Raw genomic sequence first — 72,089 nt, forward strand, 5'->3', positions numbered from 1 at the left:
TCATGGCGTCACAGAGAGTCGGACACGACTGAGCGACTGAACTGAACTGAACTGAACTGAGGACCTCTAGTACAATGTAGAATAGAAGTGGTAAGAGTGGACATCTTTTCTTTGTTTCTGATTTCAGAGAGAAAGACTCCAGTCTTTAGCCACTGAGTATGTTGTTAGCTGTAGGTAGTTTGTAGATGCTCTTTATCGGGTCGAGGAAATTTCCTTCTATTTCTAGTTTGTAAACAGTTTTTTTTTATCAGGAATATCAGTTTTTGTCAGATGTTAAATTCTGCCAAGTAGTTTTTCTGCATTTATTGAGGTGATCATGTAGCATGTTAATATCTGAATTATATGATTGGTTTTCAAATGTTAAATCAACCTTGTATTTCTAGAATAAACCCCACTTGGACTTGATATGTTATCCTTTTAATATATTGTTTGATTAAATTTGCTATAACTTTTTAAGGATTTTTACATCTATATTCTTAAGGATGTTAGTCATCTTTCTTGTAATATTTTTGTCTGATTTTGGTATCCAAGGAATGCTGGCCTCATAGAATGAATAGGTAAGTATTTCCTCATCTGGAATTTCATTGATGAGTTTGTATAGCATTAATATTATTTCTTCCTTAAGTATCAGGGCTGCAAATGCCCCCACCCATCCACCTCCACTCTGCAACTGAGTCATCTTTTCCTGTTTCTTTGCCTGTCTAGCGCTTTCTGATTGGATAAAAATAATGGTTTGAGTTTTACCTTGTTAGAATCTGGAGATTTTGTGTTACTATATATATTTCTGAGCTTTGTCCTGAAATGCCGTTCATTTCCTTCAAAAGGATTGGATCCTTTTGTGGCTTGCTTTTAGCTTTGTTGACTGGGTCCAAGCAGATCCCCTTTTGAAGTTTTTTTCACTACTAAGGCAGCACTACATGAGTCTTTAAACAGATAATATAAATTTTAAATTTATCTTATTGAACTATAGTTGATTTACAGTGCCGTGTTAATTTCTACTGTACAGTAGAGTGATCCAGTTATACACACACATATATGTTCTTTTTCATACTCTTTTCCACTATGGCTTTTATTACAGGATATTAATATAGCTCCCTGTGCTATACAGTAGGATCATATTTATCTGTCCTATATATAATAGTTTACATCTGCTAACGCAAACTCCTACTCCATCCCTCCTCCACCCCCTCCGCCCCAACTGATGTGGTACAAATGACAAGGGTTCCGGTTTTTCTCCTGTGTGAGCTGAAGCAGCTGTTTTCTGCAATCCTTTCTGGTGGTTCTCGTCCTGGCCTCGGGTAGTTTCACCGCGTGCAGACGCTGATCAGCATTCTGCCAGCTGAGGGGAGGTGCCCTCTGCAGATGTTGAGAGTTCTGTCTGTGGAGCTCTTGCCTCTCTGGTTCTCTGCCCAGTGAACTCCAGCCCTTCTGATGTCCTCATCCTCCCAGCACCTTCTCGTGGACTCAGAGAGCCCGCCTGGCTCTACCTGACGGCCCTCCCCTCCAGGTGGTATTGGGCTAACCCCGTCTGTTTGTCCTTTCTCAGCAATCACTTTCCTCGGCTTACGTCCAATCTCTGAAAATCATCGTTTCATGCATTTTGTCCTCTTTTTTCTACATCCCGTCTTGACTGGAAGTGAAAGTCTCTTTGTGACCCCACGGACTTTAGCCCACCAGGCTTCTCTGTCCATGAGGATTCTCCAGGTAGGAATGTTGCAGTGGGTTGCCATGCCCTTCTCCGGGGAATCTTCCCAACCCAAGGATCTAACCCAGGTCTCCCACATTGCAGGCAGATTCTTTACCATCCGAGCCACCAGGGAAGTCCTCAAATTTACTATTTATACTAATTTCAATTTACATAATTCTGTCTTCTCTGTTTGCCTTTCCACTTCTAATCAGATGTTAGGATTCCATGAAACCAAAGTCATTTAAAGGAAAATCCAGGGTTTGGAGGAAAGAAGGAGGAAAGAATTAATCAAGTTAAAGATAAAAACAGTTCCATACCTTCAGTAGGTCCCTCCTACCTGTGAAACATCATGCTTGGTGCCATTAGACTTTGCATGAGCCATGACCCCCTACGGATTTAGAGTCAAATGCAGCTGTTGGTGTTCAATCGCTAAGTCATATCTGATTCTTTGCCACCCCATGGACTGCAGCATGCCAGGCTTCCCTGTCCTTCACTGTCTCCCGGAGTTTGCTTAAACTCATGTCCATCGAGTCGGTGAGGCCATCCAACCATCTCACCCTCTGTCGTCCCCTTCTCCTCCTGCCCTCATTCTTTCCCAGCATCAGGGTCTTTTCCAATGAGTCGGCTCTTCACATCAGGTGGCCAGAGTATTAGAGCTTCAGCTTCAGCATCAGTCCTTCCAATGTATATTCAGGGTTAATTTCTTTTAGGATTGACCGATTTTATATCCTTGCAATCCAAGGGACTCTCAAGAGTCTTCTCGAGAACCACAGCTTGAATAGGATAAGTTTTCTGAGACTTGAGGATTTCACTGAAAAAGAGGACACCCTCACCCATTTCTCTTTCGCCCTCTGCTTCTCCCTCCATTCATTTCCTAAGCCTCCCAGAAAATTACTTCCCCAGCAAAACAGCCTGTGTTTGCTGCTTGGAAGTTCTGTGTGTCTGGGATCCTTCCCTGGTTGCTAGGGGCTTCCCAAGGTTTCCTACTCAACCATTCAGCCCTGGTCTGAGAAAAAATGATGAAGCCAATAGCTGCATCCGCTCAGGGATGATCTTACAAAATCTGACTCTTGTGTGCATCTCTGTTGATTTATATGTTCTGCTGTCCTGTGGTTGCTGATGCTTTATTTATGTCGGGCATGCGGACTGCTGTGCCGGCCCCTTCAGAGCGTCTGGCACCATTGCGGGAGCGTTCAGTTTTGCTACACTGGTGTCACACATTTGCGCCACAATGAAAGCATGAAGCTAGGAGGTTCAGGGAAATGTCAGCCTGGGATGGGTGTGAGGCTAGCTGTATTTCTCCATCTACCAGAAGAAACATTACTTTAAATTGATTTGTCGTTTTCAAAACCACAATCCCAGTGAATGTTTCATGAGAGGCTACTACCAACTTTTATGGGGACACTGGTGGTCCCTGCAGACTCCAGATCGGCTATGAGTTGATTTTCAGACTTCTTATTCTTTGAACTGCCAGTCAAATCATGCAGTAACTTCTCCTTAATAGAAACTTAGCTAAAGAAAGAGCTGTATCTTCCAGGTATGGATAGGCATGATGCTCAACTGTGCCCTCCCTTGAAAGGGAAGCTTAGGAAGGTGTTCAGGAGTAGAGACAAGCATTTGGTGGGAGTGAGACCCTACTAAGCACATGGACCAAGGCACCAGGAAGCAAACTCCTCACCTTCTCTTCAGCTGGCTACAGTTAGGACTCAATATTTGTGTTCCTTGTGTTTCTGCACCTTGTCTGGCTCCTCTGTGAGACTGAGACCTGAATGTGTGGCTTTGGGTTATGTCATATATCCCTCATATAGGTGATGTCATACAATATTTGTCTTTCTCTGACTGATTCCACTTAGCAGAATATTCTCAGGATCCACGCGTGTTGTCACAAATAGCAGGTTGCCCTCCTTCCTCATGGCTGTATACTATTCCATTGAATGAGAACACACCACATCTTCTTTATCCATTTATCCACTGACAGACATTTAGATTATTTCCATATTTGGGCCACTGTGAAAAAGGCGACGGTGAACATGGGAAAGCACATACCTCTTTAACATCCTGTATTCATTCTCTTTGGATAAATACCCAGAAGTAGGATTGCTGGGTACTTCTACTTTTAATTTTTTTTGAGGAATCTCCTTCCACAATAGCTGCACCAGGTTACATTCCCGTCAGTAGTATACATGGGTTCTCTTTCCCCCAAATCCTGGCCAAAGGTTATTTCTTGTCTTGTTGATAACAGTCATCCTAAGAGATGTGAGTTTTGACTTGCATTTCCCTGATGGTTGGTGATATATGAGTGAGGACATCTTGCTTCCCTGGTTTCATTCACAGCTGACGCTCCTTGACATCCACCTGAATTAAGATACTAAATATGCACAGCTGTTTGTTTTCCTCAGTTAAGGCGCCTTTGTCCTATTCTTCATCATTCTAATTTCTAGTCCTCCACCATCTGCCACTATTTATTTAGGCTCTTCCTCATTTCCATTTCATAATTTTTAAAAATACTGACTTTTTATTACTGTTTCATGCTTCCAAAGTCCTTAATTGTTTTTTTAAAGCCAGTCAGGAATATTAAAAAAATAACATTACCAAATGATGACATTGAATAAAAACCAAATGCCAGGAGCTGTCAGCTAAATGAATAAAACACTACAGTTTTTCATCCAAACCAGAATGGATCACGGTCGGTGATTTTTTAAACACAGATAACCCTTACTTGACTGCTGGGTCTCTAAAAAGATCTGAAAGTCAGGGAAACCCAGTTGAAAATGCAAACATCCTTGTGTCCGGGGAGAGCTACCAGGTTAGCGCATGTTACCTAAGCAGAGGGGGTGGAATGGGGGTTCTTGAGGGTGGACAGCCCTGGAAAGAATAAGGTCACTGGAATACCCGATGAGAAAGGAATTACGAGAGAGCCTAGAGAAAAGATGTGAAAAGAGATTTAACAAAGGCCAGATAAAGAAGAAGGGAGGGCCGGGGGAGGGGGAGGGAAATCAGGAAGCACATTGGGAAAATTAGACAGTCACCATCAAAGGAATTGAGTCTCCTGCTTCTTCTCTCATTCTTCCCTTTCCAATCTGCCTGGTACACCTACTGTTTCTAGTCCTCTGTCTCTTTCTGAATCCAGTATCATTGCTGAGTATCGGACACTGTGGCATCTGCGAGGGCAGAGGCATATGGGCTAGTATTCTTGGCTGGAGAATCCCACGGACAGAGGAGCCTGGCAGGCTACAGTCCATGGGTGGCAAAGAGTTGGAAACGACTGAATGACTTTCCCTTTCCCTTCATAGGGCAGAGGTACCAGGATATGGACCCCTGCCCTGAGCAGCAGCCAGAGGGGGAGGGCGATGGGGGGAGACGGGGCAGGTGGGACATTGAAGATGAGAACACAATTGCCAAATAGGCTTTTTGCGGGGTAATGGTTTTTATTAACTAATCACAAGGCTTAACATCATCCCAAGAATGACATTTTACAGGTTTAACAGATTCAGCAGTTCCATCAACTAGGTAGATTAGCCCCAATGACACAATAAAACTCCTCTGTTTACTGAAAGTCTGTAAGACAGTGAGCCCCAGGCATTCTTCCGGAGAGTAGAATAGACAGTGAAAGTAAATGGAACAGAAAATAGATGGAGAGGGGAGGGGGCGGGGAGGGAGAGGGAGGGAAAGAAGAGAAGGTGCGGGGAGTAGACATGAAAAGGACACGGAGTTTGATGACTGAGGATCAGAGCTGGAGGGATTTGGGAAGGTCATCATCTTTGAAAGTCATCGTGGGAGTCGGACTGAACTCAGAATCAAGGTGACACAGCAGCCTCTTTTCTTCAAGAGTATTCTGGAAAAAGTTTGTCTTCAGCAACATCAACAAGCACCATTTGAAATGGGCTAACCACAGTCGAGTCCTTCCATATAAGGTCCTGTCAAAAAGTTTCACAACCATCTTTTTGGAGCCAAGCAAATTATTTTTAACCGGGAGACACCAAAGGCTCTCTGAAGTAGGTCAGCAAACAGAAGTCTGTGTTCTTCCACTGCTGATGCTAATCTCATGACTCAAAACGGTTGGAAAGGATAAACATTAACAACAAATACACAGAAAGCTTAACAAAAACCTAGCTCTTAAAGCATGGAGGACTCCCAGGTCTCTGGTTTACTGCTTCTGAATCTATAGATAATTGAGCCAAGATCCAGTGAGTTGAGTGATGTCTCCAGAGCCAAGGGCAAAACGGGGACTGAACGTAAATCCTGGCATTCTGACTCCTGAAAGCAGCATCTCCTCGGCTACACCACCCTCTGCTAGTAATACCTGTGAAGAAATAGATTCTATATCCTCTTTTTCTTCAGCCCTCTGCTTTCAAGATTTTCTTCCAGATTCCAGGTAAGGTCATAGAGCAAGACTTGTGCATTGAACAATCTGAGCTCGGAGCACAAAAGTGAAATGCTTTTATTTTCTCCAACTGCTGCCTTTAACTATACTTCAGTTCAGTTCAGTTCAGTCGCTCAGTCGTGTCCGGCTCTCCGAGACCCCATGAACCTACCTCCTAAACACATCTTGGGTAAATCCCTCAGTTCTTTGTTAATTTTAGGTATTAAAATATGTCTGCTCCTGTTTAAAACTTCAATTTCCTTTCTTCTTGTCCACCCACCATGTGGTTCTTACAGTTTACTCCGCACTGAAAGAATAATATCAATTTATTCTTTACCACTTTTGTTTCATCTTTCCATTACTTTTAAAAACAAATCAACACTTTAATTTGAAATAATTTTGGACAGAGAAAAGTTTCAAAAGAGTCCAAAGAATTCCTACATATTCTTAACCCATAATCCCCCAATAATAATATTTTACTTCTTTTGCTTTATTATTTGGTTATATATATATAGATAGATAGATATTTAAGTTATATTTGTATACACATTTTCTTAACCATTTGAGAGCAAGATATAGACATCATGCTTCTTTGCTCCTAAATACTTCATTATGTATTTCTTTTTTAAAAATGACATTCTCTTATATAACCATGAAATGATTTTCAAAGCATAAAGTTGACATTGATGCAACACTATGATCTACTCTATACACCTTATTCAAATTTCAGAATTATCCCACTAATGTCCTCATAGTAAAAGAAGAAAATTAATTTTTTTCTGGTTCAAGATCCACTCGAGTATCATATATATTACCATTGTCATTTCTCCTTTTGCTTCTTTTATCTGGAACAATTTTTTAGTCCTTTTATTTTTTCTTCTTTCTTTTCATTGGCTTGAAAGTACAAGCCATCTACACTGCAGACTTGTGCTCTATTCAGTTCAGTTCAGTTCATTCACTCAGTCGTGTCCAACTCTTTGTGACCCCATGGACTGCAGCACACCAGGCCTCCCCGTCCATCACGAACTCCTAGAGCTTACTCAAACTCATGTCCATTGAGTCGGTGATGCCATCCAGCCATCTCATTCTCTGTTGTCCCCTTCTCCTCCCGCCTTCAATCTTTCCCAGCATCAGGGTCTTTTCCAATAAGTCAGTTCTTCGCATCAGGTGGCCAAGGTATTGGAGTTTCAGCTTCAACATCAGTCCTTCCAGTGAATATTCAGGACTGATTTACTTTAGGATGGACTGGTTGGATTTCCTTGCAGTCCAAGGGACTCTCAAGAGTCTTCTCCAACACCGTAGTTCAAAAGCATCAATTCTTCGGCACTCAGCTTTCTTCACAGTCCAACTCTCACATCCATACATGACCACTGGAAAAACCACACCCTTGACTAGACAGACCTTTGTTGACAAAGTAATGTCTCTGCTTTTTAATATGCTTTCTAGGTTGGTCATAACTTTTCTTCCAAGGAGTAAGCGTCTTTTAATTTCATGGCTTCAGTCACCATCTGCAGTGGTTTTGGAGCCTAGAAAAATAAAGTCTGTCACTGTTTCCCCATTATTTCCCATGAAGTGATGGGACCAGATGCCATGATCTTAGTTTTCTGAATGTTGAGCTTTAAGCCAACTTTTTCACTCTCCTCTTTCACGTTCATCAAAAGGCTCTTTAGTTCTTCACTTTCTGCCATAAGGGTAGTGTCATCTGCATATCTGAGGCTATTGATATTTCTCCTGGCAATCTTGATTCCAGCTTGTGCTTCATCCAGCCCAGCGTTTCTCAGATATACTCTGCATATAAGTTAAATAAGGGTGTGTTCTATTAGGGTTTGCTATTTATTTTTTTAACCTGATTTTTCTTTGTGTTTTTTAGTAACAAAAAAATAAACTTAAAGATCACATGAGAAGATTGTCTTCTTATACATTCAAATCACAAGTCTATGATTTCTTACTTCTTATACTAAAACTTTCTGAAGCATCTTTACAAATTGCTTTTTAAAGGCTTGAGTCCCATTAGATACATCATTATCATGATAAAAAGAGAGAAAGAGAAGGAAAGAAGGAAAGATGGAAAGTAACAAAGGAAAATGTATGACTTATAATTTTATACATGACATTGTTGAGAACACCCCAGACAGAAGACCACTTCTGATTTTACTATGCATGGATGAGCCAAATCTAGTGTGTATAATTTTACCTGTATGAATTAGTTATCTGTTGTAGTACAACAAGTCACTCTGAAACATAACTACTTTAAACAATGAATATTATATTTGTTCATGATTCTCTGGGTCAGCGAGCTGGGCTGGGCTCAGCTGGGTGGTTCTGCTGGTGTCACCTGCCATCACTCCTGGAGCTGCAGTCGTTGAATGGCTCCACTGGTGATTGGCATTGGCAGTCAGCTGGACATCTCTTTCCTTATGGATGCTCATCCTCAAGGGAGCTAGCCTGAACTTCTTCATATGATAGAAATAGGGCGAGCGTGGACCCTGAATGCCCTCAGCCTAAACAATTCACTGACCTTTAGAAACTGAATCCATCACTTCCACTATATTTTGTTGGTCAGATTAAGTCTCATGCGTAGCCTGAATTCAAGGCATTGGGAAACAGACACCATTTCTTCATGAGAGGTGCAGCAAAATCAGTGTGAAAGAGTGAGTGTTCAGAGTGGGAAGAGTTATTATACCCAAACGTGCAAACAATGTACCATCATTTCTAACAGCTGAAAGAACTTTCTGAAGATTTGCTTCTGGTTCCAGGAGCCCTAGGATGCATTTGTATCTCAATCTGACCTCCAGTTCTACACCTTCACGTCATGGCACTAATCCTGGAATACAGTGAGTGCTGAGTTGTCCTGGAAGCCACCCCAGGATGGCTAGCAAAGATTTAATTATCCATGGAAGTGACAGAGAATCTTCCAAACAAAATACGTACTTTGTCCAAATTCCTCCCATATGCCACCAGCCCCCACTCCCGCCAGTGATATTTAGCTGCTCCAATGCCTTTTGAACTGGGGAAGAGCGATTAGAGGGGAAGTCAATGGATTACTTACTTACCTTTATACATTTCATTTTTTAAAAAACTATACAATGTGAGCTCATCACTAGGGACTCGCTTGGTGCCTTGGAAGTATCTTGAGCAAGTGAGATGCCCTAAGGTTAAGCTGCAGTAGCTTCTCCGTGAGTCTAGCTCATCTGGGAGCACAAGAAAATATCTCAGGATGAGAATGAGGCTGGGCTTCCCTGAGGCCACAAGTCCACACACGGAGACAGAAGCCTCTGACAGCACATTTGATTCCACACCTTGTATTTCATATGCTGACTAGTTGATAGAGGAGATTTTGTGGGGCATAAGGTAGCAGTCAACGGACGTGAATTTAAGCAAACTCTGGGAGATGGCAAAGGAAAGGGAAGCCTGGCATGCTACAGTCCCTGGGGTCACAGAAAGTTGGACATGACTTAGCGACTCAACAACAACAACAAAGGTACTATTCTAGACTTGTTCTTTGGGAGCATATTTGCTTCTCAAAGGACAAATATATTTACAGGGATGTGAGCTGAACCAAAAGCCAAAACAAACTGCTCCAATTTACTAAACTGCAGAACAAATTGAACCACATACACAAAGTTTTATAGAGCCACAAACCACGGCAAAGGTTTTCTTTCCCTTTCAAAAAAAAGAAAACATGTTTTGCCTTCTTTCCCATCATGTTTTCATTAATTTTGTTTTTGAGTTCTAAAAAGTTCTGGAGATGGATCCTGCATGATTTTTAACCAAACCGAGTTGTACAAAAAAAAAAAGCTTTTTTGTTTTCTTAGAACTAAACTGAACTCTTTCTCAAGCTCTCACAGATGCCTGGAAATGGAAAATATACACAAAACCTTCCTTAAAAAGACAATTCAAATCACAGATTTTGCTGTAATGTTTGGTTTAAACTCAACCAAATTTTAAAATTTCTCCTTCTGCATCCTTTCCTTGGTTCTGAGCTCTCTCTGTTGGACTTACGACTTCAAAACCTTGTAGGGAAACCAGACAGGAAGTTGGGCTACTGCTTTCTTTAAGTCTAGTCTCCAGATAGGGGATGGGGGTGGGGTCAAGATCCCATCCATTTACAGTCACTCCAACAAGTCCCTCCCTCAGGAACTTAGCTAGGGCAGTAGGCAGTGCACAGGGATTTGCAAAGACCAGAACTCTGAGCAGTGGAACACGGGTCCTGCTTGGGCTGGTGAGAAGCCTGGGTGCCTGCCTAGAGCTTGCAAGGGGACAAGCACAAGAGATAAGACCGTGCAACCACAGGACACGTGCTAATGTGCAAATAAAACTGACTTCAGTTCAGTTCAGTTTAGTTGCTCAGTCGTGTCTGACTCTTTGCCACCCCATGAATCACAGCACGCCAGGCCTCCCTGTCCATCACCAACTCCCGGAGTTCACTCAAACTCATGTCCATCGAGCTGGTGATGCCGTCCAGCCATCTCATTCTCTGTCGTCCCCGTCTCCTCCCGCCCCCAATCCCTCCCAGCATCAGAGTCTTTTCCAGTGAGTCAACTCATCACATAAAACTGACTTACATAATTGGACATAATTCATAACTGTAAAAATTTTAAAGCATTTCCCATATTTAACCCCATATTAATGCTGAAGCAACTTAGCAGCAGAATCATACACATATGTATATATACATGTTTGTGTTCATATTCTTTTCCATTATGGTTTATCACAGGATATTGAATATAGTTCCTTGTACTATACAGTGGAACCTTGTTGTTTATCCATTCTCTCTGTAACAGCTTGCATCTGCTAACCCCATACTCCTGGCCCATCCCTTGCCTACCTCCTCCCCCTTGGCAACCAGAAGGTTGTTCTGTGAGTCTGTTTCTGTTTTGTAGATAAGTTCATTTGTGTCATAGTCTAGATTCCACATATAAGTGATATCATATGGTATTTGTCTTTCTCACTCTAAGTATAGAAGCATCTTAACTTCCTTCCTTTCAACTAAAATGCAAACTCTTGAAAATCAAGTAACAGCCAAGGCAGATCATGACGATGATATTATATTGATATTATACTTGCTGTTTAGTTGCTAAGTTGTGTCCCACTCTTTGCGACCCCATGGACTGTGGCCTGCCAGACTCCTCTGTCCATGGGATTCTCCAGGCAAGAATACTGGAGTGGGTTGCCATTTCCTTCTCCAGGGGATCTTCCCAACCCAGGAACCAAACCCGGGTCTCCTGCATTGCAGGCAGATTCTTTACCGACTGAGCTACAAGGGAAGCCCCAATATTATCACTTATTGGAGCCAAAATCTGGGCCACTGTTGTACATAGTCTAATCCTCTGAAAAAACTCAGCCAGACCGAAAACTTGCTTTATCAGGTCATGAAACTAGTAGAAGAGCAATTATAATAACATTATAATTATAATAAATTATATATATATAATTATATTATATATATTATATTATATTATATATATAAATTATAATAACATCACTAACATTCACCGATTGCTTTTTGCCAAGAACTGAGCTAAAGAGTTTACCTGCTTCATCTCATTTAATCTTCATAGCAATCCCAAATTACTATTACCCCTGTCTCTCAGAGGAGGGAATTGAAGTTTAGAGATGTTAAGTAGTTGGCGCCAGTTCACACAGCTAGATAGTGACAGAACAAGGACTTGATCTCAAGCTCTCTGCCTGCAAACCCTACTCGAACAAGAATTTAAAACTGGATGTAGAATTCCTCCAACCCAGGGCTTTACTTTGACAGGGAGGTAAGCTTCGTTCTACTAACATGGTTCATGCCAAATCTGAAATTAAAACAGTAATAGGCCATTGGAGGAGTTTTAAAATGAGATTCCAGCTTATAAGTTAATCAAACATGTAAGTTCAATAACACACCATGCCTATTTTACATTTCCTGTTTGAGGTAACTGTCTCAGATGAGACTGTATGTTTCCCTTGACTGAACTTTTGTCTTTTTGCTTCTATTTTTTATTTTCTGAGCCATTAAAAAATTTATCATCCTAAAATTTCACAATAATTTGAAACTTCAATCTTTAATGAAGCTCTGCTCTGGTCTGAGGATGTTACGTGGATTCTCATTGTTCTTAAATTCACGACCTTGCTTTCTGATATAAACCTACGCATGATGTCGATTCAGTGGTTAATTACTCTCTCGACTTTTAATCAAAGCATCTTTTTATTTCCTTGTTCCTTAGCTGCTGTTCAGCATGAAATGTGCTCTGAGGATCGGGCCCAAATGAGCAGGGCTATAAATGCCTTCAGGGTTACTCAGCTCCACAGGGACGAACGGGAGGATTCAGGGAAAATGGAAGTAAGGAGAACTAGCATTCTCCCCACAGAAGGACTTCCTGAGAAGGAAAGCAGTGGAGATAGCAAAATGTATCTCTGTCTGGAGGAAACCCTTTTAAAAGCTCAATTATCATTGTTTGAGGTGAGGTCTTCTCTGAGAGATGAAATAGACTCGGCTTGTGGAACCAAGCTTTGTTCAAGCAGCTGCTGCGATGGGGGCTAAATTGGGGGTTCTGAAAACAAACGAACAAAAAAAGGAGCTCATAGATATGGGGAATGGAGTAGGGGTTGCAGAAGATGAGCTACACGGGTGAAGGGGATCAAAACCCACAAACCTCAAGTTATGAAATAAATGCCCTGACAACAAAATGTACCCCATGGTGACTAGAGTTAACACAATGTGGCTTGTTTGAAAGTTGCTAAGAGAGAAGATCTTAAAAGTTCCCATCACAAGAAAACAAAATTCTGTAACTGTGGGTGACAATGAGCATTAACTAGACTCCTTGTGGGGATCCTTTCACAATGTTTACAAATACTGGATCATCATGTGGTATACCTGACAGTAATACAACGTCATATGTCAATTATATCTCCATTAAAACAATTCTGGACTCTGTGATGAGCCCGGGCATGCAGGATGTGGCTAAAAAGACGGGGTGCTCTAGGAAGACAAATGTCAAAATATAGGCACAGAGACGCAATGAAAAGCAAACAGGATAACACCACTCAGCCATAAACAAGGAATGAAGCTTTGCTGTTTGCAGCAACATGGATGGACTTAGAGGGCACTGTGCTAAGTGGAACAAGTCAGACAGAGAAAGGCAGATACTGTATGACATCACTTCTGTGTGAAATGCAAAGAATACAACAAACTAGTGAATACAACAAAAAAGATAACTCCCAAACACGGAGAACAAACTAGAGAGATTACTAGTGGGGAGAGGGAGGGAGCAGGGACGGTATAGGGGTAGAGGGTTAAGAAGTACAAACCATTATGCATAAAGCAAGCTACAGGATACACTGCATAGGGCTCCCCAGGTGGCGCCCGTGGTAAAGAATCTGCCTGTAAATGCAGGAGGCAGAGGAGATGGAGTTTCGATCCCTGGGTCAGGAAGATCCTCTGGAGTAGGAAATGGCACCCCACTCCAGTATACTTGCCCGGGAAATTCTGTGGACAGAGGAGCCTGGTGGGCTCCTACAGGGTTGCAAAGAGTTGGACACGACTGAGCATGCACGCCACACTATGCATTGTACAACATGGGGAATAGAGCCAATATTTTATACTAATCGTAAATGGAATATAACCTTTAAAAATTGTGAATCATTATATTGCATACCTGCAAATTACATAGTATTGTATAGTAACCCCTGGTGGCTCAGAGGTTAAAGCGTCTGCCTCCAATGCGGGAGACCCGGGTTCGATCCCTGGGTCGGGAAGATCCCCTGGAGAAGGAAACGGTAACCCACTCCAGTACTCTTGCCTGGAGAATCCCATGGACGGAGAAGCCTGGTAGGCTACAGTCCACGGGGTCGCATAAAGTCGGACACGACTGAGCGACGGAACGGAACGTATATCAACCATACATCAGTGAATCCATCGATAAAGACAACACACAGATAAACATGAATGCCAAAAGGCTGCTGTGTTGTTTTTTTTCTCACATCAGACTCCCAACAGGACCCAGATGTTTCAGTGGCCATTATTGAGCACCTACTGTGTCCTCAGGATTTTGTGGACAAGTGAGTCTGGGAGAGAAGCTTGACTTAGAGAGAGAAACAGCTGCGTTTGGATCTGCCTGAGGGCTTCCTGCTCTCTGGGGAAAGCGTGCTTTGCCCCGCGGGGAGAGCCGACGGTCCGCACAGCTTGGCTAGGAGGAAGGTCCAGAAGAGGAAAGAGACCAGGCTCGCTCTGCACCGGTGAGGTTCCGGAGCCCCGAGGCAGCCATGCAATTGGCTGTCCTCCATGTACTCTGTCCCATATCAACTCACAGGTTACTCATGGAGATGGGTTCTATAGGTCTTAGGTGTATTAAGCCATTTAATTCCCACAGTACCCTTATGGAATTCTATGATTATCTCCATCTTACATATGAAAACATGGAAACACAGACAAGCTAAGTAGCTTGCCCTGGGGCACATGGCCTTTGAGTAATAAACTCAGGATGACAACCCAAGAGTCGCTGGCCTGGCAAGCAAGGCTTACAACACTGACCACCAGGCTAGCTGCCTCTCGATGCGGTGGCTCTGAGGTGGCAGTTGGGGGCATGCCCTAATCAGAATAGTAATAAGCCTCTTTACTAAGAAGAGAAGTCGTGCAGACAGAGGCAGGTTATTCAGAGGGCCAAAGAATCGATGTCTTCAAACTGTGGTGCTAGAGAAGACTCTTGAGAGTCCCTTGGACATCAAGATCAAACAAGGAAATCAACCCTGAATATTCATTGGAAGGACTCATGCTGAAGCTGAAGCTCCAAAATTTTGGTCACCTAATGCTGGGAAAGGTTGGGGGCGGGAGGAGAAGGGGACGACAGAGAATGAGATGGCTGGATGGCATCACCGACTCTGTGGACATGAGTTTGAGTGTACTCCGGGAGTTGGTGATGGACAGGGAGGCCTGGCGTGCTGTGATTCATGGGGTCGCGGAGAGTCGGACACGAATGAGCGACTGAACTGAACTGAACTGAACTGAATGTGAAGAGCTGACTTATTGGAAAAGAACCCTGATGCTGGGAAAGATCAAGGGCAGGAAGAAAAGGGAGCGACAGAGGGTGAGAGGGCTGGATGGCATCACCAATGCAACGGACATGAACTTGGGCAAACCCTGGGAGATGGTGACCGATGGGAGGCCTGGCGTGCTGCAGTCCATGGGGTCTCAAAGAGTCGGACATGAGTGGGCGACCGGACAACAAGTATGAGAAGAGGATTTATATCAGAAGACTGGGTGTGGATTAGAATTCTAATCCTAACTGGTTCTGCATCAGTTAACCCCACTGACTCTCAGTTTCCTCATATTTAACATAAGATTAACAATACTGGACTTCTCTGGTGGCTCAGATGGTAAAGAGCCTGCCTGCCATGCAGGAGATCTAGGTTTGATCCCTGGGTCAGGAAGATTCCCCGGAGAAGGGAATGGCAGCTCACTTCAGCATTCTTGCCTAGGAAATCCCATAGATAGAGGAGCCTGGTGGGCTTCTTCACTTTCACTTTAACAATATTCATCTTATAAGCCTTCTGAATCTCAAACTGTATAACAGTGTCTGAAACAACTCCTGACACTAAATAAATACTCTGTAAACAGACGGTGAGTGAAAGATCTAGAAACTCTTCATAGACACATGTCTGGTTGCCTTTGACGAGAGTGTGAAGTTCCCAAACAAGGACAAACTAAGCCTCAAACGGGCGGGGGTGTTCAGTAGATGAATCTAGGGTGTGGTGTGGGGAGTCTATATGTGTAATAGCTACCATTCAGAGAGCAACTGTCATTTACTGAGGTCACCATGAACCACCACTGTACCATTAATAACCACGAATTTAGGGCATTTTGCTACATACTTTGGGTTTCACCCTTCACTATTACATGTTACAGATCTTAAATTTACACTAATAGAACATCTATTGAAAATAATTCTCTTTATTCTCATTATGGCTTTTCAGATCATGTCTACACATTATATTTTACAGATGCTTAGCCAGGGACTGTTCTAGAAAGCTAGAGACACAGTGGTCTAGCTTTCTGTGCAGATGTCTGTGAAACCTAGCAGCAAGCAGAGCTTGGGCAAAGATGTGGCCGGCTTAGCCCTGGAGCTCCTACCTCCAGGTCTACTATTGAGGAAATCTGGGCTAATGCAGACGCAAAAAAAAAAAATCTTTTCTGTTACAAGAAAATACATTGAAGTAGATATGTATAGGAAAAAGATCAAAATTTACATATGCAAAACATTAACTAGATTGTGTCCATATTTTTCTATATATTCTATTTTAAAACTTAAAATCAGTAAAATGGTTATTTTAATAACCTGTTGAAATAGGAAAATTTCTTCCTTCAAAAATTAACAGACATGATGTGTAAAGGGAATTATTTTTGATAGATTCTCCGTTAGTGTAAATTCGGGAGTAGTTCTGAATGTTTTCATAACCCACTATTTTATACTCTCTTCATTTAGGTTTTATTTTATTGGCAATTTAAAAAATAAGAAATGTTGATTTATGTATGTTGAACAAGAATTATTCGGAATATATAAAACTGTAGTTACCATGATGCGCATATTAGATATGCTTTGATAATTGCATACCTTTTTTAGGTTTTAAAGACAGTCCCATTACTTACCATGCCCTGGAATTTCGAGAACTTGTCAACAGGCTGTGCTCTGAGACTTAATGCCAAACTGAAATCCACTCAGCTTCAAAAAGCCTCTTTCGGCAAAAGTCAGATGTGTGGGCTTCACAGTGAACTCTAAAGCCCATGGCAGTTACTGTTTATTCCTCAGGGACCATAATGCGAGCAAGATAAAAGCTTGCCTGGATTTTGCCTGCTTTCACCAGAAAGAGGTTAAGTCTGACTTGCACTTCCTTGCATGGTCTCACTTACAGTAAGAATCTGACTCATAAGGTAGAAAGGGGGTCTCCATGGCATAGACGGGGACACAGCCCAGTGACAATGAGCATCCTCTCCATGAACCTGCTCTGACTGGATCACTGTGGTTAACAAGAGGCAGCATCCATGTTTCAAAAACTCAGAAGAAACAGCAATTCACACAGCTCATCCACTTGATAGATAAGAACCTCGCTAAAGAACTGAACTATTCGGGGGAGGGGATTGAATTCGTTATGTCAAAGTCTTCTGGAATATTTTAACTCTGGCTTCTCCTTGTTGTGTTGGCAGAGAAAGCAGGGTTAATGCCTAATTGTGTAGTTATTTCTATTGTGTGGTTTCATAGTCATTTCTTTACTGATGGTCCCTCCAGCCCCACTCCATAGAAACTTGAAAACAGGAAGCCATATCCTAGTCCCAGTAATTCGAGCTTTCTACAGGATTAAGTCTAGCATTTTCTTATGGTTCCAACCAAGGCTGTTGAGTCGGACTCCCTGGGTTTGAACTCTGGTTCTGCCACTGAGTAGGCACTGCACTTGGGAGAGTGACTTGATTTTGCATCAGTAACTTAACCTCTCTCTTGCCTTCATTCCCTCATCTGTGAAATGGAGGTAATTTTAACATTCACCTTCCCCATAAAGTGTTTAGGGTTCGTATAGTAAATATTTGATAAATACTGGCTATTGATAAGCACTCAAAAATTATTTATTGGTAAGAATGTATTAGAAACAGAGAGATAATTGTCACAAAGAAGAAAGCCGTGACTCTTTCTCAAACCATCCCAGCTTCTGCTAGTCCCAACAGTTCAGATAGCCTGCCTAGCATAATTTCTCAGACTCATGGAAGCAGCAGAATTCTATTGTCACATGAAATGTACGTATGTAAGGTGTGATCTGCTCTAAATCATGGGGTACAGATTTAGCCATGGTGTTTTTTCTTCCCTCCAGTTAACAGCTACAACAGTTAAGAATCCCATTATAAAAAACATCCAAGGTTTCCACCTTTGTCCAGGAGTGCCAGGGGCTTCGTCAGGCAAAAGGGGCCAGATGTCTCTCAAAGGCCAAGTGGGGCAGGAATGGCCTGGCATTGTCTGGCATGTCCAGCTGTTTCTCCTCCATGGAGGGATCTGAGCTTCCCCAGGGGCGGCGTCCAGCCAGAGCCCAGCTCGAGCTCCAGGCTTGGTGGTGACAGCTCTGAGACCTCGATCACAGGACCAGTATCACTGTCCAGAAGAATTGCCCAGCCAGGACTGTGGCCAGTGAAAGCCACAGGCCTCTGGGCCAAGCCAGCCTCGCACAGCCCGTTAGCCCTTTTCTCAGAACCTGGCTCATCAGCCTCGGTATCTCTTCTTCCCTGAACCACGACTTAGGATTTTTCAGCTATGCAGATGTGTCCGCCAGTGCCCCAGCTGGATGGACTTGCCGGTGCAGCCATAAAAATCTCCATAGATGGAGGGGCTTAAACAGGGAAATGTATTTTTCTGCAATTCCGGAGGCTGCAAATCTAAGAGAAAGTGAGGGCAGGAAGACTGCTTCTGAGACCTCGCTGCTTGACTTGCAGGTGGCTGTCTGCTCCCCGTGTCCTCAACGTGGCCCCGGCTCCAAACACGGTCACATTCTGAGTTACTGGAAGGACTCCAACATTGGAAATCTTGGTGGGGGGTGGGGGCAGGCACAGTTCAGCCCATGACACCAACTGCTGACTCCAGTGGCTTGGGGAATAAGGTAACTTGTTCAACGAGAGAGAGAGGATGGAGAAAGTGGGAGGTATGTACCAGGGAGCCTCTTCAGACCACTTTCCAGGACAACGGGCACCGTGTTTTCCTTACTAAGCTGTCACTCAAGTGCTGTCCTGACATTTGGAGTCACCTGAACAGATCCAGGAGCTCTTTGTGAAACAGGTGACCCCAGAGCTCCTCTGAGAGAAAATGGGACTGGAATCTTCACCCTTCTTTACCCCCTCCTCAAGAAATCACCTCTGACCAGCACCGTGTAAAACCCTGGCCTGGAGGATTCCAGGCATCAAGACTCCTTCTGCTACTTTTGTTCACAAATCCGTGATTCACAGCAATTTGAATCGGGGTGTGTGTGTGTGTGTGTGTGTGTGTGTGTGTGTGTGTGTATTACTTCTACCAATTCCTGGCTGTGAGAACATATAATAATAGCTTTGTGACCAGCATTCAGCGCAGCTCTGCTCTGGGGTCAGGATGAGCCTGAGACCTGCTGACACCCTGGCTTCAATTTCCCCCTTGGTTTCTCTCTGGAGACAGGCTGGTTAATCGCCCTGCTCAGCTGTGACACCCCAGAGAAGCCAAGAGGGGACAGTCAGAGGCGGCCTCCCCGTGACCTGCTTGCTCACACCAGACCAATAAAGTGCCAGCAGAGTGACAGTGACAGCTGCCCCATGGCGTTCAAAGGGAGCCAAGGAGTTCAGTTCCACAGCCTGGGGGACAAGTGTGTCATTACAGCCCGGCTTCTCCGAGAGAAGCCACCTCAACGCAGTCCGGGGTGCTCGCAGCTCTTGCAGCCACAGTCAGGCATCTGGGACCCCAAGGACCAGGCACCAGGGACCTGCGATTCCCATTCCCCGCACCCCCCAAGTCCTACTCCACCTGCGGCCCTACCGGCCACGGCTCCCGTCACCCGATCGGCTCCCTGCTGGACTTTAGCAGCGGGGTCCGGGCTCCATCCCCATCTGTGGCGACAGAGACGCTGGAGGAAGGAGGTACATGGGGGCCAGGCAGTCTGGGGCCCGCCGCAAGGACAAGGGGCCCCTGGGGCGGGGGCTCCTGCAGGGGAGGCAGAAGTTCTCCTCGTGGGACGATGCTCTGCTTCCCGGGAGGGACCCGCGCTGCCTGCTGAAGCGGGGGCTGCGCCATGTCAGTTTCAGCCTGGTCACCAAGGGCATGACGGACGCGCCCGACTTCCTGTGGGGCCTGTCGGAGATGCAGAAGCTCAACCTGTCCCACAACCAGCTCCGCGCCGTCCCGCCCGAGCTGGGGAAGCTGACGCGGCTGGTGGTCCTGAACCTGTGCGGGAACCGCCTGAAGACGCTGCCCCGGGAGGTCAGCCTCCTGCAGAGCCTCAAAGTCCTGTTCGTGCACATGAACGGCCTGACGGAGCTGCCAGCGGAGCTGGGCGCCTGCCGGAGCTTGGAGGTCTTGAGCGCGTCGCACAACTGCCTGTCCCAGCTGCCCGCCAGCCTCGCCGACCTGTCCCGGCTGCGCAAGCTGAACCTCAGCCACAACCGCTTCGCCCACATCCCCGTCTGCGTGTTCTCGCTCAAGGAGCTGGACTTCCTGCACGTGGGCTCCAACCGCCTGGAGAACATTGCGGAGAGCATCCAGTGCCTGGCCGGCCTGCAGATCTTCATCGCTGAGGGCAACCACATCCACACCTTCCCACGCTCGCTCTGCCAGCTCACAAGCCTGGAGCTGCTGAACCTGAACAACAATGACATCCAGACGCTCCCTGCAGAGCTCTACATGCTCTGCAGGCTGACTAGGATTGCATGGAACCCCATGGACAAAGGGCTGCACATTTCCCGCAACCCTTTATCCAAACCTCTGCCCGAGCTACTGGAGGGGGGTCTGGAGATGCTTGTCAGTTACCTGAAGGACAGGAAACACACCTGATGTGGGCGTTGGAGACATCAACAGACTCGGACAGGAACTTCCCTAGCCTAAACCCTCTCCTCTTCCTATTGCTGTGGGTCGAAACCTGTGTTACTATGTGCTGAGTTGTACTGAACGCCCCTTCTAAGCAGGTGTTTGCTTTTTAGCTCTGTATACTCCTATAAATGGGCTTCCCGGGTGGCTCAGCAGTAAAAAAAATCCACCTGCATTGCAGGAGATGCTGGTTTGATCCCTGGGTAATGGGAAGAGCCCATGGAGGAGGGCATGGTAACCCACTCCAGTATTCTTGCCTGGAGAATCCCATGGACAGAGGAGCCTGGCGGCCTACACAGTCCATAGGGTCACTAAGAGCCTGAAATGACTGAAGAGACTCAGCCTTCTGGCCTCTCCCAAAACCCCGCATAATATCATCTCCTTCTGAATATCAGTGGATAGAGGAATGGGTTTTCTTTCCCCAAAGAAAAATAATTCTGATTCTTCTGGGGAGCAGTGGGATTCAGCCTTTGGAAGAGAGGACAGCAAGTATGATTCAAAGTTCACCAGAAATGAAATGTTTCCTTAGTACGTGCCGTAGGCCAGGTATAATATAGGAGGGGCTGAGACCATCTGGTTTCAGTCCCTGAGCTGTGGCACCTTGCAGCCACATAGCCCCAGCAAGACATGCCCACACCTCTGTCTCCATCCAGCATCCCTTGGGACCAAAGAGAAGCTGGCGCCCAGCCCTCCCAGCAATGACCAAATCCAGCAGAGCTTCCCCTTGAGTCTCAGGGGAGACAAGCCACAGGAACTTTGTCTCCAGAATGACTGTAGGGCAGCAGTCCAGCCGCTCATGCTGACGTCTGGGGGTGGGTGACGGGGTGCAGTGTGCTGGCTTTCAGAGAATAAACACAAACAGAGCCAACACACAGTGTCCATCTTCTTTCCAATCCTTCTCTTGCTCCCAGTCATATCCTCAAGCTTCTCTAGAGACCGATGGTTACATTCCCCTGTTGTAATTTCACGTCTCCTCTCTTCCCAGATTTGCCTTCTCAGAGGTGAGAAAACAACCAGGGGAAAAGCTCAACAGGTAGCAAAGAGGAGGTAAGGCATAGACAGCCCACCCCCCAAAGTCATTACCCTTTCATATTCAGAGGAGGAGGATGTCTGCCACTTGGCTTTCACCTGTGGTCCTTTAAAAGTTATCTGAGGCACTTCCCTGGTGGTCCAGTGATTAAGGCTCCGCTTTTCCCATGCAGGCAGTGCAGGTTCAATCCCTGACTGGGGACAAGGGTCGCACATGCCAAGGGGCATGGCCAAAAATAAATTAATTAATTAATGAAATAAAACACTTTGCAGATCTCACTTATTTCAAAATTTTACAAATTACAAATGAGTTGAGTGACATGCAAAGCTTTTTGGAGAAAAGGTTCTGTAAGAATATTATTTGCTTTGTGTTCAATTCCAAGAGTTACACAGCTGTTAGTTCAATGCAAAATCAGGATGAGCCATTACAGAGTTCCTGCCATGAGAATCACTGGGCCTCGCTGTCACTGTCCCAGTCGAGAGGCCCTGAGATGTCACCGTGTGTTCAGAGTTCAAGAATTCAAATGAATATGGCAGTGAATGTACAATGTCTTCAGATCCACAGATCTGGATCTGTGGATCCACAAGCACTCAGGTTTCTTGGCACATTTGTCTACAGGACACAGCAGACAATAGCAAGACAGGAATGGGGGATGTGGCCAGGATCATCTAACTTCTTACTATCCTTAGTTTAATTCAGTTAAATTCATATTTATTAGCACCTTTCCTGGGCAGGCACCTTGAAAGGAATAAGGCTCAGCTCCTTCTACCAAGGAGCTCAAAGTGTGCTGAAAGAGACAGACCTACATGGGTTTCCACAGTGATCCCCACTAAAGAGATTAAAGCACAGATAGCACACCGGATGGTGTGTAGCGCAGACTGAGCCCCAAGAACGATGGGGATGAATCAGTCAAACCCCGGTTCTTGGCAGCCGTCTCACCCTAATTCTCCCACCCTCTTTGCCCCAAATGGGGGAGGGGAGCACAGTCCAGGGGGCTGCGGGCTCATTCTCAGGTGCTGACTTAGGCAGCATTATAAGGCGGGGGGGTGGGCTGCCATCTTCTTCTTCTAAGCGTTGATCAAGGAGGGGTGTGTCCATGTAACTTATTCACAGGACAAATGGATTTCCCACCAGGCCCCAAAGTCAATATCCCATCCATCAATGAGGGCAGCCCATTCCTGCCATTATCATCAGATACCGTTGTTCCGTGAACACCCTGGGTACATGAGTTCTTGTGCTGAACCACTGCAAACAGATCTCAGCAGTGTCACCGGGAGGCAGCTGAATTCCCCTCCACGTTCCCCACCCCCCACCGACCCCCAGCAGCAACCGGAGATCTGCTTATCCCTGCCGGGCACACTCAGGCACTCAGTAACCTCACCCACGTTCACTTGCTGGAGCCAAGACTATTTAAAGACATCAGTGGAATTCTTACTCGACCTCATGACTCAGAGGGAAACGGCAGTGTGAGGCTTTCTCTGTAGAGCAGGGCAGAGGCTGGAGCTGGAGACCATACAGGCAGCTGTCACACAAACACTGTGTGTGCCAGGATCGCACCCGCGGGTGTCCCCTGGTGTCCGCTGCCGAAGACCCACTTGGGCTCATGCTGAATTTACATGACCTTGCTCTGGGCCGAGAGTAAGGCTGGGGCACCACCATCGCACTTTTCCTGCTGAGCAATCATTTTATTCCCTCTCCTCGCTTTTTCAGTCACTTGATACCGCACAGTAACTCTACTCCAGGGAAAGAACATAACCATATTTTGAATGTGACCTGAGAGCTTATTATACTTCTTAAGGAAAGGGTGGTATCAGTGTGGTTAGCAGCTTCCATCGGTGCCTTTCAGAGGTATAGAAGCGAGGTTTTCTTTGTGAATAGTCTGCATTGAGGGCTGCATGAAAGTGATAGCAGGTGCCCGATGGGCTTTAGATACTGATTCTTTGTGAATACTCCTTTCTTATTGATAAAGGGAAGTGCTGAGCACAAACCTGGTTAACGTGCTTGGTTATTCAAAACACCCACGTGGAGGGAATTTGATACAGTGCTCCATGTCTGCCGTCAAACCCTACAGTTTGCTGATGGGCTGTGAAATGCATCTTGCTTATCTTTTGTAGTTTCGATGCTGCCACATTCGAATAACTCCCAGGTATTTCTGAGACTTCTGAAATCAAAGCCCTGAGGCTGACTGCAAGGGCTTCGGAGTACATTTAGCCAAAGAATGCAAGCTAATTGGGGGCTTGATGTAGGGAGCTGACTGTTCACATCCTGATAGTGGGATGGTTGCATGTCATCAGGGTCTCAGTCAGAAGTGATCTCAGGAGTGTGTTCAGAGACACCTTTTGAAGCCGCTTACACAATTAAGAAGAAATCCTCTGTTCCTAGGAAAGGAAGATGGTTTTGAAAAGACACATCTGTTCGAGAAATAATACCACTAAATGCATAAAACTGCTGCACATCAGAAAGAAGCGTGTCGTCATTAGTTACTTGTTGACTTAGTAAATGGTTAATAGAAGTAATGTGCTCTGTTCTCAGACTTGAGTCAAGGCTCTGCCTCTCGGTAGTAACCAGAGACAGACGGGATGCACCTGTCCTTCACAGCAAGACACTCCTGCAAAGAGATCGCGAGGGAAAGCTGTCATTATCTGCACAGATACTTTAAACCCTTTTCTTGTGGGAATGGTTACTGCATTTTAAAATGCCATTTCCTGTGCCTCCAAGCACGGACTGAATATGCATGTGGATGCCTAAGCATTACACACAGTGAAAGACGAAAGCCCTGTGGGCTTGGTCCCTGGAAGACGATGCAAGTGTCAACATCCTGAGATGATGGGGGTGAGTCTCAAAGCTGCGCTAGGGTGCTTCTCGTCAGTAATGGACATCAGCAACAGCAAGTCTGGACCGTCTCTAAGAGTCTGTTACAAATGAGAGAAACAGAGGTCGAGTTCAATAATGGTCTTTTTCAAAAAAGCAAACATTCAAGCTGTTAGATTTAGCTAACAGGACGACGCTAGAGGATGAGATGGTTAGGTAGCATCACCAGCTCAATGGACACGAATTTAAGCAAATTCTAGAAGGTAGTGGGGGATGGAGGAGCTTGGTAGGCTGCAGTCCATGGGGTCGCAAAGAGTCGGACACGACTTAGAGACTAAACAACAACTCCATCCTAAACAATACGTCCTTAGGTATCCGTGGGTTCTCTATCTTCTTATCCCACCTAAGAAATTTATTTTCAGCACCATGTGAGAAACAGAGAAACACAAAATTCCCAGCCTAGGTTAAATGTGCAACTAAGTATTGACACCATCAGGTAATTATAACTTATCCAAGCACATAAAAATACAACTTTTCACAGATTGTAAGAAAATGAAATAAAATTCAGAGGAACATCAAAGCTATTATAAATAGTAATAGGAACAATCTTGACCTTGTCGAGAAAAGAACTTTTTATGAGTGTTCTTTAAAGGTACCCATTAAGTATATATGTTGAATCCAAAGCATTACTAATTTTAAAAAAGGACAGCATAGTAATAAAAGGGAAGCAGAGAAGGCTCATAATGAATTTGTAAGAGCTTGGGCATCGTTAGGCAAGCATAACTGGAAGCTATTAGCATCAAGCTTGCTATGCAGATTTTTTTTTTAGTAGTGTCATAGGAATCTATTTGCAAAGAGAGATCTTGCTTCCCACTGCTTAAACTTTCTTCTTATTTCAGCACAGGACAGAAAATGAAAGTGAACTTGAGTCTTTCTGGAAAGCGTCAAAGTAATTCTGGATGCTCTTGAGGGAAACATACATTATGAAATTTACAGGATGCCTGGCTTCCACAGGATGAGCTAGAGCCACCCTTGGAGCATCACAGAGTCCCCCATATTCTTTAGTTTTGAGTAACTTGAGTTCCCCAGAGGAGCCAGGAGATGCCACTGGGGCAAATCTGTATCCCAGCCTCAGTGGCAAGGCTCCTGGATGTTGCTGGTCCCCGGACTGCAAGGCCACTGGGCTTTGTCCTCTTGGCTGACTTGGATTTCACATCCAGCATAGGGAAGAGATTCAATCATAACGTATCCAATGAGTAATGAAAAAGTCAACAAGTCTGTACAGGTGACCTCCTGTCCAGGCTTCAGTTTTCTACAAAGTGAGGCAACTGAATTCACTTATTTTATTATTTATTATCTTTTAATTCTATAGGTTAGAAGGTCAAAAATATGTCTCTAAAATCAAGGTTTAGCTGGTCTGCATTTCTTTCTGTCAGCTCTAGGGTAGAATTAATTTCCATTCTCATTCTGGTAGCAAAATCCATTTCTATAGGGTTATAGGACTGAGGTTCCAGTTTCCTTGATTGAATTCACTTTAAAGTCAACTCACTTTAAGCTTTTCTTAGTTTTGAAATTCAGACTGTATATATAGTTTTTTTTTGCTTTGTCTTCTCCTTGTCTCAGGCCCCGGTGCATAGCTACCTGAGCTTAGAGTCATTGCAATTACTCAAGAAAAGCCAAAAACATTGACTCAATGGATCAAAATCAGTATCTCCTTGTAGTACCATAAAAAATATAATTTACTTTTGGTTGACTTTCAAAAGTATGAAAAGAGCTAAGGCATTGTGAAGCGTGAATCCAGGAGTCTGCAGATCTCTTGATTGTATGGGTTCCATCTCTTTTTATTGGCTTGGAGGTCCAGAGGGAATGAAAGATTTAAAGCTTCTCTTATGTTTCTGGAAGAGAAGGAATTTTTAATTATCTGTTTCCCATTTTTTGAAGAAAGAATTGGATTTGATGAAATATTGTCATTTGGGTACACAGAGCTGAAATGTCTTATAGAAGAGAAAGCATAATCTGTTCCAGAGCTTGACCTGAACATTTGTAATGAGTCATGCTTTCTCTGCCTTCCAGTCCAAATATACGTGAGTCAAACTTGAATTTGGCTATAAATTTTCCAAAGCAAGTCCTACAAGTGGACAAACAGAAACCTGCAAAACAGCTCTTCCTTTGGTTTCTTTGATTTGTAATAACATTACTTCTCTGCCTCCACTGTTTTAATCAAAACCACAAATGTATGATATCTATAGTGTGGAAATTAGAAATTAATGACTGTAATTTGGTTTTTGATTACCCTTCATTCTAGGAGGGCAAATTACAGTTGTGTTGGATAAGAATTCCTGAGTAATCTTGAAATACATAAATACTTTGAAAATTGAAAATACAGTTCTGGTATGATCCTTCTCCACCAAGGTATGTGAGTACAAGTTCAGGAATATTTTCATCCAGGAAATCACAGGAGTAGTGCAAACACAGAATCTAGCAAGAAGAATGAACATCTTTATGTTTTACTCTTTCATGCTTTCTTATTATTGAAAGGTTGCTGCTGTGAGCCGTGGGCTACGCCGGGATTCGTGGCCTCAAGAGGAGAAGAATTTGATCCAGGGCCAGAGAGGAGGCTTGACCACTTGGAGCTTTTGTGTAGCAAAGTTTTATCAAAGTATAATAGAGATAGGGAAAGCTTCTGACGGTAGACATCAGAAGGGGACAGAAAGAGTGCCCGCCAGCTGGCTTTTTGCAAGGCATTTTATGTCTGTTAGCAAGCTTCTAATCAGATAAAAGAAACACCTCAAGGCTGAGGGAGTTTCACCAGGCCCCTCACCCACAATATGCATTTTTGAGATAGGATGGCACAAGGTGTGTCATCCCTCAGCCATAAAACAATGTACTGGTTTGTTGAGCCTTTATCAGCCCAAGGTTTGAGAAAAGAAAAAAAGTTAGTCTTAGGCAGAACCATTTTGAATAAAGGCAGATTCCAAAGCAAATACATAGTTTAATTAACATAGCTGAAGTAAAACATTTCCATAAGAAAAACACATCGGTTAGCTCAAGGCAGAACCAGGAGTCGCCAACACAGAATTAAAAGGAGCCTCTTTTAATTTTGTGCAGAGAAGGAGAAAACGTCTGCAACTGCAGTTTCTTTCCTCCTTCCGCTTGGGGACCTCTGGCCTTCCTACCTGTTACCCTCTCATTATCGTGATTACTTTGTTGTTGGTAATCAAGAAATCTGTTTACTCTCCCAGAAACGTATCTAATATTGCATGTTTTAGAAAACTTCAACTGTTCATCTGACCATGTAATATGTTGGTTATAGAAAACTGAGTTGACCTCCTTAGTTTGTAAATGAACTTGCCAAGGTGTCAGGCATTCATCCTCTACAATTATTTTAGCTGACTTACTTCTGTGGCTAAAGAGGCAATGTAATCCTTTTTGACCAGGATGAGCAGGTTCCTTTTTTTTTTTTTTTTTACCACCAAGGTTGAGTCCTTCATGGTCATCATCTATTGTGCAAAGGCCAAGAATGAATGTGACAAAATCACATGACGTGTGCAATAAAAAGTTGACTCATCGGGTCTGGGATGTTAAAACTCTGTACATTTCAAAGAAAGGTCTGGCCTTTGACAAACTCCTGGGAAATAATCTCCAAGCCTTTGTAATACCCTGCCTCATAAAGACATCTTTGTTGACCTGGGGCCATGGGTCATACCAGACAGTCTGCGCTCACACTGTGATTGATGGTAGGGACTTGGGCAACACAATGTCTGTTTAACCTCTGCAGAGACTTGGAACCCAGGTGCTAAGGTCAGCCACAAAGGAGCTCCATGCCTCCAAGACAAACTCCCAACCAAAACAAACCCTGGACACCAAGGCTCACCTGAGCCTCCCTGGTTGGCAATAGTGCATACATGTCACAAATCATTGCTGGGAGAATTAAGTATCCTCAGATTACTCCACCAGGAGATGACAATGGGAAAACATGCCTGAATATGCTCCTTTTCTCTTTGATGATTTCAACTTGTGTCCTTTCCCTGTGTTAAGTCATAACAATTAGTATGACAGATTTTCTGAATTTTGCAAGTCCTTCTAGCAAATCACTGAGCCTAAGGGTGCTCTTAGGGACATGAGTTAAAAGAATGAGTTAAAGAGGAGAAAACCCTTGAAAGTGTTGGTTAACAGAAGAGAGGCTTCCTCTAGTCACATAGAAATCAGAGCATAGCAGGGCCAGTTCTGAGTGGACCCTGATGCCCGTTTGCCTTCTTTCTGTTAAATTACAGCCTCCCCTCCCCCTACCCTAACTGCCAGGTGATTTTAGTCAGTTCTCAAGAAAAGATATATGTTGATTTTGCTCAAGATTCGCCGAAATAGAGTTGGAAAAGCCTCAATTCCTCTTCCTTCTCCCCTTTTCCTTCTCCATGTGTTTTAATTTGTTCAGAACTTAAAGATGGACAAGGGCATGCCAACCCACTTCAGTATTCTTGCCTGGAGAATCCCATGGACAGAGGAGCTTCACAGGCATAAAGAGTCAGACACGACTGAACTGACTCAGCAGCAGAACTTAAGGAACACGGTTGAGTTTGTTTAAATCAAGGATGAGGAGGAACAAAATCAGTACTCGTGCTAGATTTCCTCTCCAAACTTTGGAAAGGAAAATTTTTCCTCCAGTCTATCATTCTAATAACAACATTTTAGAATGCAAGATGTGACAAATGCAAAGAGCTGGCCCTGTAGTTTCTCCCACCTGAACACTGTACATGCCTCCTTCACCTAAGGGACCACAGGCAGGAAGTCCAGAAGGCTTCTCTGTTACTCTCTGATGCAGTGTGTATTCTGCTGCTTTTCTTGATCTGAATTACTAGTGTCCCTCCTATTTAAGCTTGGGCTTCCCAGGTGGCTCAGTGATAAAGAACCCGCCTGCCAAGCAGGAGACGCAGGTTCGATCTCCGGGTGGGGAAGATTCCCTGGAGCAGGAACCCACTCCAGTGTTCTTTCCTAGGAAATCCCATGGACAGAGGAGCTTGGTGGGCTACAGCCCATGGGACTGCAAAATAATCAGACACGACTAAGCACACACGCACTTACGTGTGAAGCTGAGAAACTGCCCTGAACATTCTGATCTGGTTTTATACAAGTCATAGACAGAAAAGGATGCTCTTCCTGGGATCAATGCAGACTGTGATCTATTGTTTCTGGTTTGTTTGTTTGTTTGTTTGTTTTTTCCACACAGGCTATTTGAAAGAAAACAAAACAAAATGCTGAACAGTTTTGAAAAACCAAGAAAAAGTCCTGCTGGCATGCTCGTGCACTTATTTTTCCCACATATTGGTCCAGAAACCCCATGATGCTCTGCAGCTTGCAGACACAAGGGTTTCGAACAGATTGCATGCTCCAAGCTCCAGCCGCAGAGACAGCCCCAGAATTTTATCTTCTCACTGGGAAATTATTTTCCCCACATATGTTTTGATGATGACAGGCCTTTTTCCATCTTGCTGTTCCTTCTCCTCAGGAGAATAGAAATGTAAGGAATAATTTCTCATTCCATACTTGCCGTTCAGCCCACGTACCACTGGAGTTTAAAGACTGTCTACACACTTGCTAACAACTTACTTTAAATCTATGCTTTGGGAAAACGAGAGACAAAGGGGAAGAGAAGAAAGAACTTAAAATAATACGTTTGAGAAGATATGTGTAATATTAGGAAAAGAAATTTCCCAAATTCTACTGGCTGTATCACATTATATAAAGCTACATCTATGTGGGTTGGACAAGTTCATTTCTAGGCTCAGTTCAGTTCAGTTCAGTTGCTCAGTCGTGTCCGACTCTTTGCGACCCCATGAATCACAGCATGCCAGGCCTCCCTGTCCATCACCAACTCCTGGAGTTCACTCAAACTCATGTCCATCGAGTTGGTGATGCCATCCAGCCATCTCATTCTCTGTTGTCCCCTTCTCCTCTCGCCCACAATCCCTCCCAGCATCAGAGTCTTTTCCAGTGAGTCAACTCGTCACATGGGGTGGCCAAAGTATTGGAGTTTCAGCTTTAGCATCAGTCCTTCCAATGAACAGCCAGGACTGATCTCCTTTAGAATGGACTGGTTGGATCTCCTTGCAGTCCAAGGGACTCTCAAGAGCCTTCTCCAGCACCACAGTTCAAAAGCATCAATTCTTCAGCGATCAGCTTTCTTCACAGTCCAACTTTCACATCCATACATGACCACTGGAAAAACCATAGCCTTGACTAGACGGACCTTGGTTGGCAAAGTAATGTCTCTGCTTTTTAATATACTAAGTTCCTATAATTCTGCTACTTAGGAAGTCTCAGTGTAAATGAGGATATTTTCCTCTACTCCTTACCTAATCCAAAGCTGTCATAGTTCACCATTCATTTGAGGAAAGAATGATCAGTGTTTCTGTTTACCAGCTAAAATGACACAGCCTTAGGAAAGGAACAGAAACACAATTCAACATTCACAGGATTAATCACCTTTGAAATGACAATTCCTGATTTTTCTTTTAGTGAACCATAGTTGATTTATAATATTGTGCTAGTTTCAAGGGTAGAGAAAAGTGAATTCTTTTTTAGATTCTTTTCCATCATAGGTTATTACTAGAAATTGAACACAGTTCTCTGTGCTAGACAGTAAATCCTTGTTCATTTTATGTACAATAGTGTGCATCTGTCATTCTCCAGCTCCTGATTTATCCCTCCCTCCTTTTCCCTTTGATCGTCATGTTTGTTTTCTATGCCTGTGAGTTTATTTCTGTTTTGTAAGTAAGTTTATTTGTACTGTTTTTTTAGATTCCACATATAAGTGATGTCATGTAATATCTGTCTTTGGCTTACTTCACTGAGTATGGTAATCTCTAGGTCCATCCATGTTACTGCAAATTGCATTATTTCATTCATTTTTATGGCTAATATCCTATTGTGTGTATGTGGTACATATCACATCTTTTTAATCCATTGATCTGTTGATGGAAAATTATTTTTTTTTAACTTAGACAGTAAATCCTTGTTGTTCATTTTATGTACAATGGTGTGTATCTGTCATTCTCCAGCTCCTGATTTATCCCTCCCTCCTTTTCCCTTTAAAAAAAAATTATTTTTTTAACTTAGAAGATTGACATTATTTAGAATTCTTTGCAAAAATGAAGTGTTGTTAATAATGTCACTGTACTATGTCAAATCTTTAAAACTCTCAAAGTCTCATATACTGTAACAATATTGTATAATTCAGAGAAAGAGAAAATCTCTCAGTCGTGTCTGACTCTTTGTAACCCCATGGACTATACAGACCATGGAATTCTCCAGGCCAGAATACTGGAGTGGATAGCCTTTCCCTTCTCCAGGGGATCTTCCTGACCCAGGAATAGAACTGGGGTCTCTTGCATTGCAGGTGGATTCTTTACCAACTGAGCTGTAATTCAGAGAAGTGTCAGTTTTTTGTATTAAAGATAATAGAAAACTTTACCTTGTACCCGTTTCCATAGGTCAGGAGATGGTCAAGTGTTTATACTTTTTCGCTTAATATTACCAGGCTGACATCCATCCAATACTTGCAAACTCTAGAATTAGAATAAACAAATCTTAAAATCCATCTCATCTAAATTTCTCCCCTATACATGTCTTTAAAAAACATTTATGCTCAAACACTCTCAGTAACAGAGGGCTCACCCATGTGCAAATGGTTCAGTCCATCAATTTCTTGATATGTCTTCTCCTCATTTTCCATCTCAGGAAACGGTACTCCAACCCACCTAGAAACCCAAGATGCATTCTCGCCTTCTCATTCTTTCAATCCTTCATCTACTCTCTCACCCAGTCCTGAGATTCCACCTCCAAGATTCTTCTGTTGTCCTGTTCAAGCTGACACTGCACCTCATCCTGGCCTCCTCATTCATCCCCTTGGCCCCCTTTTCATCGGCCAGCATAGGTACCAAGGGGGCCTTTTCAATATGCAAATTGGATCATGGCAGACCCCTGCTCAACATTTGCAATAGAATCTGAAATCTTTCACATGATTTATAAGGTTTTACAAACTCCAGTTCCATTTTTTTTTTTTGGCAGATGAAATCATTTGTTATTCATTTACTTATTTTACTTTATTTTTGCTGTTCTGGGTCTTTGCAGCTCACAGGTTCTCTAGTTGGGGCTTGAGGGCTTAATTGCCCTGTGGCACATGGGACCTTAGCTCCTGGACAAGGGATTGAACCTGTATCCCCTGCATTGCAAGGCAGATTCCTAATGACTGGACCATCAGGAGAGACACTCCACTGTCCATTCTCTTACAAATGTGTGCCCATACTGACTTCTTTAGTATCCTGTCTTTGGACTTTCACGTGTACTCTTCCCTCTTCTTGAAATGACCTTGAAGGCTAACATCTGCTCACTCTCCAAGTTTCAGATCAAACACACTTTCTCAGAAAAGCTTTCCTTGACCTTCCACTTTTCCTTCGTTGCCCTTACCACAGCTGAAGTTACGTGCATTAGAGTATGGTCATGGGCACAAATGAATGAATGCCTGTCAACACACAGATACACATACAGGTGTGTAACTTGTAAGGATTCACCACACCCCCCACCACCGTATGACAGCAGCAGCATACTTTCCTAATTCCATGGTTGCATCACCTGGCGTATAACTTTCTTTCTGGCCCACGGTAAGTACTGAATGCATTGTACAGAATGCATTCATATCTAATTACTCAAAATCATTAATTTGGAAATTGTGCCTTCACTGAAATGTGTTTTATCAACCAAATGAAGTAAATGATGTGCATGTATCCCTAATGAAGAAGTGCTTTTCGGCAGAAAACAAAGTTAACGTTCGTTTAAAAATATTGTACTTGAGAAGCGAAGAGTAAACAGAGGAGACTGGTCATCACTTATTCAGGCTAACACTTACGTTAACAGTGCATATATAATTAAACGGGCAGTCATGAGTTGAATGAATAAGTGATGAGCTTGGGAACAGAACGGCCACTGCAGGCAGCATCACCTTGTTCTCTGAGCATGCGTGCTCTGTTGCTCAGTCATGCCTGACTCCTTGCGACCCCATGGACTGCAGCCCGTCAGGCTTTTCAGTCCATGGGATTCTCCAGGAAAGAATACTGGAGTGGGTTGCCAGTGCTTCTTCTCCAGGGGATCTTCCCGACCCAGGGATTGAACCTGAGTCTCCTACACCTCCTGCATTGACAGGTGGATTCTTTACTGCTAGTGCCTCCTAGGAAGCCCAATTTATATTTATGTCTCTTAATTCATCTCTGTAACTATCCTGTGAACTGGTGGTTTTCCATAAATGAGGGAAGTGGGACCGACACTGTGCCCAAGTCACATGCTAGGAGCAGCCGGCCTGGAGGGAGCAGACCTCTCCCCGCCCCCACCTTCCAGGATGCTGGGTGCCTCTCCCTGCCTTAGGGAAACATAAGGACCCAAGTGGATGGGGAAGGGGGGCGTTACCGAGGCAGGGACTGGGACCTCTGTAGGGCTAAAGTCAGTGTGAGTCCAAGCTGAAGGCAGTAAGAGCAAGGTAGGGTGGCCAGTGCAGGTGAAACCAGAGGGGGTTAGATGGCAAAGCTTCCACACAGTTGCTGGGAGTGTAAATGTGTCTGAAGAAGCTGGCCTGGCACACAAACCCCTGCTGGTCCTCGTGTTTCTAGACACCGGCCAGGAGCCTTGGGAACAGTCTTGTCTGCTTCTGGGAAGCTCTCCCTGTCACCTCCCTTCTGGCCAGCAGAGTCCCCGCTGTCACAGTCAGAGTTGACCCTCTGGGACCACAATCAGCTCTTCTAAGAAAGCTGGTGTTTTTGTGCCATGATGGCCTCGGTCACATCCTCCAAAGACAGATTCTGCAGCTTAGCTCCATGGAGTGCATGACACCACCTCACCCCTGTCACATTTCTCCCAAAGACAATTTTTGAGGCCCTAGTGGTGGATGCCCAAACTTGCAGCCCTGGGGAGTCAGGGTGCCTCCAATGCAGGCCTTCCGCTCCAACTTCCAGTTCATGCTTGGCTTCTGTGGGCACCGTGTGCCCAGACTTCCCTGGTGGGTGTTTGCTGAGAAGGAAAGTCTCCTGTGTGTCGAGTGCTGGCAGAGAAGACTCTGCCTATGCCCCAAGCGGCCTGTCCTACCTCCTCCCCTCCCCATGAGCATCCTCCTCCTAGATGGACTCTGGGCTCAGGCTGGCGGCAGTGGTCCCCCAGTGGAACTCTGTCTGTGAGACTCTCTTCCTGGCCTCAGTCCAGCCAGACAGCATGGTTAACTGCGCTAAGCCCCTGAATCCTGGGCTCCATAACATCTTCTTCATTGAGAACTTCAAATGCCACTGTGTCCGGATGGAAAGTCTATCATTTCTGACTCAAACATTGTAGTAAGATCCACAGATGTTGTAGTCAGATTTTACTGATTATTTTTTTTCCCAAAAAGCAAATACAAACGTTTTTACACCCTGCAACAGAGTTGCAGTAACTCTGTTAAAATATCTGGCTGAGAAAATCGACGACAGTCGAAGGAGGGTTGTTGACGTCAACCCAGCCTTTCAATAATGTGTTCAGTACCTCGAAAAGTGATGGGAAATCAAGGATGAAATGAAACAGTAAACAGAGTGAAGGCGGCTTTCACATACCGTGGCAGCTGTGTCATTTTAAGCCTCAGACAGAAATGAGGATCAAAACGCCAAACGTGAAGGATGAGGCTGCATGTCCCAGGTGAGTGGCTTTGGCTGCTGACACAGAGGATGCTTTTTGCACTATATATCCTGAGTCAGAAGGAAAAAAAATAATTAATGTCGGGCAAAGTTTAGCCTCATCCCATGGGAGCTTCCATGCCCCGGGATATCCTTGTAAGAGATGGGAGTCCAGGCACGCTATGCTGCATTTAGCCTCTCATGGGAGAGACAAGCAACCAAGAAGTCAGCAGCTCTGCCGGGCCCTCCCTGGATCCTTGCAGGATCATCCGGGACCACCCCCATCTCTCAGAGATGCATTCTGCCCTGTCTCACCAGCGGAGTCCTCCCAAGCCCACAGCCCAGGCGCTCCTCCTGTGTCCTAAAGTCTCCATACCGTGGAGTCCCGTTGTCTGCCCGTCGCATTGGTTCCAGCTCCATTTCTGGCTCTGGTTTCTGAGTCCTCTGAAGCTATTTCCCTCTGTTGGGAGGAATCTTGCCTGTGGTGTGACAGGTCAGCCCCTGGCTTCTCTGATCCCAGGGCTCTGTGGCAACCCCCTCCCCACTTCCTGAGATGCTGTCCTGGGATCATCTGTCCCCACGAGCCGGGAGACGCGGTCCTGGCCGTCCTTGTCAACAGGCGGAAGGGGATTAGCATCACTCGTCTCTTAGGCTCTTGCTGGGCCTCTCATTTCAAAAGTCACGAAGTGGAGCCACCTGTCTTGCACTATATTTATCACGTTCTTCGACAGGACTAATCCCGGTACTGTACAGGGACACCACCCGTGTCCACAGCCTCCGGCTCTGATGACCCCACGGTGCCCGAGCAGAGTTGTAGGTACATGTCTGTGACGGACACTCGCCCAACGATGCCACCTGATTTAGTCAACAGATCCTTTCGTGCCTTCTGTGGGTGATAGGAGCTTTGTGGCCTTGTGGACACTCTATAGCGACGTGTGACTTGCACGGCACACCCACTGCTGCCTGAAACTCTGCCTGACATGCAATCAGTAGCCACAGAGACCACGCTGCAGTGCTTGTTAAAATTTTAACCTAAGGGCTTCCCAGGTGGCGACAGTGATAAAGAATCCGCCTGCAATGCAGCAGACCAGGGTTCGATCCTTGGGTTGGGAAGATCCTCTGGAGGAGCAAGTGGCAGCCGACTTCAGTATTCTTGCCTGGAGAGTCCCATGGAGGAGGAGCCTGGGGGGCCGCAGTCCATGGGGCCGCAAAGAGTCAGACACAACTGAAGTGATTTGGCACACATCACGGGACTTACCCTCTTTTCATCTGTTTTTTCCTCTCTGGACTGAATTCTAGAAAAATCTCTTCAAGTCTGTCTTTTAATTTGTTAATTTCTCTTCAGCTGAGTCTTGATCAGTTAAACAGCAGTCACTGAATTTTAAGCTCCGATGTTATATTTTTCATTTCTAGACTTTCCACCCATCTAGTCGCCTGGGTCTTTCTCTCTGATCTCTTCCTCACTACTATTTTCTGATCCCTTTTCTTTCCATGTCATTGAACTTATCGAATGTGCTTATTTTAATGTCTGTTGTCTGATAATCCAGCACCTAATATCTTATTTCAGTTCTGCTGAGTTTTGTTTCTGTTGCCTCTCGCTCATGGGTCCGCCTTGTAAATCTCATGATTTTGGACCATGAAACTTTGCCTGAAGGAACTGAAAGCTTCCTTTAAAAACTAGGTTGAAGGCCAGAAGGAGATTCTCTCAGAGAGGTTCTATAGTTGCTTCTGTTGGTTCCCAGATGCCTTAGCTACCAGACTACCAGGGGTGGCTTTTAGCTAAGGTACAGAATTAAAGTTTTAGATTACTCAGAGGATGACAGCCTGCTTAAGGCCTGACTTGTCCTTATGAACTCTTGGTGAATTTTTTTTTCCTCCCAACCAAATCTTTAAAATCAGACATTTCTCCAGATCACCTCTGAGGAGAGGAATGTGTGTTTACTTCCAGCTTACCTTTATCTTGAGGCTTAATCTGGTTGAAGCTAAATTCTTTTGTGGCATTGGGGGAGACTTTTCACCTTGGGCTGACCTGGCTTTGTCTGCTATACACATATCCATTCTTTTTCAGATTCTTTCCCCACATAGATTATTACAGAATATTGAAAAGAGTTCCTTGTGCTATACAGTAGGTCCTTATTGATTACCTATTTTATATACAGTAGTTCATATCTGTTAATCCCAAACTTCTAATTTATCCCTCTCCCCTCCCTCACCACCACGTTTCCCTTTTGGTAACCATAACTTTGTTTTTGAAGTCTGTGAGTCTCTTTTGTAAACAGGTTCATTTGTATCATTATTTTAGATTTCACATATAAATGATATCATATGATATTTTTCTTCCTCTGACTTACTTCACGTAGTATGATCATCTCACCGTCCCTTCATATTGCTACAAATGGTGTCGTTTACAGTTAAGTAATATTCTTATTTACGGTTGAGGAATATTCCATTATATATATGTACCACATCTCTCTATTCACTCCTAAATGGACATTTAGACTGCTTCCATGTCTTGGCTATTGTAAATAGTAGCACCTAGTAATTGTCCTGCAAGTCGTCATATGGACACCATGTGAACTCCATTCCTACATATAGAAGAAATAGATCTTGGAATAAAGAAGCAAACAGTGCACTGATGTCCTACCACGAAACTTTCAGCGGGAACAACCTTTGAATGACTTCTGTCTGGGGTGTTCCGACAGCCTCAGGCATCAGAGCAGTGTGCTCACTGCTCACACTTAGGGGCGGCCCCTTATTTCCACGCCTTTTGCCTGAGTCCTGACCCTGTCCACAAGACTAACCAGATATCCATCCACACGTCCCTCGGCCTTCTTCCTGCTGATGCCCCAACCTATCCATCTGCTCCAGGACTCCCCACCAGCAGTAGCACTTGGGGAGTAGGAACCCAATGGAAGCAGAGAGACAGTTTCGCAGGTGTGGCAAAAGAAAGCATTGAAAGTTGAGCCCCACTGTGAAAAATGATCAAATCGTTTTACAGGAGTCTCATTTAATAATCTAAAACACCTCCGATGAGACACCTGAGTGGTTGAACATTCTGGAAGACTGCTGGTTGAACATGGCACCCCCTCGAGTCAGGTGTAGGAGGTCCTTCTTTCTCCATGCTCTAGGGGAACCTGGTATGCTTTCCTCTAATTAACAAACCATGAGTTTCAGGACACCTAGAAAGTTACTCTGTTTCTCATTCCCTTGTGGACAGAATTTGCACAGGCCTCCTGCTAGCTCCCTTCTTGGGTAGAGGATGATGGAAAGAATCCCTCCTCTTTTCTGGCACCTTGTAATTTGGTGTCTGCTGTGTGTGGAGGAGGCAGACAATAGACATTCCCCAGCATGGTGGCTGGTCTGCTTGTTCACAAAACTGGGGTCAGCTGAGGCTTTGTCAACTTTCAGCTTTCTGTTAAGCAGTGTAAAAGGAAAAAAAAACAAAGAAAGAAAAGGAAAAAATAGCCTTTATTCAGAATTCCCAGGCTCACAATCAATAGAGTTGTTAATTCAAGACCAAACTGCTTAATCGACTCATGGCACCATTATTAATTCATATATTAAGCAGTCTGCATCCATTTCTGGGTTATTCTCATTTGATGATGAGAAGTGAAATGTTTTCTTCTCTACTGCTGCTGCTGCTGAGTCACTTCAGTCGTGTCCGACTCTGTGTGACCCCATAGACGGAAGTCCACCAGGCTCCCCCATCCCTGGGATTCTCCAGGCAAGAACACTGGAGTGGGTTGCCATTTCCTTCTCCAATCTGTGAAAGTGAAAAGTGAAAGTGAAGTCTCTCAGTCATGTCCGACCCTCAGCGACCCCACGGACTGCAGCCTACCAGGCTCCTCCATCCATGGGATTTTCTAGGCAATAGTACTGGAGTGGCTTGCCATTGCCTTCTCCGTTTCTTCTCTACGCTCTACCACTAAATAAGCCTTTTCCAAGTGCAAATTACTGAGCCCAGGTGAAACAAAGACAGCTCTCTGGAAGCCGTCAGCTACTGACACCCTGGTAAGTGCTGAGGAGCTGGGTTGGGGGCGTGCTGTGTGAGAAGTGGCCATCCAACACATTAGCTATCTCTTATGGTAAACAAGGAATTAGTATCTGAACAATAAAGAAAGCAGGATTGGCCCCAGATAGCTAGATGCACAGAAATGATTTCAGCAAGCCAGATGCTTGGATCTTCCCATATATAGGAGACTGCTAAATCTCTTCATGTGAGAGATTTCATTTTCTCTTAATTAATAGTAATCTTTTCATATTCAGATTACCTGCCCATTGCTGCAAACTTGTATATAGCCTGGCTCCTCCCATGACTCCTGGGCATCAGTTCTCTTCAGGTCACCTGAGATGCTGTCTCCTGGGCTCGAGTCCTAACATTCCCACCGAATAAAACCTAACTCTCAACTTTTAGATTGTGAGTATATTTTTTTTAGTCAACAATGAGTAAATGGTATTGCCTCTAAGGGAGACAAAAACAATTGAATCGTTCCTGCATTCCTGTGGCCTTCTTTACTGCCTAAGAAGTCCTTCTACAGCATAACTGCAAACTCACCCAGGGCCAGATTGGCTGCGTGTGACATGGACAGGTCTTTGTTCTGTCCACCTGCCAATCATTCTAGGAAATATATGTGCAATGGTATCTTTGTAGCATCAAAGAAAGCTCCTGCAGAGAGGACAAGACCGCATCTTATTCACTCTTCCTCCCTTAGACTGCTGAGCAAAGTCCGAGGAGCTACAGGATAACATTAATAGTTTTCTTAGCCAATGTTATCAATATCATAAAAATATCTATTATGACTGACATACTTTAATCTTTTTTTAAGATTTACCTTAAGGAACATTTCTTTGGTCCAGAAAGCCTTCAATTATCAGTGAAATGAAAATGTCATATCAGCACAGAAATTAATTTGACTTTATAGGCTTTTATTGCAAATGATGTGCGAACACCCTTAGGAGAGGAATTCTGGTCAGTTGATATCCTGGTTAACAGGGAATCGCCAAATGTCATGTTTGGCAAGGCTGACGTGCAATTTCAGGAAATTGGGTCACCAGAAAACATACTTGACACTAGAATCTCACTGAATATAACCCAATCGTTGATGGTTCAGAAGCACCTCTGGGTCTTGTGCTGTCTCAGAGACTAACACTTGACTCTTCCGGATGTCGGGGAATCATGATGGATTGTTTGGTCAGAGAGAGATGGGATGAATTCACAGGGACCATGATGGAGACTCTCACTGGCAGTAGGACGGGGATAATCACATGTCCTCCAGCAGTTGTGAAATAAATCCCACACGAAGTGAAAACAAAGCAGGAAAAAAGCTGAAACACTGAAACCTGACAGAAAAAGACCTTCTTCCTTTGGAGACCAGAGCGTCAGGCTATCCCAGAGGTCACACAGGCCCTTGCTTTGTAAGCAGGGCTGTGGCTCGCATAGCAGCCCTTTCCCAGGCTGCAGGGTGGAGGGGCTGAACTGGCAGGAAAAAGACCCTCCCAGCCTCACGGGTCTGAGATCACCTGTCCTGACCATGCGTGCCGCCCCAGTCATCCGTGCTTCCTTGGGCCCCTTTGATGTGATCGCCGTTGTCAACCCTGTTTGGTTTTTTAGCTCTTATTCACCCATGCTAAGGGGCTTCCCTAGTGGCTCAGACAGTAAAGAATCTGCCTGCAGTATGGGAGACTCAGCTTGAATCCCTGGGTCAGGAAAATATCTGGGAGAAGGGAAGAGCTACCCACTCCAGTATTCTTGCCTGGAGTATTCCATGGACAGAGGAGCCTGGAGAGCTACAGTCCATGGTGTCGCAGAGTCAGACATGACCGAGCCACTAACTACACCATGCTAGACACTCTGCCCCTCCCTGCCATCCTCCAAAACTTGTTTCAGGAAAGAACTTAATTTATTGCAATCACACTCTTTGCAGTTTGGAGAAACACATGTGAGTCTGCGTTTTCTTCTCGTGGTATTTGATTTTCATTTATTTATATGGCTGCACTGGCTCTTAGTTGCGCCTGCGGGATATTTCGTTGTAGCATGTGAAATCTTAGATGCAGTCTACGGGATCTAGTTCCCCAACCAGGGACCAAACTCAGTCCCCCTGCATTGGGTACTTGGAGTCTTAGCCAATGGATCACCAGTGAAGTCCCCGTATTTGCATTTTAATCCTCACCCTGAATTTTTTCTAAGAGAGCTATACCTCTTTTTTAGAATTATCAGAAACTAATCGGGAAAAGTAGTCTCTTTTTGCTCATCTAGGACTGTCGCTAAGTCAAATCCGACTCTTTGCGACTCCATGGACTGCAGGATGCCAGGCTTCCCTGTCTTTCACTGTCTCCCTGGATGTGGGCTAACAAATAATGTTTATCATCATTGTCATCATCACCATCACCACTCTAGACTTTCAAAGCTCTTCCATAAGCACCATCCCCTCCAGGACCCTACAGTGACATCTACAAGCTGTCAATCATATCACTTACTCTTAAGGCTTGCTATGGTCCTTGTATAAGATTTCAAAGATCCCTCCTAGCCCTAACATCCTGGGTTTACCAGTTCCATGGAACAGGCTCCTGTGATCTTCTTATTCTGTCTAATCCACAGCCATAACTATTTTCACATATTAACTCTTTGTTTTCTGTTTCATCTGCCAAGAGTTTTGCCAGAAAGTGTGGCATACTGCCAATCTTTAGGAGAGAAACCTTTTCAAAGACCCAGATGCTGGACAACATGCATTCCTTGGAATCACTCGGACGTGTGGTAAGTTCACCTGCTCTGAGTTGAGCCAAACCTCTTGGGGGAGCTAAGGGAATTCTAGGCATCACGCATGTTTGGTATGGTACATTGTTAACATGGAATGTTTATCCATAGCGGTACCATTCTGGGCAGCTGCTTTGAAATACGCACGACTTGTAGGTTCTGATCTTGGACAGCAGGTGGCGCTCTCGTTTTAGGATTCCAGCTCCTCGGTGAGGCGGTAATCACGGAAGATTTCAGGTGCATTTAAAAATTTATGCACTTTTCCCCCTCTGCCAAGCCAGAAATGTACTCCATTTTTTAGACTCAGGTTCATTTGCTTCCTACTGTGTTACTTCAATTGGGTAATAGTCAACCCGACTTCTCCCTTGGCTGTGTTATTTCCTTGAGCAGGGGATGAGATTTGATACTTGCCAGAGTTGGGAGTTAGGGGTAAGTGCAGGTCTGGGAGACGGTGAAGTGCTGTGTTTTCGTGCCGAGCTGGGTGTCCTCATGACAGTTCCAGGTGGCCTCGTGCAGACACCCTTGACTGTGTCCTGTTTGCCTGGGTGTGGAGCCTGTCTGCTCCCCTGGCTACAGCAAGGGAGCCCAGAGCCAAGAAAAGATTGCAGAAAGCTGAGTGGGAGTAGGTGGCAGGCAAGAGAGTGAGCTGGGGACAAATCCCAGGGGCACCCAGCTGGCCTCCCAGGGCATCATCATTCCCACTGTTGCTTGAGCTTGGCCTTTTGTCAGCGACCGAGCACTTATTCATTCAATCATTCCTGCAATCATTCATTCAGCAAGCGCAAGACCTCTTGTATTCCCAAAGTATGGTCTGCCCATGTATCAGACAGGGTCCAATCAGGAGACAAAAACCCATCAGTTATTTTGTTGTTGTTCATCGTTCATTCGCTAAGATGTGTCCTACTCTTTGCGACTCTATGGACTGCAGCACTCCAGGCTTCCCTGTCCTTCACTATCTCCCAGAGTTTGCTCAAACTCATGTTTTTTGAGTCGGTGATGCCATCCAACCATCTCGTCTTCTATTGTCCCCTTTTACTCCTGCCCTCCATCTCCTCCTGCTATTTTAAGAGAGAAAATTTATTCTAAAGAATTGTAAACTCTGCATATATTCTTAACAAGACAACCAGATAGATGAAAGAACACCAAAGTATCCTTCAGGGGTAGTGATGGGAGTGGCTGTCCCCTCCTCCCACCCCCGGGTCGGGGAGGGGGGCTGGAGTATCATTCCTGAAAGCTCAAACCTGCTGGGTCCCAGCTCTGAGAAGGCTCAGCTCAACAGGTGGAGGTCTCTGAGCCTGTCTGATGAGAACAGTGTTGTGAGTGTTAAAACTGCTAACTGGAGTTGGCCACTGCTGTAGACAGGCATTGATTGCCCCCACTGGGGTGAAGAAGTACAGCAGGGAATTTGATCAGAGAAACGGCTTCCTCCTCCTTCCTTGCTGGCTCCCTCTAGAGCCCCCACTGGCAGATCAGGGCCAGGGCACAAAAGTGATGATGAAACCATCATGGGGCTTTCCAGGTGACTCCGTGGTCAAGCATTTGCCTGCCAGGGCAGGAGCTGCAGGAGACTCAGTTTCGGTCTCTGGGTCAGAAAGATCCCCTGGAGGGGAAAATGGCAACCCACTCCATTATTCTTGCCTGAAAAATCCAAAGGCTAGAGGAACCTGGCAAGCTACAATCTGTGGGGTCGCAAAGAGTTGGACGTGACTGAATGACTGAGCAGGAAAAGTGAGCCATCACAGTCCCTGCCTCACAGGAAGGGGTAGTTTGTAGCTGAATCGCTACACACACACCGACCCAACTTCATTCCCATCCCCCTGGGCTCCACCCAGACGCCCAGCAGGACCCATTTCCTTTTATAGCCCCAGTGTGACATAAAATTTCACTGAACATAGCATAAATTTATTTCCTCTCTTTTGCTCGAAGATTCAAATACAATTTCCTTACTTCATCTTTTCACCTCCCTTCTATCATTACCTCCTCCTGTTTTCTTAGCCCAGGATTACTTTTCATCAAAATCAGATACAAGAGCCAGAAAAGTATGTCAAAGTGTCATCGTGGGTCTTTTGTTAAATGTAGATGGATGTGTTGAATTGAATTAATGCACTTTCATAGCAACTATGCTTTCAACAGCTTTCATTATGACGGTAATGTCTGTTGTCAGATCTAATCCATTTGACACATATCGGCGTTCCCATTCTTTGTTAAATGTTGACCTACGCATTTAAGAAAAAAATCAAGCAAAGTAGAGGTGGAAGGTACTGGGGAGGTTGAAGTCCAAAGGAGAGAAAATGGAATTGAATGGGGAATTATTTTGAAGATCGCTGGTTGTTGCTTTTCATCCAGGAGATGCAATTATCCAGGACAAGCAGCAATCAAACCTGTGCAGGGTGAAGGAAGGGTGAGGATTGCCATTCCCTTCTCCAGGGGATCTTGCAGGGGCTGAACCCAGGTCTCCCGCATTGCAGGCAGATTCTTTACCACTGAGCCAGCAGGGAAGATGGAGGTTGGGCAATATTTCTCCTGCTTTTTCCCATGTTTCACAGGCCAAAAATATGGAACCTCTATTTCCCCCTTCCCTGTCCAGAAGTGCTCTGCATACGCTTAACATCCCATCCAGTGAGAGGAGCTCACTTGAAGTTTGGAAAGTGGGAGGAAGACGCGAGCCATTTCATTTCTCGCTCTGGAAGCCACAGTTGTGGTCTCTGTGGACTGAGTTATCAGCAGTGTCCGCCCTGCCATTGGCATCAGCCTGCAGAGGTTCATCTGGGGAACCCGCAGCGACTCTCTGTAGCTTCCTGACTTGGGAAGACAGCAGCTCTTTGGTCTCTAACTGCAAACCTGAAAGCTATGGCAGTGCCCAGTGCCCGCTCCATCAGGCATCCAGTGTGGTTTTTTACAAAATTTTATTTTTTTACTGAAGTTAGTTACAAGTGTTCAGCAAAGGGATTTAGTTATATATATATATTTAGTTATATATATATACACACGCTTCCCTGGTGGCTCAGCAGTAAAGAATCTGTCTGCCAAGGCCCAGTGCCCGGGTTTGGAAGATCCCTGGGTTGGGAAGATCCCCTGGAGGAGGAAATGGCAACCCACTCCAGTATTCTTGCCTGGGAAATCCCATGGACAGAGGGGCTTGGCGGGCTACAGTTCATGGGGTCACAAACAAGTCGGATGCAACTTGACAACTAAACAAAAATGTATATAATACATATTCTTTTCCAGATTATTTTCCATTATAGGCTATCACTATATATATATTTAATTGGAAGATAATTGCTTTACAACCTTGTATTAGTTTCTGCTACACAACGATGTGAGTCAGCTACATCCGTCCCCTGCCTCTTGAGCCTCCCTCCCACCGCCCCAGCCCACCCCTCTAGGTCATCACAGAGCGCTGGGCTGAGCTGCTATATGGGGGAAGCCATCCAGCAGCTTCCCACTAGCTATCTATTTTACATATGTTGGTGTGCATATGTCAACGCTACTCTCTCAACTTCCCTCCCCTCCCTTTCCCCCATATCCCCAAGTCCATTCTCCACACCCGTATTCCTGCCCTATTCAGCAGTATCATCTTTCTAAATGCCATATATATGTCTTAATATGATATTTGCTTTCCTCCAAAGTTTTTATAAGCACCTTATTTCTTCTACTCAGTCCCTTCTTGCTTGATCCACTAGAGTGGTCTCTGTTTTCATGAGCAAACACATACTAATTCAGAGGTGTGAGGGGAGCACAGTCAAAAAGGCCCATTCCGTTATAAAGTCGTCTTCTCTGATGAGTTAGTCTTACCTCACTGTGTTTATCCGCTGGACAAGTCTCAAGAAGCTTGGGAGACTATGTTTGCTGCATTTCTTGATGACCAAATGTAGGTTCGGACAAATCTTGATAGCTTCAGAAACCTCTTGTTCCTGGTCCAGAATGAAAATGTCCTTCTAGTACCTTTAACGTGCAAGGGACAGCTGAGTTGAATTCCTGGAGGAAACAATTGTCTTTTTTTGCTGGTATGAGCCAGACAATCCAAATCAGAAGTGAGCAGAGGGTGCCCTCTTTCCTGTGGACGATGTTAACTCAGAATCGCTTTTCACGCAGTAAATCTGATTCAAGGCTTTTATGAAATGTGAAATTTAATATTCGTCCCCGGAATGAAGATTCATCTCTTTAGAAGCTGTTCACTCTCTCACTCAAGGTGTTAATACTCACGTGGGATGGATTGAGATGGCTCCATCAATTCTGTCTTCCCAGGGGTTCTTGATCCACAGGAAAAGAATGTAGTCCCTGAAACATTAAATCATTTTGAACAGTCCTTGTCACAGACTTTTTATCTTTGCTCTGTCTCCCACTACTATTTGTTCTTTTTTTCTAGTTTTAATCTGTCTTAAATATGCATTATATTATGAGTTCATAAACAGAAAGCAATTGTATAACTTGCAGAGGGTTCAATCAATGCTTTATTTTTATTTCCCATTCACAGTTGCTTGAAAAAGTTCTTTCCTTATAGATACTGAAAAGTAAAAGGATCAGTAGCATCACTGGCCAGGATAACAGTCTGGATGGATTACCCTAGTCCATCGTGTAAAGGAGAAAGGACCGTGCTGATCCACTCAGACCCAATCTGCAAACTCTGGCCATTTCTTTTGGGTAATGTATTGGGGTGAGACTCATTGATTGGTAATGCTCAGTATTTGCTTTTCTTGGGTGCTGTCACACAGCTGATCTTCTTGTTTGGTCATAATAATGCTGGGAGGTGGGAAAAGCAAGAAGGAGCATGCCCCTAGTTGACCACTTTGGAAAGACCCACTCTTTTCTCTGTGGCTGTGACAGCTGGGCCCCCCAGTTTGCCCAAGACAGGATTAGTGCAGAGCTTGTATTGCTCTCTTGGATGGGTCTTGATCATCCCTGGGACAATTAAAGAGTAAGACAGGAAGAAAACCCTGAAACCTTCAGGGAATTAGAAATAAAGCACATCTGGCTATTCTAAAAGTAAGAGAATGATTTTATCCTGTCACTTCAAGAGTTGGGATTCTGTAGAATTACCATGTGGCCCAACAAGCCCACTTCTGGGCATATATCTGGACAAAACTATAATTCAAGGATACATGCACCCCTATGTTCATCAGTATCAGTCAGTTCAGTCGCTCAGTCGTGTCCGACTCTTTGCAACCCCACAGACTGCAGCACACCAGGCTTCCCTGTCCATCACCAACTCCCAGAGCCTGCTCAAACTCAAGTCCATCAAGTCGGTGATGCCTTCCAACCATCTCGTCCTCTGTCATCCCCTTCTCCTCCCACCTTCAATATTTCCCAGCATCAGGGTCTTTTCCGATGAGTTGGGTCTTTGCATCAGGTGGCCAAAGTATTGGAGCTTCAGCTTCAGCATCAGTCCTTCCAATGAATATTCAGGACTGATTTCCTTTAGAATTGACTGGTTGGATCTCCTTGCAGTCCAAGGGACTCTCAAGAGTCTTCTCCAACACCACAGTTCAAAAGCATCAATTCTTTGGCACTCAGCTTTCTTTGCAGTCCAACCCTTACATCCATATGTGACTACTGGAAAAGCCATAGCTTTGATTAGATGGACCTTTGTTGGCAAAGTAATGTCTCTGCTTTTTAATATGCTGTCTAGGTTGTTCATAGCTTTTCTTCCAAGGAGCAAGCATCTTTTAATTTCACGGCTGCAGTCACCATTTGTAGTGATTCTGGAACCTCCAAGATAAAGTCAGCCACTGTTTCCCATCTCTTTGCCATGAAGTGGTGGGACCAGATTACATGATATTTGTTTTTTGAATACTGAGTTTTAAGCCAACTTTTTCACTCTCCTCTTTCACTTTCATCAAGAGACTCTTTAGTTCTACGCTTTCTCCTATAAGGGTGGTGTCATCTGCCTATCTGAGGTTATTGATATTTCTCCTGGCAAGCTTGATTCCAGCTTGTGATTCATCCAGCCCAGTGTTTCTCAGATGGACTCTGCATATAAGTTAAATAACCAGGGTTATAGTATACAGCCTTGATGTATAGTTCCATCATTTCCCAATTTGGAACAAACCTGTTGTTCCATGTCCAATTCTAACTGTTGCTTCTTGACCTGCATACAGATTTCTCAGGAGGCAGATCAGGTGGTCTGGTACTACCATCTCTTGAAGAATTTTCCAGTTTATTGTGATCCACACAGTCAAAGGCTTTGGTATAGTCAATAAAACAAAAGTAGATGTTTTCCTGGAACTCTCTTTTTCGATGATCCAGTGGATGTTGGCAATTTGATCTCTGGTTCCTCTGCCTTTTCTAAAACCAGTTTGAACATCTGGAAGTTTACAGTTCACTTACTGTTGAAGTCTGACTTGGGGAATTTTGAGCATTACTTTGCTAGTGTGTGAGATGAGTGCAATTATACAGTAGTTTGAACATTCTTTGACATTGCCTTTCTTTGGGATTAGAATGAAAACTGACCTTTTCCAGCCCTATGGCCATGGCTGAGTTTTCCAAATTTGCTGGCATATTGAGTGCAACACTTTCACAGCATCATCTTTCAGGATTTGAAACAGCTCAATTGGAATTCCATCACCTCCACTAGCTTTGTTTATAGTGATGCTTCCTAAGGCCCACTTGACTTCACATTCCAGGATGTCTGGCTCTAGGTAAGTGATCACACCATCGTGGTTATCTAGGTCATGAAGATCTTTTTTGTACAGTTCTTCTGTGTATCCTTGCCACCTCTTCTTAATATCTTCTGCTTCTGTTAGATCCATTCCATTTCTGTCCTTTATTGACACCATCTTTGCTTGAAATATTCCCTAGGTATCTCTAATTTTCTTGACGCGATCTCTAGTCTTTCCCATTCTATTGTTTTTCCTCTATTTCTTTGCACTGATCACTGAGGAAGGCTTTCTTATCTCTCCTTGCTATTCTTTGGAACTCTACATTCAAATGGGTATATCTTTCCTTTTCTCCTTTACCTTTAGCTTCTCTTATTTTTGCTTTTTGCATTTCTTTTTCTTGGAGATGGTCTTGATCGCTGCCTCCTGTACAAAGTCACGAACCTCCATCCATGCCTCTTCAGGCATTCTATCAGATCTAATCCCTTGAATCTATCTGTCACTTCCACTGTATAATCATAAGGGGTTTGATTTAGGTCATACCTGAATGGTCTAGTGGTTTCCCTACTTTCTTCAATCTAAGTTTGAATTTGGCAATGAGGAGTTCACGATCTGAGCCACAGTCAGCTTTCATCTTGTTTTTGCTGACTGTATAGAGCTTCTCCATCTTCAGCTGCAAGAATATAATCAATCTGATTTTGGTGTTGACCACCTGGTGATGTCCATGTGTTGAGTCATCTCTTGTGTTGCTGGAAGAGGGTGTTTGCTATGACCAGTGCATTCTCTTGGCAGAACTCTGTTAGCCTTTGCCCTGCTTCATTCCGTACTCCAAGGCCAAACTTGCCTGTTACTCCAGGTATCTCTTGACTTCATAATTGTGCATTCCAGTCCCCTGTGATAAAAAGGACATCTTTCTTGGGTGTCAGCTCTAGAAGGTCTTATAGGTCTTCATTGAACCAGTTCAACTTCAGCTTCTTCAGTGTTGCTGGTTGGTATATAGACTTGGATTACCATGATATTGAATGGTTTGCCTTGGAAATGAACAGAGATCATTCTATTGTTTTTGAGATTGCACCCAAGCACTGCATTTCAGACTCTTTTGTTGACTATGAGGGCTACACCATTTCTTCTAAGGGATTCTTGCCCACAGTAGTAGCTATAACAGTCATATTTTCATAGCAGCTCTATTTATAATACCCAAGACATGGAAACAGCCTAAATGTTCATTGACAGATGAATGTATAAAGAATATATATACATAGTATATATGGAATATATATTTGTATATATACAATGCATATGTATATATGGAATATATATAGTATATATGGAATATATGTATACAGCGGAATACTGAAAGTGAAAGTGTTAGTCACTCATTCATCTCTGACTCTTTTGTGACTCCATGGACTGTAGCCTGCCAGGATCCTCTGTCCATTGAATTCTCCAGGCAGGAGTGGGTTGCCATTTCCTTCTCCAAGGGATCTTCCAGAACCAGGGATAAAACCTGGATCTCTTGAATTAAAGGCAGATTCTTCACTGTCTGAGCAACAAGGGAGGCCCTGGAATATTACTCATCCATAAAAACAATGAAATAATGTCATTTGCAGCAACGTGGATAGACCTAGAGATGATCATACTAAGTGAAGTGAGTCAGAAACAAAAAGACAAATACCATCTGGTATCATTTGTATGTGGAATCTAAAATATGATACAAATGAACTTATCTATGAAACCGACTCATTGACACAGAGAACAGACTTTCAGTTGCCAAGGGAGAGGAAGGGGATGATTTGGGAGTTTGAGGTTAGCAGATGCAAACTATTACACATAGGATGGATAAACAGCAAGCTCCTACTGCATAGCAGGGGCAACTATAATGAATACCCTTTAATAGAAGACTTGGGATTCTATTTGATTATTGACTCTAGCTGGCCATCCAAGCCCATGAAAAAGGGCCACAAGCACCCAAGGCACGATGAGCCTGCGTGCATGTTGGTGGGCTGACACAGATACCCTAGAACTCTCTTTCTCTGAGAGCCTTGTCTGATCTTGACTAGACTGGAAGAGACTTAGACAGAAAATATAAGCCAGAGAGCAACACCCAACCCATGTCTATCCCGCTTGGCAATTCAGCGCCAAGCAAGCTGACCAGGACACTGTGTAGTCACTTCTGATCCCCAGCCAATGTTCCCAGGCATGACTTCTGCATGGGGAGGGAAAGACACAGCCCTCCTATGAAGCAGAGTCCCCCACGTTTCACAACCCCACCCCCATACTTTCTCCAGGGGCATCGCTTCAGCCTAACACACACATGGATCCACAGTGTAACTGCATACTCCTGGGTTTGGGAAGACCAAGGGAGAACTGGCCTCAGGGAAGACTGGATGCAGTGATGCAAATAATGTCATCTCTCTCTCTCTCCAGCCTGTCTTTGCTTATTTTGGTAGATTGCCTTGCTCTTTCGAATTGTGTTGTTGCAGAAGACTCTTGAGAGTTCCTTGGACTGCAAGGAGATCAATCCAGTCAATCTTAAAGGAAATCAACCCTGAATATTCATTGGAAGGACTGATGCTGAAGCTGAAACTCCAATTCTTTGGGGCCACCTGATGTGAAGAGCTGACTCATTGGAATAGACCCTGATTTGGGGAAAGATTGAGGGCAGGAGGAGAAGTGGGTGAAAGAGGATGAGATTGTTGGATGGCATCACTGACTCAATGAACATGAATCTGAGCAAACGCCGGGAGATGGTGGAGGACAGGGAGCCTGGCGTGTTGCAGTCCATAGGATTGCCAAGAGTCAGACCCTGTGACTAAACAACAACAACTTGTTCTTTACTTTCTAATGTAAACAATTTATATCCGCCAGCTAAAACCAGGCTTACATCGTGTCAGTGCAGCAACCCCAGAGGAAAGGTGTGTCTTCCTCCTGCCAAGGCTCCCTCACTGGCCTGGTGTGGGTGACTGGCCCACTGCTGTGACCAGCCACTGGGACAGGGCTGGTTCTCTGCGTCCCAGGCAGGTCTCGGAAACCAGGATCAGTAGCTCCACCAGACGCAAGAGCTGAGACAAGTGGCTCTACAGAGGAAAGTTCCCACACTGTCTATGGTGCTGACTGCTTTGAAGAGTCAGCACATCATTTGCGCAGCAAATTCCTCCTCCTGCAGATAAAGGAAACAATGAGAGTGAATATTTGACCCCATACCCACACATCTCTGCAGGGCTTCCCTGGTGACTCAGCAGTAAAGAATCCACCTGCAATGCAGAAGACACAGGAGATGTGGGTTCAATCCCTGGGTCAGGAAGATCCCCTGGAGGAGGGCATGGTGACCCACTCCAGTATTCTTGCCCGGAGAATCCCAGGGACAGAGGAGCCTGGTGGGCTACAGTTCATAGGGTTGCAAAGAGTCGGACACGACTGAAGCGACTGAGCAGGCACACACGCATCTCATATCCCTGCAGGACTCCCCGCAGGCGAGTTCTCCTGGGGTGAGCAGCAGAATTCAGTGGAATGCAGTTCAGAAGTCATCCTCGTTGGCAGACGCGTGCAGGGCAGCAGTCCCTGTGGCTGTCTCAGCCCTTGGTATTATGTCTGGCTTGAGCCAACACTATCTGTCATTCAGTTTCAAGAACATCTGACACACCTTTTCACGCTGAGAGCTAATTGCCCTATTTTCCAACCTGAAACTGTCCCTCTTGTGATATTTTTCCAATCGCAGTGATCTATTTGTCTAGCCAGCAAGCACTGCCAAACCAGAGCTATTCTGGAGGGTGGCTGGGGTGGCGAGCAGGAGAATTATTCAGCCACACAGTAAACAAAGGGATATTCTCTCTGAATCAGAAGTTCCAAAGCAATAGCATCATTTCTTTAACCACACATATAAGATAATAAAAATGGCTTGCCATCCATTTTTAATCTTCATGAAATGAAGACACTCAATCATGAAAGTCACGCAGGAGCTGCTTACTTCAAACAAGGCAATGAATACATTACAAAAGTAATTAAGTGAGAACCCAGGTGAAATAGAACAGTATTCTATACCAACAGTTCTCTGTAATCAGATAAAAACAAAACAATCCATAGGTTAGACACAGGAGGTCACAGTAAAAACCAAGGCCATCAGTATGTAAAGATAAATAAGGTCCGTTGTAGAACAGATAGAGCTCAAATTTCTAATACCTCTCATCATGTTAGTTTTACTCTTTAGGACAGAGGAAACAGTAAGGACTCACTTTAACCTGTACTATGATTTATTATCTTATTACTAGCAGTAATTGATCACTTGCTATGTATAAAGCATTCTGGCAAGAAGTAGCCAACTAAAAGCCAACTAAGTCACTTCGTGTCCAACTCTTTGCAACCCTATGGACTGTGGCCTGCCAGGCTCCTCTGCCCATGGGATTCTCCAGGCAAGAATACTGGTGTGGGTTGCCATTTCCGTCTCTAGGGGATCTTCCTGACCCAGGGATCAAAACCGGGTCTCTTACATCTCCTGCATTGGCAGGTGGGTTTTTTCTATTTTTTTTTTTTTTTTACTACTAGCACCACCTGGGAAGTTCCAGTGGAAGAGGATAAACTGGAGCATGGAAAGTAGCCCGTAAGCTGATGAGAGCTGGGTGTTTTGTTTGTTGGCTAGGGCTGCCATAACCAAGCATCTCAGACTTGGGGACTTAAACAATAGACACAGATGGTCACAGTTTGGGAGGCTGGAAACCTGAGATCAAGGTGTTACCAGGGTGGGTTTTGCCTGAGGCTTCTCTCCTTGACTTGATGGTGGCTGTCTTCTTCCTGTCTTCACTAGGTCTTTTCTGTGTGTGTGTGTGTGTGTGTGCATCTTAATCTCCTCTTCATACAAAGACACCAGTCACATTATTAATATATTGGGGAACACCCTAATACCTCACTTTACCTTGATCACCCCTTCAAAAGCCCTGTCTCCAAACACAGTCGCATTATATGGTACCAGGAGTTAGGACTATAAGCTGTGAATTTGTGGGGCTGCTGCTGCTGCTGCTAAGTCGCTTCAGTCATGTCCGACTCTGTGTGACCCCATAGACGGAAACCCACCAGGCTCCCCTGTCCCTGGGATTCTCCAGGCAAGAACACTGGAGTGGGTTGCCATTTCCTTCTCCAATGCATGAAAGTGAAAAGTGAAAGTGAAGTCCCTCGGTCGTGTCCGACTCTTAGCGACCCCAGGGACTGCAGCCTACCAGGCTCCTCCATCCATGGGATTTTCTAGGCAAGAGTACTGGAGTGGCTTGCCATTGCCTTCTCCAGAATTTGTGGGGAGAGGGGCACAATTCAGTCCATAACAGGGATACTAAGGGCTTGAATGAAGATGGTTTCCGTGGGCGTGGAGAAGAAAGACACCCGAAGCCATCATGAAAGCAGAACTAACAACTCTCAGCGAAAGGCTGGGTGTTTGGGTGAGGGAGAAGATGCCCATGGAGACTGCATTTCCTAAAAGGTAAGGACAAAGAGGAAGGAAGAGAAAGGATGAACCTGATGACCACAGATGAAAGTTTTGCTTTGGTTTTTCGGTTTCTATTTGTATAGAGGAGAGTTTGACACAAAAGGGAGACTAAAGGGAAGGAAAGGAAGCTGGAGACAAAGAAACCAAAGATGGTCTCAAGTGGACAGAAGAAGAAACAGGCCAGAGGACTCACTCTGTGCATTTGGGAGGGCTCACGTTTTCCTCTTAGTTAAAATGATAATGCTTAGAGAGAACAAGTGATTGGGAAGACACGTGAAAATGCCGAACATGGAAAACAAGGGATTCTCCCATTCCCAAGGGAAGTCTCAGTTTTCTTGGTAAAGCTCGAGACATGATGTGGTAGGAACATCCGGGTTAAGGAACTCAAGTTTCGTGTTTGGGAGTCAAAAAAGGTGTTGGGGTCCCAGCTGTGCTGTGGGATCCTGAGCTTCCCCTCCCCCAGAGGCTGTTTTTCTAGAAGAGGAAGTCCCCCTCCCTGAGCTTCACCTGAGATATGAATGTACAAGCATCCTGCAAACTAGAAAATCCTCTGAACTCGTGGGCTGTTAGCCATTGTTTTCCTTATTTATTATGTGAGTGGGACGATGACCCACAAAGCAGACTCTTCAGAACCGTCCTGGATCTAAATGATTCTCAACCTTCAGATGTCCCGGCGCCCGCTCCTCAGACCAGACTGAGCTGAAATAGACCTACTTTCCCCTGTTCCCCAGAGCTTCCCACCTTGACCTTGGGACCTTGAACTTGGTACTTTCCAAACACGATTTACTGAAGCATCTCACCACAGTGTCCAGAATAATTTAGTGCCCACCCAGAGAGATAACATGAAGCTAGCTGCTGGCACTTCATAAATTACTTCTGTTTCTTGCATTTTTTATATCAGGATGTCATATTCTCTTCTAATCTCATATATCACTTCGGGACACAATGTCACTCTCGAATTTTTGAAATATTGTAGAAAAGATCTTTGCTTTTTTGATACATATCAACAACTCTTATTATTTAAAAACTGCCACTATTACTTTTGGATCGATGAACAGGTTGGTTTCCCAAAAAAGTTCAATGTTTTCCCCAAGATAAAAATGTTCTATTATAAAAATGATGTACATTGGTTAGATTTCTAGGTCAACCAACAAATGTCTATATAATCTTAAAAAAGAACGGACACCACAGCCTTGAAACACCCCGTTCAAGCCACAGGAAAGCATTTTGTCTACTGGCTTCCTCAGAACAGAGAGAATATTCTTTCTCAGAAACACACATCTCAGGGCTCCTCTGGGACGGGCCTTGACTTCAGCCAATCAGGAGTGGAGTGATGTAAGACCTCCCAGAAACTCCAGGACTGACAGGAAGAAGGATCAATCAATACCTGAATAAGGGAGAAACTAGATTATTTTCTAATTAATTTAATTTATTTATTGAAATAAATAGGTAGAGGCAATGGTATGAGGAGAAGGCATCAAAGATTTGAAGATGTAGATTTGAGGAGTTCGTTTTCCTTTTTACCAAAAATTCAGGTAGGATTTCTCATTTTTGGGTCTTTTAGACTCTCATTGAAAAATCCATTAATAGTATATGTGACTACTAGCTGTATACAAGTCACTCTGCTAGGCTCTGTGGGGAGTACAGAGAAACATAGAATATGATAACAACCTTTGAGGTGTTTATAACTTAGTTGTGTTTATTCTGTCACATAGAATAAAAAAAGAAAAGAAAAACTAGAACAGACAAAGCCATCGTATTATGTTCCAAATAATCCTGGAAGAATCACTGTAGTCTGGGGTCGTGGGGGAGACTTTGGACTTGAGCCGGATCTTGAGAAAGAGGTAAGGTCTAGACCGTGGTAAAGGATGTTTTATGCTTCACAGAACGGGAAAAGCAGAGCGATCTGCTGTGAAAACTCATCAGAGACCTCACTGGGGACGGCCCCATGCTGACCCCTCCCCTCCAGCCCCCTTGGGCTCACTGAGTCTCCTCTGCCTCCATCACACTGCTTCTCTCTCTCTGTGATCTTCTGGCCAGTGAATCTAAACGGGGTTTTTCTTCAATTTTTAGCCGTGCGTCTTGGTTGACTGGAGTTCTCTTTATGCCCCAACTATCAAGATTTAGGGCAGGGAGATAAAGGGGTAGCAGAGGATGAGATGGTTGGATAGCATCACTGACTCAATGAACATGAGTTGGAACAAACTCCAGGAGAGACAGTGAAGGACGGGGAAGCCTGGCGTGCTGAAGTCCATGGGGTTGCAAAGAGTCGGACATGACTTGGCAGCTAAGCAACAGTAACAATCAATATCCTGGAACATATTGGTAAAGTTGTCATATGGGAAGATTGGAAGCCACCAAATGGTGTTTCAAGCACTTGCTCAGGGAGCCAGGGCTATTAAATCCTGCCCATCATACCAACTCCCTCCTAAGTCTCTGAGGTTCAAGGACTATGATTAGTATGTCAAAGGCTAAGGGATATTTGCACTGCCTCTTTTTTAATTAACTAATTTAGTTCTTTGGTTGCATTAGTTGGATCTTAGTTGTGGCATGCAGGATTTTTCACTGCAGCATATGGGATCTAGTTCCCTGACCAGGGATTGTACCCAGGCCCTCTGCATTGGGAGCACAGAAATTTTGACCACTGGACTGCTAGGAAAGTCCCTGCCTTTAGTTTTGACCCAAATCCCCATGCAGAACTTCATCAGACTCAGCCAGATCCTGGCAAAGACTCAGTTGTCCAGGACTGAGGTCTAAGTAGTCGCATTTCTCTCTGTCCAAACCTAAATTTCAGATTATACTGCTCCACCAAGAAAAGCCATATTTACACCCCAGATGGATAAGAACCAGCACAGAGTCCTAAAATTTCCTTGTAACAGTGGCTGCTTATCTGTAAGCTCGACCCACCTAACAAGGCAGCTGGATCCACTGATCCGGCTCCTTTTCTCCTTGACTGTGGAGTAACGCAGGGAGACACCTCTCCCCTAAAAAGTCTCAAGGGTGACCCTCGTTTCTGACCCCAAGTTAGAATACATCAGACGTCAAAGGCATAAAAACCAAATCACATGGGCTTCCCTTCGAGTGAATGTTATTTATGGAAAAGAATAAATGATGTGAAAATCTAGGGGCTACATAGCCCAGGGAAAGAGGTGAGATATTCTGAGTTTATATTTGTGAACAATCAGAATGCTTCAGATTAGAATAAATAAGAAGTTTTTTTCGTAAGCAAGTTGGGGAGGGGAATTCTGGAGATGCCCTTGAATATCAGGGCTCCTGCAGCGGCACTGGACTTGGCGATGTCCTTTGGGCCATCTGAACATGGACACTGGGGTCAGCCCCCGGCTGGAAATGCCCACCTTCTCCCCTCCATCCTCTCCACCCCCCTCATCAGGCCTCTATCACGACTCAGCATCTCTGACATCACCTAAAATGTTACACAGTAAAAGGCCCCAGAGAGTTGTTCACGAACTCATAAATCTATCAACCAATTCAGAAAATAAGGCTACAAGTCATGTCATTCTAGGGGAACAAGGAATGATGGGTCATTAGTCTCAAAAGCAAGGACAAAGAAGGTTTCAGCCAAACTTGACTTCCTGCTACTTAAAAAAAGCAACAACCAGGGAGGCTCCCTGTCGTTTTCACAAGCCCCTGTGTAGTCCTGGGCTCCACTCCCTAGAAAATGAACTGGGTCTTCAGCCCAGGTTGTGATCAGCGTGCCAGCACTGGCCTCCTTGAGGGCCAAGCAGAGGAGCTTGGTGGAGGCTTAAGGCAAAGTGGCTTTCTTCCTTCTCAGAGCCAGATGCTCATCTCAAAGGGCCTTGGCAAGCAGACGCCAAACACACACCCTCTCTGAGCCTCCTCCAAAGCCACACTTCCCTTAACTTCCCACGTCTACTCCACTATTGTCCACCATTGTCCGTTCCCTACTTCCCTCAGCAACCTCAGCCTGACAGCTCATGCCTCTCGATGTGGGGGGAGCTCCTCCCCATACCACAGGCCACCGTGGTCAGGTCAGAGGGTCATGAGAAAGCTACACATAATTAGTCTCCAACACACATGCATACACGTATCCCCATACATAAGCAGACACATTTGGAGAAGGGAATGGCAACCCACTCCAGTATTCTTGCCGGAGAATCCCATGGACAGAGGAGCCTGGTGGGCTACAGTCCATGGGATCACCAAGTGTCAGACGTGATTTTTGAAAGACTATCACACATATGTACATACACACACACATGCATACATGTGTACACATACACACACACGTGAATTATTCTTAAAAATCTTTAGAAGGCTTTCTTTCAGAACCAGACTCCTTCCTCTCTATGCCAGCATTTCCTGTCTGAGTTTACAGTCAATGGTGCCACAGTCAAACACTATAAATAATAGTCCCCACCTAAATGACATCTGCTGGAAAGTTCCTTCTTTATGGGTTTCAGAACACAGGGTTGGGGTGAGGGGAGGGTGAGAGATGGATTCCAGCTCCTCAAACATCACTCTATTGATTTATGGATGGAAAAACATGGAATCTGTCAAGGCAAACAGCACTCTGTTAAATGCAAAATGTAATACCAGCTGTGGTGGCCACCGCTGCCAATACATATATTTCAGGAAGTCAATTTACTTTTAAATGGAATTTTAACATTGGTGAAAGGAGTTGCGCCGGAACCCTTATTTATATGAAAACTGTCTTCAGCAGAAAGGAACAATGCACAGGCTTCCAGTCTGCAGAGACAGAAGCTACACAAACTTCAGGAGACATGTTTGTTTCCTCAATCATTTATGACTGTTTATCTGCAGACGCAGTGGGCCAGGCTGGAGAAGGAGGCTAGGGAGGGAGGGGGGCTGGGAGAGTCCACGGTGCAGGCCTGCCAGCTTGCCAGCTCCTGGAGCTCTGTGATGGGTATGTGTGGCCCCTCTCTCTGGGACTTGGGGAGCTACCTTCTTCAGGAGCAAGGGGGAAGGTGGCTACAGCAAAGCCACATAATCCTGTTGAAGGCTTGTGTAGAATGGAGGTCCATTCACTACATCAACTCTGAATGAGAGCTGTATGATCATGAGCCTGTTGCTTAACCTCTCTGGGCTCGGTTTTTTCATCTGTAAAGTGGAGACAGCAACCCTTACCTGTTGTGATCTTGCGAGAATTCAATGAGAGGACATTTATACAAGTGGCGTGGGTCTAGTGTTTTGAAAACAGAAAGGTACTATTTCTCTTTTCTCTTTTTCTTCCTCAGAAGTTAAGAATCATGTCTTTCTCAAGGTCCAAGGGTAAGGTGAACGAGGCCGACCCACATTTCTGATTCAAGGCACAACAAAGGAAGCCTCTTTCCTTACAAGCAGGAGTGGAGGATGAGCTGAGACTGGTTAGTGCTAACGATTCGAGTAGACTGGTTAAGTCTTCTAGATCAATTAGTGAAGGCACTGGTATGTCTTGGCACAGAGGGACTCGCTATAAGAGCTTAAAGTGTGTGAGGGGCTTCCCTGGTGATCCGGCGGCAAAGACTCCACATTCCCAATGCAAGGGTTCCATCCCTGGTCAGGGAACTAGATCCCACATGCTGCAGCTAAGAGTTTGCGTGTCACAACTAAGTCCTAGCACAGCCAAATAAATAAGAGCAAGTCTTAAAAAATTAAAAAATAAAGTGTGTGAATAGTTAGCCAGGAAGCTCCTGTGGCTGGGCAGAATTGCTATCAGTAAATAGCAATTCTAATGGTTGCACCTTCTCAGCACCTAGAAAGGATTGGCCTCTTAGGCAGAAATGGAAAGTCTCATCTTTCCGCTCCTTTGTGGAGCAGCCAGTTAGTTGCCCACAGAGGAAAAGAACAGAATAACCTCTTCAAAAACAATAGACCCAACAATCTCGGAGCCACAAGGGACTTTAAGGTCATCTGTCCGGCTCCCGTCAGATGCCTGATTCCCAGCATACTGGATGTCCCAGGTGACCTGCCTTTTGGTGGGGGTTCAGGAGTTGTATGTGTGTGATACCCACGCCTGTCCTCAGATCCCAGGGACAGTTGGACTTTGCTGGAGAACTTGTGTCCTATGGTTGCCCACTTTGGCTTCCAGACGCCTTGGGAAATGACACATAAAAATTTTATTAATATTATAATGTATAAGATAATCCATGTGAGTTCACAAGAATCCACACAGCTCATTTTGGTTCTAATTAGAATCTGAAAATGCATTCTCCGCCATAAAATCCGTATCATTTAATCATTGAATTACATATTCCCATCCACATTAGTGGTTCCCAAATTGTGGTGCCTTTAATATAAATACCAATATTGAATGGATTACATGCTTTTAGTTTGATATCATGAGCACTGATAAGTGCTTTGGGAAAGATTATAAAGAAATCACTAAAGCACTGTGGAAGCCCCTCTCCCCGGTCTCTGCCACATCACTCACACAAGCTTTGGGGAGACACACACACAAGGGCATGGAGAAAATAGACCCCAGACTCTCATTGTCCCCCCAAACAGCTTCTAACACATTTAGGGTTTCAGCGTCTCCCTCCCTCTCCTTCTATCTCTCTTGTAAGGCAAAATAGATCTCCCCAACCCCCGGAAAATAATTCTTTTTTTTTTTTCTCAAAAAATTCACATCTATTGATATCCTGGGAAATTTATAATCAATTCTTCCTGTGTTTTTTCCCTTCCTTTTTACACTGCAGGTGACTTGGTGTTTACTATAAGCTAATTAATTTCTCCATTTCGGCTCTAAAATGTTTCATTCCACTCGTTTTGGACTTCAAAGCTCAGTGTTTCTAGATGAGCAGGCCCTCCGAGTTTTCAAAACAGACTTATTACAAGCTATTATTTTCAGTCCTTAATCTCAGTGAAACCAAGTGTGGATTTGGTGACACGCCCCCTCCAACCCTCTTTCTTCTGCCCCTTCCAAACCCAGCGCCCACACCTGGAAAACACAGGTCTGAGGCTCAAAATCTAAGCTAATGAAGACCCAGAAATGTGCCTAGAACTGTCATTAAGTTCAGCCTTCATCTGCACCCATACCTCTGGGGTAGGGAGAAGGATATGTCTGCTTCGGGCCTCCCATGGCTCTCCACCATCTCCTCCCGCCCCGGCAGCCAACACGCCCACTCTAACCCTTCCCTCTCTAGTCCTGTTTTCCACCTGGCCGGAGGCAGGGAGGACACCCTCTCGAAGACACCCTCTCTTGTAACCAACCTGGGCCACGAACTCTTTAATCAGTAGAAATTGCTAAGAGGCCCAAGGAGAATTTCAGGTGGGCACAATAGGAACGTGGACCTGACACTGGCTCCAGGTCAGCTGTGACAGGTGTGACCAGACCCAGGAGGGATGGAGAAGCGAGACAGGTCATGGAGAAGCCATGGGAGGTGGGGGGAGTGAGGTCAGACCCCGTCTCTGCAGGGTTCACAGTGGGCGACTCTCTCAGGGCCCCCGAGACAGTTCAGTCAAGGGCCAGTCCATCCTGGCCCTGCTTTCACAAGGTAGCGGTTTGGGGACAACTTCACCTCAGCTCTGAGGGCAGCACATGGCTCCGTTCTTAGTCGGGGGCCGCCTTGCCCTTCTCTCCCCCTGAGGAATCATTCCTGCAGCAGAGGCGCTCATGGATGTTTTTTAGAAACCAGCAAAGCTCTGTCAGTAATGTTCCCTGGAGGACTGCAAATTTGAGCCAGTGTCCAGAATCCAGTCACCTGGTAAAAAATCATCATACCTTCTTCGCCAAAGAAAATGTCACTTTCAGGACAGACATCCACTTCGGTTTCTCCACAAGATGACAAATGGCCCCACACCAGGACACCCGTTACATGAACCCAGCCAGACCTGGGTGCGCAGTTGGGGCAGAAATGAGGGGACTGCGTGAATGAAAGGCCCCACCGTGCCAGACCCACCCACCACGGAGACCACCTTGGCCCCCTCAGTCCGTGCTCCCCGGAGCGGGGCCGCCCCTTCCCCGGGAGTCCTCCCTCTGTCCCGTCCTCACCTCATTGTTTCAGGGCATAATGAAGAAGCTGGCTTGTAACCTGCATGAATTTCTTCCGACAGCAGCTCCCCGTGTCTCCTCCTGGCTGCAGGCTGCCTATGGCAGTCTGGAGTATCTTCCAAATCTCTCTTCACACCCATTATCTGCAGAGAGATAAAGCTCTGAGCCAGAATACTGGGTGATTTGTTACCCCAGAAACATTTCATTTTAATTCTTTAAGAAATCACTCTGGGTGATTCTTGGGGAACAAGAAAAAAAAACCCTGAAAAACTACAGTCAAATGCTTTCACAGTCAAAACCACTTGCTATTAAAATCATTGACTACGTTTTTTGTTTTTTTTTTTTTGGAATGTTTGACTGATTACACGCACCCTTCTCTAGAAATATTGACAGATTCTCAGGCTGGGCTGGTTCCCCAAGCACACATAACACATAATCCTTGGCAAAATGACTAAAGGAATCATTTATATGGGCTGGAAGACTGCAGTTCTGCCGGGAGAATTGTGTTATTTCTTATCTCAACTACCCTGCTGTCATTCTCAAAGTGAGCCTGCTGCACGGCTCCCAGGGGACCCGCCGCCGCGAGGCTGGGATGCTGGTGGCAGCAGTCACCTCCCAGAGATGCTGTGTCCGGGGTGTGGGTTGGAGAGAGGACGCCCCCAGCCACTCCCTCCCAACAGAGAGCGATTGATTCTGCTCTGCCCTGTGGACCCTGAAGCCACCTGGGGGCCAGGACGGCACTTGAGCAACAGAGGAATGGCTCAGAGATCAGGTTCAGCATGCTGCAGGGCTGGGCTTGGCAGAGTTAAGGCTTGGTACCTGGCTAAGCCTAGTATCTGCATCTAAAATACTGGACCCACCTCTTTTGACTCGTACGAGGATAATCGAGCTGCCGAAGAAGCAGACACACGTCACGAGCCGTCCCCAAACGGTCTTGTTCGTTCTGCCACTTGATGACCACATTGTCTGCAAGGCTGACACAGTAGGGCTCCTTAACCAAACTGGAAACCCACATTGTTCCGAGTGCAAGTGAAAGTGTTAGTCACTTAGCCGTGTCCGACTCTTTGCGACCCCATGGACTGTAGCCCCCCAGGATCCTCTGTGCATCTCCAGGCAAGAATACTGGAGTGGGTTGCCATCCCCTTCTCCAGGGGAATCATCCCAACCCAGGGATCGAACCCAGGCCTCCTGCATTGCAGGCAGATTCTTTAGCACTGAGTCACCAGGGAAGCCCCATGTTGCTCCTAAGATGCACCCAAACCTCTGCTGGCTTGGAAAACAGTGATTCTCAATCAAATGATGTATCTGGAACAGGGAAGGAAAAGAGGAGGGTCTCTATTAGATTTATGAGGCAAAAGACCAGAAGCAAACCTCACTAACTCTTCTTCAGCTTCCAGCGTTCCCAGGAAGGACCTCCACTCCCTCACTCCAGTGTGTGTGTGTGTGTCTGTGTGTGTGTGGGTGGGGGGTACTTCCCAGAAGCAGGCAATGCTGAGGGATGTCTATGTCAACTGTAGGAAGCTTGGGTTTAAAGTGTGAGAAACACTAATGAATACATACAATGACAACTTTGTATAGCCCACTGCTCTAGATTTTTACTTTTTTCAACAGATTTTATTAAATATCCTGTCAACCTTCTGAACACCCTCCAGAATAGGAAAGAAATACCTCCTAGGCTGGCTGTGTTCCTCCCTGCCCTGAACCACAGTGAAGCATGAACACTCCACCCACAGGAGGGTGCTTATTTGGGAAAGGCCCAACAAATATTTCCTGGAGAAGGAAATGGCAACACACTCCAGTATTCGTGCCTGGAGAATCCCTTGGACAGAGGAACCTGGCAGGCTACAGTTCACAGGGTTGCACATATCAGACACAACTGAAGTGACTCAGTACGTATGCACAACAGATATTTATTGAGCACCTGTTATGTGCGGGGCACTGTTTCAGTGGGTAGGGTGACAGTAAACAGGAGCACCGTGTCTCACTGTATGGAGTTCACATCCATTGGGGAGCACTGAGAAAGTTGTAAATCCTGTAATCTCAGAGGGTGATAGATGCTCTGAAGGACTTCAGGGGAAGTCACAGAGTAGTTCCTGTGCGGGAGGCACTTTTAGGGGGAGCATGAGGGGGAAGGGTGGGGAGTAACTGGGAGAAAAAGAACCCAGCATCTCAGGACCCTGCCAGGACCCAGCATCTCAGAAGACATGGTTCATAGGGTGGAGACCAGACCCGAGCTGTTCTTTCAAAGCTCCTGCAAGGCCCCCTCTCTAAGCAGACTATGTGGAGGCCTCCATGGGTTGAGAGGAGCCGATGGTGGTTACAGCTGTGGTCATTTCCATCCATGATGAGGACTGTCCCCTCAGGGAGGGGGTCTGGGATCAGTGGTCTGTAGTGGTCATGCCTGATCAGACCCCGGGAACATGAAGTGAAGATCTGAAACAAAAAGAAGCCAGGCTTCAGCCCTAAGAGCCCATGAAAAGAAAACACATAGATTTAGGTTGTTTTCATTTTTTCTCAAAAATAAAGTCACCACGTGTCTGAAGCAACCTACAAAGCGATTTCCCAATCAATTCTTCAGCAGCTATAAAAATCCATGTTGATCCACTGCAGAAAATCTGAAGGAGAAGAAGATCTCCCGAGAGAGGGGGGATGATCAGCTTGCTCTCTAAACAGACTGTCTGTCCTGTCAGTTAACACGCATCAATGTTTCCACGGCAGAACAACACTGAGGTTAAACTGGATAAAACATATTTAGATACAATCAGATTGCTCTGTATTCAAAAGGGCTTCCAGGAGGAAGGCGGCCTGAAGGCCTGTGGTTGAAGCCTTCTAGGGAGATGGGACAGCGGATTTGCAGGCTGACTTGGCCTGCTTACTGAGCGGAGTGGGGATTTGCTGTGTGTTTGTACATCCTGACTTCCCGGTGATATGCTACGAATCCAGGAAAATCTGCACCAAGGCTGCTTAAGCAGATGGCAAGGCTGCACTTGGACACAAAGGAAACATTTATTTATTAAGAAATTTGGAATGTTTTTCTGCTCAGAAATTTCCTTTTTATGATTTTTGTATTTTATTTATTAATTCATTTAATTTTGATCGCATCACACAGTATGTGGGATCTTAGTTCCCCAACCCCGGAATCGAACCTACCCACCTCCCCCACCCCTCTTGAAGCGAGGAGTCTCAACCACTGGGCCGCCGGGGAAGTCCTGGAAAAGGAGCTCATTTGTCTCTACTGTCTTCATCATGCCCTCCCAGAATTCTCTATTCCCCAACCACCACAGAGACTTAGGAGTCCATCAACTCTTCATCTGGTTGCTTCTGTTTTCTCCAGCCTGACTCCCTCCAACCCAGACAGGAGGTTGATGTGATGGGCAGATTCTGGGAGCCCAGCACTCTGCCTGGTCAGTGACCCATGACTCATCCACCGTGCCTCAGTTTCCCCATCTATAATGCGGTGAAATAAAAGCACCCGGCTGGCAAGGCTGCAACTCAGACCAGCTAAGGGATCAGGTGGTGCTGGGGTCTGGGAAACACCCCATAAAGGCAGGTGAGACATGGCCATTCTTATCCTTCTCTAAAGAGATCTGTGTGCTTTTCCACTTTCGTTTCAAAAACTTCCATCATTTCAGGTCCTCAATGCCGAGTGTGGTCTTCACTCATCAGTACAGCATTCCCAGTTCTATCTGTGTCTCTCGACGTCCCCAACCTAGTCTTCCATTTCTGTCCTGGAAGCTCATTTGCATCCCAAAGACTCTTCCTCCTTTAGTGTTTGCAGAAATTCCATCATGTGCTGCACCGTGCTGGGGTAGGGTAAATAAAATGAGTGACATCACCCTTGTCTGCTGGGAGATAACAGGGCTCACCCATGAGGCCTGTTATCACCCAGAGCTCATCGCGAGTTACCGGCCGTCTCAGTGTCTCTGTTTCTCATTTTGGGGGGATGGATGCACCGGTGTAGAGCTGCCGCCATCCACCAGGGGAAGAGTTGGACTGTTGATCACAGCGCAGATCATGGGGTCAAAGTGAGTGAGTGGATAGCGGTTGGTAACAAGGCAGCTGAGTGGCTATGCCCTTCAGTGTGTATGTTTGTTTCTCTCTCAAGGAGTCCTAGTGCTGAAGCCTAATGTGTGATTTAACTGAGGCTCACAAAGAAGCAACAGCTCACGGGGACAACTTAACTGCACATCTAGATTTGACCTTGGGTCTTGCCAGCGATCTCAGGGAAGGACAGGAGTGATAGGTCTGCAGCCCCTTCCTCTGCACTCAACACTTGACACTCAGCACACTGACCTCGTGACCCACTTGTATGCCACCCAATGAGCCTCAGAGCCTGGAGTGTGAAGAGAGTGCCCTGGGGATCAAAGAGCCTTGGGCACCTGTTCAACTAAGGAAGGCAAAAAGCTGACCAGCCCTGACTTATTAAGAGAACACTGTCTGCTCATTTGAAAGGATGGGGGAACGTCCTTTCCCTGCAAAGTTTCCATGAGAAAACAGAGCTGCCACTATTTATTTCTGATATTTGTTCAAGTGATGGAATCTGGGATTTGCCACTCACGGTAGCAGGCACCATGTAAAATACCTTCTAACCCAGTGCTTTTAAGGAGGAATGTATAAGATCAAGACACAGAATGCAATGGCCGATTACGTAAGGGAAGAAAATATCAGAGAATCTTCACGGACAGAGGAGCCTGGCGGCTATAGTCCATGGGGTCACAGTCGGACACAACTGAGTGACTAAGCACACACACGTATTTAACTTAAAGTGTGTTAATTGTTCAGCCGTGCCCAACTCTTGGTGGCTCCATAGACTGAAGCCCACCAGGCTCCTCTGTCTATGGGATTTTCCAGGCAAGGATACTGGAGTGGGTTGCCATTTCCTTCTCCAGGAGATCTTCCTGACCCAGAAATTGAACCCGCGTCTCCCTCACTGCAAAGATTCTTTACCGACTGAGCTATGAGGGAAGCCTCATAGCTTAACTTAAACTGAGTATTTACAAATGTGGGGCTTCCCAAGTGGCGCTAGTGGTAAAGAACCCACCTGCCAATGCATGAGACATGAGAAACCGGGGTTCCATCCCTGGGTCAGGAAGATCCCCTGGAGAGGGCGTGGCAACCCACTCCAGTATTCTTGCCTGAAGAATTCCATGGACAGAGGAGCCTGGCGGGCTATGCTCCATAGCATTGCACAGAGTTGGACATGTGTGAAGCAACTTAGCACACACACATGCATTTACTAGTGTACATTTTACGTGTATTTTACTATGTGCATAATATACAAGCACAGTGGCACACGTAACTCTCTAGAACATAGGTGTATATATTGAGGATTTGGAAAGACTTATAGGGAGGTGTGCATTATAAATATTTAACAAATGCTGAATCTGGATAATCATATATAGCATCTGAATTGTATGTAACTTCTGAATGAATATTAATATCTAAATGCCTGGTTGGGAAGTTGGGATTAGCAGATGCAAACTAGTTCATATAGGATGGATAAACAGCAAGTCCTACTGTACGGCCTAAGGAAATACATTCAATATCCTGTGATAAACCATAATGGAAAAGAATAAAAAATGAAAAGAATGTATATAGGTATAACCAAATCACTTTGCTATACAAAAGAAATTTACCCAACACTGTAAATCAACTATCTGCCCATAAAATTTTTAAAAAATAAAATAAATGCCTGGATGATTCCAGTTGTGATTTGCCAACAGTTCTTCCCAGTCCCAGGTCAGTTTCCTCTTCCTAAGATGGGTCAAAGTGGATTTCATAGAGGAATAGGTGCGTGGGTAAAGGGAGGGATGGAAGGGCTATGCTTGCTTATACTTTAACTTGAAGCCCTTTGTCAGGCATCCAGGATTCTGAGAAGGCTCGGAAATTATAGTCAATATGCTACTAACAGGGCTTCCCAGGTGGTGCTAGTGGTAAAGAACCCACCTGTCAATGCCGAAGACCATAAGAGAGGAGGGTTCGATCCCTGGGTTGAGAAGATCCCGTGGAGGAGAGCATGGCAATCCATTCCAGTATTCTTGCCCGGAGAATCCCATGGACAGAGGAGCCTGGTGGGCTATAGCCCATGGGGTTGGCAAAGAGTTGGACATGACTGAAGCGATGTAGCAAGCATGCATACTAATAACATATTAACCCCTATTTAAATAAATATTGGGGGAATCTCTTAGAGAAGTTTTTGTGATCCAATGTTATTCAAGGTGCTTAAAAGCATTTTATGCTTCAGATCATGTTTATGGATTATGTTACTCCATGTGGCAAGATTATGCACTACACAGCAATTAGAACACAGAATGTCCCGCTTCACTCCTGTCACCTTCAGCTGCAGATTTTTAGGCAGGGGAGAAGGAAGAAGGTAAAGAATTGTGACAGAAGGAACAAGGTGAAAATCATTATATAATTGTTTTTTTTTCTTTTTGCCTTGGAGGCAGTTTAATTCTAAGCCAGTGATTGCAGTGTTTGGTCCAATCAGTGTTTCTTTACCATTCAGACATTTGCTGCTGCTAAGTCACTTCAGTCGTGTCCGACTCTGTGTGACCCCATAGATGGAAGCCCACCAGGCTCCCTGGTCCCTGGGATTCTCCAGGCAAGAACACTGGAGTGGGTTGCCATTGCCTTCTCCAATGTGTGAAAGTGAAAAGTGAAAGTGAAGTCGCTCAGTCGTGTCCGACCCTTAGCAACCCCACGGACTGCAGCCTACCAGTCTCCTCCATCCATGGGATTTTCTAGGCAAGAGCACTGGAGTGGCTTGCCATTGCCTTCTCCAGTTCAGACATTTACAGATGTTATTTAACTTTGGAAACCTTTTTGGAAGGTGATGGGCTTTCATCTATTTATTTTTATTCAGTGTCACAAAGTCCCCAGCCTCACAGAGTTTCTCACTCAAAATAGGCTGCTATATCATATGATATAGACTTAGAGAATGAACTTATGGTTGCCAGGGGGAAGAGATAGTTAGGGAATTTGGGATCCAGGTACACACTGCTATATTGTAAATGGATCACCAACAGGGACCTACTGTATAGCACCGGGAACTCTGCTCAATGTCATGTGGCAGCCTGGATGGGAGGGGGGTTTGGGGGAGAATGGATGCATGTCTGTGTATGACTGAGTCCCTTTGCTGTTCACCTGAAACTCACAACATTGTTGGTTAACCAGCTATACTCCAGTGTAAGATAAAAAGTTAAGAAAAAACAGTCTGCTGAGAGAGATTTGTCCCATGGAATGCCTCCCATCCCTCGAGCTCAAGGAGTACTTGGATACGGAGTATCTTTAGGGCAGGTGTGACCTTTATTTCCAGACACCTGTGTGGGTCAAGGAGCCAGGAAATCTCCTACTCAGTCCTGAATGTCTGGTCTTCCTCTCTGATAAAATTTGAGCAGCTTAAAACCCCACATACCAGGATAAAGCCATCATAATGATGAACAGTGGCCTTAATTGGGTATTAAAGGATCTTTATGTTGGGATGACTATGTTAAAACCCCTAATTGATTGGAGGCACTTGAGTAATGGAATCCACGGAGCCCCATTAGTAGTGCATTGACGTGTTTGCTTATCTTGGTAGCTGATGGCTAAAGGATACAGATGAGAACCTTGTCCTGCGGCACATCCAGGCTAAGATTTCTGACCTTAGATTTATGTTCACCAAGGCAGCAAACCCAGCTGCTGACTTCATGGTCTGAATTACAGATTTCCATTTATCTGGACGGCATGAATCTGTGGCTCCGATTATGTCTGCACTTACAGCCCCTTAGAGTGCCCACTGCATTCTAATGCACTTGTTTTCCTCATCCTCTGGCCCTCCTTGGAGTAAAAGTGCATGGGCAGTGTCTGGCCCCTTGTCCCTGATCCCTCCACAGAGCTGTCACTAGACAGATGCCTGGACCACTCCCAGAAGCACCGACCCCTGCTGCTCTGCTCATCGCTGCCTTTCTCGGTTCACAGGAGACTTCCTTTCATCAGAACTTTCCAATCTAAGAAATAATGAGCACGATTCTCCTCCTCTGTTCAGGGAATGCACAGAGCAGAGAAGAGAGGAGCTCTTTAAATTTAACAAGCTTTTGCAGAGCTCTGCCTTCCACTGGACACCAGAGCCCCTTCCCAGTGTTGGGTTGGTGGGATGCTGGTGCTCTGTGAAACCAGCAATGTACTTGGTCCCAGGTTTTTCACCCAAACTTTCCCTCCAGCTGATTGGCTTTGGTCCTGGAAGTTTGAGAGCTTGTCTTCATCCTGTATCCAGGCTCAGATCTTTCCTTTTTCCTTCCTTCTTTTTTCTTAAATGAAAACGTGATCATCTTCCACTGTGTGCTAAGTCGCTTCAGTCAAGTCCATCTCTATGTGATCCTCTGGGCTGTAACACACCAGGCTCCTCTGCCCATGGGATTCCCCAGGCAAGGGTACTGGAGCGGGTTGCCATTTCCTCCTCCAGGGAATTTTCCTGACCCAGGGGTCCAATCAGAATCTCATGTCTCCTGCATTGGCTGCCAGGTTCTTTACCATTAGTGCCAACTACATGTTGTTTTATGATCTGCTTTAAATTTTTTTTTAATTAATTGTAATGGAGATACATACTTTTTTTGAAAGTTCATTTATGGCCTAAAGGTATACAGTTAATTCTTCAAAGAATATTTCTTTTATCAATGCAGATAGAAACACACACATTAAAATGTAAATGTACACTTAAAACTAAATTTTAATATACATCTTATCTTGAAAATTTATTTTTTCTTCAGTTCAGTTCAGTTCAGTTCAGTCACTCAGTCGTGTCTGACTCTTTGCGACCCCATGAATCACAGCACGCCAGGCCTCCCTGTCCATCACCAACTCCCAGAGTTCACTCAAACTCACCTCCATCAAGTCGGTGATGCCATCCAGCCATCTCATTCTCTGTCGTCCCCTTCTCCTCCTGCCCCTAATCCTTCCCAGCATCAGAGTCTTTTCCAGTGAGTCAACTCTTCACATGAGGTGGCCAAAGTATTGGAGTTTCAGCTTCAACATCGGTCCTTCCAATGAACACCCAGGACTGATCTCTTAGCACATGGTAAATATTTTCCATATCAACCAATTGCATCAGAATCATTCTAGGTGCACAGATAAAATGTAACATGATTTATCTCATGTACCCATTGGAAATGGCAACCCACTCCAGTATTCTTGCTTGGGAAGTCCCATGGACAGAGGAGCCTGATGGACTGCAGAGTATAGGGTTGAAAAAAGTGTCGGACACGACTTAGTGACTAAACAACAACATTATTATTAGATATTTAGAATATTTCCTGTATTTTGCAATCATGAGGAATTATAGGAAAAGCATTGTTTTAGCTGAAACTCCTCCCCGCTTTTTCTTTTTAACGTGGAAAATTTCAATGGTACACAAAATTAAGTGAATAATGTAATGAACCCCAAACCAGTACCTCAGTTCAAAAGTATTAACATTTTGTCCATCATGTTTTATCTATCTCCCCTCTCCCCCGCCCCCCACACACTTTTTGTTTCCCTAGAGCACTTTTCAAAAAGTATGACACTTTCTAAATTCCTTTTAAGAGGTAGGAAGATAAGCAAGTATAAGAAAGGATTACCGATAAGACCTACTTCCTTCTGCTTCTCTGTCTCACCCCTACTACTCCAAGGGGCGCTGGTTTCTGGGAGGGTAAGCCCTGTTTCCTGCTTTTCCTACAAGGTTAGAATGGCAGGTGTGTTGCACACCTACTTTTTATAAAGTACGTCATTTCTCACTCATTGACTTTCTGAATTCAATCAAGTTACATAGCCTTTCTGAGCTTGAGGGCTGAAATAATGAGTAATAGGCAGATTGCAGATTTGTCCTGTTGAGGGCAGGTTCGGGGTAGGTGAGGTTAGCGATTGGCGGTCAGGAGCTCAGTGATGGATGTGACAAGTTTTAGATATTGTAGGCATCCAGGCAGAGGTTTCAAGCAGGTAGATGTACATAGGAGTCTGAAGTCCAAGAGAGGCGTTGAAGATGGAGGTGTAAGTTGGAGGATCATCAGCATATAAATGGACTCCAAGTCATGCACTGGCTGAGCGCTCCCAGGGAGTGAGTGCAGGTAGAAAAAAAGAACACATCCAAAGATGCTGTAATATCCAGAGAGGAGACCAGAGGAAACAGCAAAGGAGACCGAGCG

The 72,089-nt window shown here is 44.9% G+C and overlaps 1 protein-coding gene across 6 annotated transcripts; it reads left to right on the plus strand.

The window, feature by feature from the left end:
• The first annotated feature begins 5,476 nt into the window (after positions 1–5,476).
• LRRC30 (leucine rich repeat containing 30) lies at positions 5,477–58,790 on the plus strand. Of its 6 annotated transcripts, none has more exons than XR_008684683.2 (3): positions 13,335–21,658; positions 41,784–41,888; positions 46,393–58,790. XR_008684683.2 is itself a non-coding variant. In XM_088833519.1 (2 exons), the coding sequence occupies exon 2, from the start codon at positions 19,673–19,675 to the stop codon at positions 20,576–20,578; it is 906 nt and encodes a 301-aa protein (XP_088689645.1). In that variant the 5' UTR covers positions 5,477–6,062; positions 18,505–19,672; the 3' UTR covers positions 20,579–39,376. The 6 variants fall into 6 exon arrangements, 3 of the variants coding, with proteins under 3 accessions (XP_088689645.1, XP_088689646.1, XP_088689647.1); XR_016036727.1 differs by having other exon boundaries at positions 50,912–58,776; XM_088833519.1 differs by lacking the exons at positions 41,784–41,888; positions 46,393–58,790 and adding an exon at positions 5,477–6,062 and having other exon boundaries at positions 18,505–39,376.
• Positions 58,791–72,089: the final 13,299 nt, after the last annotated feature.

This window comes from Moschus berezovskii, chromosome 28 (assembly GCF_049115385.1).
Source record: "Moschus berezovskii isolate FMDL1 chromosome 28, NW_MosBer_1.0, whole genome shotgun sequence".
In the NCBI taxonomy this organism is placed as follows: Eukaryota; Metazoa; Chordata; class Mammalia; order Artiodactyla; family Moschidae; genus Moschus; species Moschus berezovskii.

Coding starts and splice junctions, on each gene's coding strand:
- LRRC30 (XM_088833519.1), top strand. CDS start 19,673: ATGGGGGCCAGGCAGTCTGGGGCCCGCCGCAAGGACAAGGGGCCCCTG.